Source organism: Electrophorus electricus, chromosome 18, assembly GCF_013358815.1.
Source record: "Electrophorus electricus isolate fEleEle1 chromosome 18, fEleEle1.pri, whole genome shotgun sequence".
Classification (NCBI taxonomy): domain Eukaryota; kingdom Metazoa; phylum Chordata; class Actinopteri; order Gymnotiformes; family Gymnotidae; genus Electrophorus; species Electrophorus electricus.
The window spans coordinates 6,046,057-6,115,508 of NC_049552.1; the positions used below are offsets into that span (position 1 = coordinate 6,046,057).

The following is a 69,452-nucleotide window of genomic DNA, read 5'->3' on the forward strand; positions in this document are numbered from 1 at the left end:
CCTCTGAAAAGGCCATGGATAGTTTATTAGTGGTTCTGGCATTGATCTCTTTCCTCAGAATGCACAGTGAGAAAGTGCACAGTACACAGACTGCAAAGTCCTGAGGCATGTATTCCAAATCAGTGTTAACTGCCAAAGTACAAACATACAGGGCCTAAAATCTGTGAGCCAGAACAGGAGTGTTGCATTATTCAGTCTTTATGCTCTAGGGGAACTGAACAGATCTGCACAGAGCAAAACTGTAAAAAAAAAAAAAAAAAGATAAATAAATAGAAAGATAGATAGATAAATAGATAGATAGATAAATAAATAAATAATTGGCGGGGGGGGTGTAACAATATCTAAGCATTCAAATGCCAAAATGTTTGTCCTAGAAGCAAGTATAAGGACACTGACCCAAGTATCCCAAACATACACTCCTCAGCCATTTAATTAAACATCTGCCTTGCACCTCCACACTTTATTAGGTATACCTACCTCATAGATACATTTTGTAACTGTCCAATTCCAGATTGTTGACAGTGTGTTAGCCCGTTTGTCAGCCACCCTCTACCCTGTTCATTATTGGTCAGTTTCGCACCACAGGACAATTGTGGGCCAGAAAACGTTTAGGTAGCAGACCAACCTAGCAATGAGACTGATATAGTAGTGGCATGGCTGTGGGTGCTGGTACAGCTCAGTGTATGTTGATGTAACTTCCAAAAAGGCCTGCTGTCTACAGAATTTGCTCTTCTGCCATTTCTTGTAAATGTGGTGTTTTTTTGCAATGTCATTGAGCAGACATCTGCTTTGACCTATAATTGTGTTTGTGCCAAAGCGTGACATGGAGGACAATGGAAGGATGCACTGGGAATGCTGGCAAAGCAGGCGAGATATTCCAGCCGCTCCCAGACAGCATGCCAGCTTTTGCGATCTTCCGGTTAACCTGCCACATTAGCCAAATGGTCCCGCATTTATCTCTTTCGTTGCATTCGCTTCAAAAGGGACAGTGAGTTTACAAAACATGCACGTTTTATCACAGGACAATTTTGGTCACATCTTAGGCAGGCATCTAATGAAAACCCTGGTGAATGATGTTATGGCATCTTTCCTGTCTTTGTTCAGGATGGGACCTGTAACCTTTGCTTCTCTAGATATTTCATATCTATAACTATTTATAACCTGAGTGTCTTTCTTGCATAATCATGTTGTGGATGTTTGTAGATCTGATTCTCAGAGCCTCAAGTGATTGAAAAAGTGCAAGGGTTCATTTCCTTAACTAGGTTGCAAGTTCAAATCTATGCATGGTGGTTTCAAAAATGTAGTCAGAGAAATATGCCTAGATAAGTGCAGGGTCTTTCTTCTCCCTACACTCTTATGTCGTAGGGACCCAACAATAAATCTAAAAAAACATTGTGATAAAAAGAAATGTGTGTCAATTTTAAAGCATTCTTGAAAGAAAAAAAGTCGAAGGTTGTACTGCAGTGATTAATTTCAAGGAGACTTGGGGCTTGGTTATTATTGTAGTTTACCTAATTACTGGATTCTAATAAGCAATTCTGTCTGTAGCAATAATTGATATTTTTATACTTGTTATTTAATTAATTTGACCCTATTTATGATCTGTCATTTAACATATATTTTAATTTTGTCTCATCACATTGCCTATTTCAGATCCAGCCTACATAGGTACAATACCTTCTACTGCTTATTGGCTACCGAGGCAATCTGGCCTAAGTAGAGAACAAAGACACCAAGATATGAGTAAGATACTCCTATCAGTTAATTAAATTATTGGTTTGTAATGTATTTATTGTTTTGGGATGTCCTTGGGATGTGTAAATTGATGACAATGTATTTTGGTACAAAGGAGATTTCTTCCTTCAAAGCATGTTAAAGCTTCTGAAAACAGAAATATTCAGTGTTACTGGTCCATCCACTTATGTACTGGAACAAATGAGTCAGACGTTGTTCTGATCCACCACTGTGTAAAGGGTTCCCAGGTATTAAGAATCGGAGCACCATGCTAGGACCACATAATCAATGTATTTCCTTATAGATAGGTAGAGTTTCCACCAGACCTTGATTTAAGAGCCATAACTGGCTTCTGTTCCAGCTAAATGAAATTACATCAAGCAACGGGAGACACTAGTCAAGCTCTGCTAGAAAAAGGGCATAAATTATAATAAGGGAAACAGAAGGTGGAACAGGATGGGGGGAGGGTGATAAAAGTCATAGCTCTCAGTGAGAGGAGGCATTTTTGCCACACAACAGGACGTCCTATCTGGCATTCCATTTCATAATCCTTTTAATGTGAACATTATCTGGCATCAGTTCTGTAGCCAAACAGAGTGGGAGAGGAGAAGACAAAAAAATAAGAACCAGCCAGGGTCTTACATTTCAAGTGTGTGTGTGTGTGTGTGTGTGTGTGTGTGTGTGTGTGTGTGTGTGTGTGTGTGTGTGTGTGTGTGTGTGTGTGTGTGTGTGTGTGTGACACTTGATGGCATTTACCTATTGTAAATGTCCTAAACCTTGTTTGTTAGTCAAAGTTTCAAAGTAACATACTTTTTATGTGTAAATGATCAAAATAAAGAGTTAATAATTCTATTTTAATACAGTAAAGCATATATTAATGCAAAAACTAATGAGATTACATAGACCATAAAAAAAGGAAGAGAACAAAGAATAATAGCAATATTTTCTAGGTTGGAAAAAGATCAAATGTAAAGCATGTTAAAAGCCTGCCTTAGGGGATAGAGTTTTAATTAAGCATACCCCCTTCAACGTGCAAAACTTGGCCATTAATAATAGAATTCCTTAAAACAGGGCCTCCTATGTTCTGCATTTTTCACCACCTGCCCCAGGCCCTTTCAGTTATTTTCATGGTCTGAAGCAGAACACAGCGGCACTTACTTCTAACACGAATGATCCACTTAATCAAGGCCATCAATAAGATCTTGATATGAGAGCCAAATGTGTTAGATTAGGATGTGGTAGACATCCAGGAACAGACACGGGGCTCCCATGCTTTTCATCATTAACCAAGAAGACCCAGGTTTCAGAATCTCAGATGTCCTTCTAGTTAAGGTTATAACCAAGATAGTTGAGGGTTTTTTTTTGGGGGGGGGGGGGGGGTGTATGTGTGTAGATGACAGAAATACCATAGTACATTAGGTTGTCTAACTTGTACTAAGATTCTCAGGGGTTCCTTTGAAAAAAAAAAAAGATCAGCCATCATCTGTGTTCTTGCTGACAGAAGGCTGTTCTGATACATGATTTGAAATTAGGATCACAGTAAAGGAGACCTTGACTTTTGACCCGCTTCTTGGTGATTAGAGCCAGGAAGGTATTTTGAGAGTTAAACCCTGTGCCAGAGAGGCCTACATCTAAAAAATGTTCAATAAATAGTATCAAAAACTCTGCTAACAAAACTGTGATGGCGTGTGACAAAGGCACATGTTTCTCTAAGTGGGGCAAAAGAGCACGTGCATTCCATGTGATTCCTAAGACTTGTCCTAGGACCAGTTTCTGCTATTAAGAATCAAACTATGAACCAAGAAAAAGGAAAAAGGTAATACCATTGCAGCTTTGCCTCAGGCTCTGTCGAAACCTATGAATTGGGTTTCCTCAGTCGCCTGAGGAAGAAACTATAGACTCACTATAACTCTAATGGGGTGGGAGTAATATGGTTGTGGTGCAGTAGAAGGATATGGCTGGATGGTCCTGGCAGCCGTCACACTGCTTGTGCGAAGCCAATGCGGTTGTTTCTCCGGTCGAACTTGGTGTAGTATCGGGCGATGAAGTTAGCTCCCAGTATCCACACAGGACCGGTAGGAGGCGGGATGTCGAGCGCTCTGAAAGTCACAGTGCAAATGTCTTCCCCGAACTGTGACTGCTATAGATAGGAAAAGAAGTAGAACACAAGAAGGTGGAGATTCATGGACGTTAATGGACTGACTGTAACAATGACTGATATATATGTTGACTAAGATCAATGGAAACATGAAAATGCTGACCAAGACGTGTGTTCATGTTTAAAATATTGAGGTTGAGCACATCATACCCGGAGAATGTAGTCTTCCTGTGTGAGAGGATACGCCTGACCACCAAGGTGAAAGGCCACGATGGGTAAGGACATGACCAGGTCACAGTTCACAGTATACTAAAGAAGAATGAAGACAGAGTTGAGGACAAGCTATACACAAAAGCCTGCATATGTAGCAACAATCCTTTTACCGATCCTGGTCCATTCTTATAAACAACAGAGTGTTAGCATTGTGTCCTGGAGATGCAATATTTCTCACTCAACATTTCTATGGTGAGAAAGAATGACAGTAAAATTGCTTTTGACTTGGACTATGGTTATTGAAGAATCTATATCAAGCTGGACTAAAGTCAATGTATGGTCATAGCACCCATAAAAAAAAAAGAAATGTTGAAACTGAATGTTGTCTGTCTGTCTGTCTGCGTTATTACTTTTGGTAAAATAAATCAAATTAATAGCAAAATGCAACTTTTACTGTAGCATTAGATGAAAATAACACAACATAGTAAAGATGTTATATGATCTACACCTTTCACTTTACTCTAAACCCCATTTTTCTGTCAGCTGTTAGACGTCTTCCTGGGGTCTTGGCATGGACATCTATGCTTGACTCATTCAGTGGTTCATGATGTGGTTATGGTTTGTAGATTAGTTAATATAGGGCATGTACATTATTTCTGAGAATTTTAGAAATACATAAAACTGTAACCTCTTTTAAGTATTTAACTAAATCACAGGCCCTCCCCCAAATGTATTTATTAAATAGACTTTTTTTCAGTTTATTTATTTAATTTAGTCTCTTTCGTGCTACACATAGACAAAATAACAATAAAGACAGAAAAACTAGGTCAGTCAATAATAAATAGCTAGAAGGCTTTTTGTTTTCAGAGCTGCTTCCATCTTATATATGCTTTAGTTTTCCATCTTATTGTACATGCTATAATGCAAGTTTTCCATTTTATTATGCATGCTATAATGGATGTTTTTCATTTTATTGTGCATTTTATAATGCATGTTTTGAACAATTTTGAGCATGGGAATTGTAATATTTTTCCAGCGGAACAGAATTACAGTCATATTGACCAATATAGAGCAGGTGACAAGGCCTGTTCTTAGAAGCACAATCCATCCAAATTTACAAAAAGTTTAAACAGCTCTAATATCTAAGTTTTGTGCTCCTTAATAAGGGTTATGGGGTTTTGACACTAATTTACTTGAAAATGATTTCCAAATGACAGTTCTGATCTATCATAGTTTATCTCAGTCAAATATTTCTCAGCCACAATTTTGGAGTTGGGGGTTGTTTGTTCATTAGGTCTTAATACATAACTGTCAACATTACTGACTTGAGATTTTGTCAGTTCAAAATGGGGTTTTGTCAGTTCAAAAGCACGCCATGGAACTTTTTTTATAAAAAAGACAATTTTATAAGTATACAAAAATATGTATCATTCTAAACAATGCATTAAAACTTCAACTCTGACTGATATTAACATTAACACTGACATGAGGACAGCTAAGCCAAACTGCCTGGCATCCAGTATGTTTACAGACTTTAACATGGTAACCAGTAGGGTTACAGACTTTAACATGGTAACCAGTATGGATATGGAGTTGAGCTGTACACCAACTACTACATTTACATTTATGGCATTTAGCAGACACTCTATTCAAGAGCAGCTTACAAAACTGACTTACTAAAGAGTACCAATAAAGTGTTTCTTGTAATCAAGTCACTGGCGGGTTTATGTAGATGATATGCAGAAAGGACAGGTCCTTTACATTCTCAAATGTGGAATTAGAGTTTCATGAACTAAACAAAACTTACTTCTCCCTCTGCAAGCTCAACAGCTCCGATTGTCCTCATGAGCACGGAGACTGAGGAGGCGGGGCCCGTTATAAACGAGGAGCCCGTGTCAATCATAGCAGTACAGCCTTCTGTACAGAACAATGTCTCCATCCCCACAGACACACTGTAATACATATACATATATCATTTTTCATTCATAATAATTAATTTTAGCATTCAGATCCAGTATACACATTTTGATAGATTCTCTTCTGCAGTCTTACTACTTCCAAAATTCAATAATACTATACTCCAATAAAACCCTAAACCCTATCTTAGTTTTGAAAATATCATTTTCATGGTAACATAATGAGGATTAAACATGGTATGTAAACTGATATACAAACTATTTGAGAAACTGGGCAACAATTTAATAATTAGTTTTGCATTTTAAATGTTATTTTTTAATTCACTGAGGTCACTTTTTCATTTGATTTGTAGTGTTTTTTCTCTGTTATTTACACACCAATTGTTCTGTATTTTGTCTCCACTTTTTTAATGAGCAGACACATTACCATAAAATGCCCGTGTATTTTCCAAGTGAGACATGATCACAGATGCTGCACGTGTGTGTGCTATGCTTACAGACTTACAGACATTTATCCCTAGGGCACATGAAAGCTATTAAATCAAATTACTCGTTTATTTACAAGGCTCTTTTAATTTTTATTTACTAAAGAACTGACCTCTGTTATTACTTCCTGTATACATTTACCAGTGGATAAATCTTACATTTATTGCTTTTTGGTGAAAATACTATGCTGAGTGGTGAAACTGAACCATATTTTCAGTAATGTGAACGAAGAGTTACTGCCTTACAAACAGGGTGGACTGGTTGTAATAAATAACGTGAGATTGAATCTTAATGATGATGAGATTCTTACCCCTTCATGGTGACCTCCCACTTGCCCTCCCCCTTGGTGTGAACATAGTTGAATGTGCCTGTGTAGTACTTAGACTCTGTGCCCCCCAGTAGCAGTTGTCCCCCAGGGATACGTTGTGGATCCCTGGCACACACACACACACACACACACACACACACACACACGCACGCTTGTGGTAAAGGAACAAACAAATGTCAATTAAACAGCTCAGAGTAGTGAGCAAAGCACAGGCACGAGCATTAGCTTGTCGGGAGCTAGGGTTGTTCCCACAAAGGTGGAGCGGAGCGGTGAGCTATGTGTCCCATGTGAGGTCCCATAGCTTTATACATGACACCATCCCGTCCCAGTCGTGCCTTCGTGGAGATCACCTGCTGTAGTACACGGAGAAAACCTGCTCTTTCAGCACGTCTTGAGACATGATGCGGTCGAACACCGGCGTGATGCCATCGATGGCCATGTCCGGGTAGCCCATTCCCAACACTCCGTCAAACTTCGCAAAGATGAAAGGGACGGCAGGGAGAGCAGTGGCCTCTGCAAATACTTGCACCACTGGGATTCCACCCACCTGGGGACATAAGGGTCAGAAGGTTCAACCATAAAAGGCAGATCTGGACATTGAGGTTATGAGGACATTCACTAGGCCTGCACTGCCATTTTTATACCCACCATGACAATGTCCTCGCTCAGGAATCCCCGCACGTTTCCGGAAGCATACTGGATGGAGAATCCTGTTCCGTTGTGAATGTGTGTGAGAGATTTGGAGGCATCATATCGATTATGAGTGACTGAGAGAAAGGGGAAAAGGAGAGAGAGAGAGAGAGAGAGAGAGAGAGAGAGAGAGAGAGAGAGAGAGAGAGAGAGAGAGAGAGAGAGAGAGAGCAATGAAGTTGTGTTAATTGATCTATAAGGGATGTGTGTGTGTGTGTGTGTGTGTGTGTGTGTGTGTGTGTGTGTGTGTGTGTGTGTGTGTGTGTGTGTTGTAATTCACTCACAACAGGCTGTGTATAGTGGAGAACAGCTTTGCGAGGGCACCCAAAGGTTGGCAGAACCCGTGTCAAACACAACATTGAACATCTGAGCTGGTGAACCAATAATGATCTCCCCAAAGTACTGAGTCTGAGAGAGAGAGAGAGAGAGAGAGAGAGAGAGAGAGAGAGAGAGAGAGAGAGAGAGAGAGAGAGAGAGAAACAGAGAAACATAGATAGAAAGAGAGAGAAGGAGAGAGAGTGAGAAGAGAGAAAACAGAATATCTAAATACTACACAGTATGTGTCCATAGTATCTTTTAGCAGTGAAAACTCGAACTACACTATATACATTGTTATCAACTGATGAAACATTCTTGTTTCTCACATCTAAATAGTTGGTCAGAGCTGTTGAGGCTGTCCCATTGCTAGGTGACAGGCCACCGGACAGTTTCGGCGCGAGTTCAGCAAACGCTTGCGCTGGTGTGACACCAAGCCCCTTAAGGGTCTCTCGAATGGAGGGCATTTTCTTCAGAGTTACCCTAATTAGCCAAGAGAGGAAGAAGAATAGCATTCATAGAATAAAACACATACTGCAGCATATTATACAGGAAACAAGTTCCAGCCTAGAAGGCATTTTAAGACTTCCTACATTTAGACTCCCCTAGTGAGGTTAGCTTACTTTTAGCCTTAGAAAGAGGCCCTTGAAGTTCAGGCATTAATTATTTCACAATTATTAAAATGGTATGTGACAAATATGATATCATCATATCAGTACATTTCCTTCTAAAAAAAAATGCAGAGAACAGGAGATCCTGCCAGATAAGACGAGACAAACGGAAGAGAGGGGAGAAAAGGGAAGCATGATCATAGCTGATGAGGACAGCGGTGGAGAAGCTGCACACCATTAGACTGGAGGAGGCCCCGTTTGATGACGTGACGTCATGTAGCAATCTAACAGTTGTCATGGTGAAGACCAAACATTGTGCAACTCTCTGCTCAGTTCCAGAGTGGAGCAATCACATATATTATGTTTTATAGCGAAGCAGATTAAACACACAAAATGCATTATGATATACATGGGATATCACAATGACCTTATTCCAACCATCAGTGAATCAGAAATGGCCAGATGACTAACTTAATACATGCCAAAATGATAACCTCTGTTTTCAGTACTTGTCACAATATTTAAACAGTTACTTTATTACCAATTGTAAACTGCAATATTCATTTTATATATATCTAAAATTATTTTATATATATTTAACAATGGAGAACATATTCTACATTCGAAACCTATATAATCACCTTTATGAGAAAGTACACAGAGTGTTCACGTACCTTCGTAGGGCCTTCACAGTCAGAGGCAGCAACAGAAGAAGGATCCACAGGTGTGCCTTCATGGCTCCGGGTGCAGCTAGCCACTGGGATTCAGGGAGTGTACAGCAGCCCTGGCTAGAGATCTGTGTCCGTACTCCTTCAGTGGATGCAGAAGTTCAGTTGTAGTCTGACACCCAGACCCGTGAGTTTTTATAGTAGCCCTGTGACGATAAGCCATAACTGTCTCACCATCACTTTCACACTTCTTTCTGCTCATGGTCTTGCTCTATACACTCCCCCCCCACCGCCAGCCCCGCCCATTGATTTTGCTCTCTGTTTTGCTGTCATCCCGTCTTGCTCCTGATTAAGTGCTCCCTGGTGGGCCCATGGGCTTCTGGGAGCAGAGTACATTCAGGTTCCTGTGGAATACCCCACCCAGTGATACAGAACTGACCATACTGGTTTCAGATGGATTATTCGCCAGTTATACGCGCTTTAACAGATTTAACTGTTTGAAACTGTGAAAAGATACATGTTCTTCATATACTGTATACATAGTGAATACAAAAATCCTAAGATCTTATTTGACATGTCTGTGTCTTGTAGACATCTGATTAAAAGATTACCCTTTTGGGACCTCACCAGAAGCAAATGACAGGTCCTAGCCTTCAACCCCTTTACTAACTAGACATCGTATTTAACTCAAATTGAAATATGCCTCGCCACATCCTCATCTCAAACTCGAAACAATCAATAACTGCATGAACTTCAATAGGACTTGGATTCTTTTTATAGATTACTTATGCAATATTAGCGCAGCCATCAATGACTACTCGCTGAATAAACTCTCCAACTTCATGCATCCATGTGTGTTTGACCCATTTATTTATCCTTTTTTTTTTTTTGTGTTGCTTTGTAGGTTTTTTCTTTTTCTTTTGTTTGTCAAAGTGAAAATTGTGTAGGTTGAAGAACAACCATTTGACATTGTATCTGCTCGACATTCGATAAAAAATCTGGCAAAGGATTGCAAGTGTTCATTTTACATTTTAGATAATTCAAAGGAATTTCAAAGGAAGTTGAGAAACATTATCTGGAGGGCCACATCTCTCAGAACATGAAGTACCTATGGGTAAATGTAACCATATTTGATATACCATATATATCATATACCACATATATCCTTTTTTTTTATGCTAATTAATTTCTCTCTTTTCCTCCAACCCATGCTTCCACCTGGCTGAGAGCTCATATGTTCAATAATCTTTGAATAAAAAGGGTTTACCTTTTATGTATACCTCCTGCCCAGCTATCCTTCCCTGTCTCTCATAGCAGTTTAATAGCATTCTGGAAAGGTGAGTACAGATGTGATGAGTGACATAGGAATGGGGTTGATTTCCTGACAGCTGTAGGCAGACAGCCACACTGAAGTAGAATGTGGGTTTGGGGAAATGATTCTAAAACCAGTCAGTCCTTCTCTTCTAGCAAATCAAAGAGTCACAAGCACATGATGAAAGGCTTTATTAACTTTCTTATGCCAATAAGATAAATATGAACTGCTTTCTAATCCAGACCACAGTGTGGAATTTACACGGTTTTCTATGAGAGCAACATGGATATTCCTTTATCTGCTCTGGGCTCTTCCATTCCCATGACTGAACTGGGGTTTGCAGCTGGAGTGCCAGAGAAAGCTCTGGTTCCCACACTGCAACTGCAGTACCGGAGTCGGTGGTCGGTAATGGTTCTTGTCCAGGCCAGCCTTGTACATGGTCAGATGCTGCTGTTAACGTCAGTTCTCGACCCTGATGCTCACAACTCCAGGTCAAAGGCCACCTCTTAATTCATCCCAAGGGGGTTGGAGACTGCCAGGAAGTGAACCAGCAAAGGTGAATATTCCAACAAGATGCATAGTTTGCTTCTCCCTGGATTATCCAGAATTTGCTTGTATTGTCGGTTTCTCTGGAAACACATAAATAGTTCACATAATCTGAGATAATTAAGAAATATCAACATAGAGACAACAAATATGTAATTTGTTTTCACATTGTGTCTTGTCACAAAAGTGTACATATATATATCTACTGTCCATATTATTTCTGAATGTTAGATCAACATGAATGGTTTGTTTTTTAATTGCATCGTTGTCCACCTCTCTGGTCTGACGTTTACATCCCTGGCCTGCTCATAATGGCAAGGCCCAGTGACTTTTAACCTTTAAACTTGGGGGTTGTGTGGATGCCCGCTGCAGAGTTTCCCACACTAAAGCGTGAACCCCAATCTTGGTCTCTCTGGCTCATTTTTCTTTTCCTCTTGCTTCAGCAGACATGGGAACTCCACGTTTTTTTTATGCCATAATTTACATCCTCAGTCTTGCTATCTTCTTGTGGTGCACGTTATTCTCCTCCTATATCGGAGCCAGGACCAGTGCAGCTCTATGATGTCAATGTGTATGGGAGCTTCGGAAGATGGTGGATAGGTTGACTGCACTTACTCTCACCAGCCACTTGGTGGTGTCGATTTAAATTGCACAAATTGAGGATTGCATTCTCACACACCACTTTAAATGTTCAGTGTTTGAAATCTAATGCCACTCACAATGGCAGACATTAAATTTCAGGGTGGAAATGGTAAATTTAATCTACGACAAAGTAATAATTTCATCACTTTAAAGTGCCTAAAGTGATCAGTTCATTTTTTTTTTATAAATGTGTACGATAAAGGTGTTTTTGCCACCTGTATCTTATGTCACTGAAAATACTTACTACTCTCACAAATAGTAATATTCTTCACTGCTTCAAAATGTTTCTTTGGGGGTCTTCATGGATTTGAAGATGTATAATAAAACAAACGCTACACTTTGCATTGCAATCTGCCTTTTACACTAAACTGGATGTGTTGGCTTTAAGCAAGGTAAGCTTTTATCATTTATCATATGTGACTGTTTTACTTGCCTGTATGCGTCTGTTTTGTCACCCTTGAAAAATAGGTGGAAAGTCCGAAATACCTGAATAAATAAAGGACGTGCTAATAATATGGTTCCGATTAGCAGGAAATACATTTATCCCGGAGCAACCAGAACTGAGTCAGAACTGAGCGCTCTGACGTTGTCTAGGAAGCAAGGGGCGGTCGTCGAGTACTCAACCACACTACGGCGCGCAAGGAGGTGTCTGGTTTTGTTACCAGTAGCTACGTTTTGAACAAGCCTTGCGTCTCCAACACAGTCAATTGATTTTCGGAAGAGCCTGCTACTGGAAGTGATCGCCAAGAAAGAACTATGTGCAACGCTTTCCGTTAGAGAAATCTTGAAACACCGTATGATCCAGACGAATAAATTTGGTAAGCCCTGCTTAACGCTAGCTAGCCAGCCATCATCCAGCCCAGTTAATTAGCCCAGCTAGCTAGATAGCGTTAGCTTACTAATTAATTAGTTAGCTAGGGGATAGTAAGTGGTACCATAGCGGTTAGTATCTTAGCTTAGTTATTCATTTCTCCCTCTAGTGCTAGGGTTGTAACGCTAGTTAATTCTAGCTAAGATAGCGTCTTGTTGGAGTCTGTGGTGGTGGTCAGTTATCGCCAGTCTCTTGACAGCCGTCTTGCCGCCTCCTTCAGTGATGTTCAAATGAACCTAGCTAATGCTAGCTGGTTAGATAGATAGCTGGCGTTGTCTGTGGCAGTGGTGAATGACTTTAAGATTTATCTAACCTAGCTAGACAAGGTAACTAACGATAGCTCCGTTGATTAAGTTAAGCGCATCCATATTGATTGCTAACAACAATTCTGCCCGGCTTTTAACCTGGGCCATTGCCAAAGTCAATTAGCTAGCTAGCTAACCGGTAACGGCCTTTGATATAGCATTATAACGTTTACCACTTTACCTTGCTGGCTAGCACAGGATTAACACCTTAAATGTATTTGTTTATATAAACATGTGGTGGTTTTTTGTTTTTTTTTTCGTTAGCATAGCTATTGTCATCCATAATTAAGCAATTAAAACAGCTAAGCTTTATGTGCTAGCTTGGACCATAGAATTTAACATTTATTTTTAAACAACAAATATGGTTCACTCAAGATGCCTTTCTTCGAATTACTTTAGAATTGTAACGTGTAGGATCTTCGGAATGTCGCAAGGACTTTGCTGATCCAGACTGAGAAGTAAAAAGGGTTGCGAGTCTCACTAAGCCGCTAGTCACACTCTGTGTCAGGAAAGCAGGGGCAGCATACTAGCTGCTCTTAAGGTTGTTTATTATGGTCTTGTGTTTGATCAGCGCTGTTCAGAAGTGCTACTCTACTAGACTGACATTTGACCATTTTAGTTATTGAATATGGCAGTGCAGTGAGTTTTGCTGTTGACCTTGTAATGTTAGTTTTGTGTCCCTCAGCCAAGAGTTACAGTTAACTCTTTTTTTCTCTCTCTCTCTCTCTCTCTCTCTCTCTCTCTCTCTCTCTCTCTCTCTCTCTCTCTCCCTCTCCTGGTAGGGGCATGAGGGCTGAGGAGTGAGGTTTGGCTCCTGGCGTGACGCGTGAAGAGCCGCAGGGCGGGATGTTGGAGGAGGAAGAGGTGGAGGTGGCGGGTGGAGGTATGAGCCTCCGGGCAGAGGTGGAGCGGCTGACGGCCGAGCTCCAGGAGGCCAACGAGGAGAAGCTCCAGGCGGCACGGTATGGCCTGGCCGTGCTGGAGGAGAGTGCAGCTCTGAAGAGCAGACATAACCAGCTGGAGGAGGAGCACGAGGCCCTCAGACTGGAGGTGCAGCAGCTGCGTGAGGTCAGTACCCAGAGCTAAGGTAACACTTGCACTCAATGGCTGTGTTAACATTTACAATACACGTTCGGTCATTTTAATGTGGTAAAGACAACAGCAATTTTGGAATGAGTATTTTTATTGCAATACTATAATTAGACAAATTATTTTCTTTTATTGTGTGCTGGGGACATCCTGACCACAATCCCAGTGAGAGTACTGTGGCTTTTAAAGACATGTCAATAGTTTTAATCCAAATATCGTTAGCTTGAATATTTCTTTATTTTTTTTAAATATCAGATGCTTATTTTTCCATATTAGATTGCACTTCCCACTTCCCACAAAGAATCAAATTTGCATTGGTTATCTGGATCAATATGTTGACCCTGTTTGCTTTGTGTACATATTTTGCTCTGGTGCTTGTTAGTAATACAACACCATACAGAGTATTTGCCACAGGCTTGGTAAATTTGAGAAAAATGAGAGAGGACTGGAATGAATTTTCAAATATGTTGAGAATATATAGAGATTTGTAGGCTGAAGTGAACGTCGTCATGAGTATCACCTTTGATGATGCACATTGCCCCTACTGCTGCTATTGAAAATCATAGTATAATTTAAAATTGTAATTAATTAGATTAATCTAAGATTCCTCATAACCATGTTCATTTTATCAGAGCACATTCTGTGATATTTTAAGCTTTCACTCACTAAATCTGCTTAGTTGATAAAAGACAATTATTTTGCTTCTTGTCAAAAAGAAACAGCATCTGGAGAGACAGCTGACCATGTTGACCATCTTTTTTACAAGAAGCAATTTCTGGATTTCATTAGCCTGCAAATGAAACCTAGCTATGATTTCAGTTTGATCTGTTATTTTGGAAAGTAACAAATTAAAGGACTGCATCCAAAATAAGTCTTCCCATTGGGTCTTTTTGGGTTGTTTTTGTTTCCTGCACAAGCCAATGTGCAAAGACCATCTAAATTTATTTCCAAATCCATTCATTCGTGATGTACTTCTTGGTTTGAGGGTAGTCCTGAAGTTGGCTTAATGTTAGGGCCTGTCTTATTGCTCTTTCTTGCTCTTTTCTGTTGACTTATGGCTCAAGTGTGTGTGTGTGTGTGGGGGGGGGGGGGGGGGGGGCTTGTGAGGGACACATGATGGCATTGAGAGTAGTTCCTCAATGGAGACTTTGTAGCTGGAATGAGTCAGGCTGATGATGTTTTCCTAACTTGTACAATTTGCCTCTTCAGCAACACTTCAGATGCCAAAGAACAAGTTATTCCATTATATTCCCGGTTTCATAAAACTAGCCAAGATAGCGTTGTAGGGGTTAGATAGCGTTTCTGCTATAGTTGGGCAGCAACTGGAATTTTCAGATCATTCCATCACCTCCACACTTGGAAATTATTAAACTAAACTAATGAGCAGTTTAATTAACTAATTAATAAACTCATGTTCACATTTTAAGAAAAAATATTCAGCAATACAAACTCCCCAAAAAATATTTTTGTGTGTTATGGCAAGTAGCACCTTTTAACATGTTATTTACCTAAAACCGATACTATTGTCAGGGTACTAAGCATAGCAGAACTACAATGTATGAAACTTGTTGTCAAATCATCCTAAATTTAGTTGTGCTAAAATATGTTTATACTGTTTTGAACAGTTTGCATGCTTTTTAAGCAGTTTATATATTTGAGTATAAGGCTAGAGGTTTATCTGATTTAATACCAAAAACTGGCCATCAAGATTCCTTTTTGGTCTTCTATCCAAGCTCTAGGGTGATTTGGGTCATTTGTCTATGCCAGTTTTACTGTTTAGCAGTGATATGACCAGGTCATGTTTCTCTCCCTTACACTCACATGGGCTCTTTCTGTCCAATTAGCCAAACATGAAATCTGAATGTAGGTCAGTGTTTTAAATATATTTGAAATCAAGGTGTTGACTGACTAATTGTCAGTAGTTGAAAAGCAACATGTATATATTAAAGGCTTGGGGACAGTGTAACCAAGATAACCAAGATACAATGACAGTTTACTTTGTAAATTTATAGTACAGTCTCTATTTGTATTTCAGTACATTGGATTTGAACTGAAGGAACGATGAAGAGGTTAAAGCTAAAGTGGGTGTATAGCCCACAGCGACCATAAGTAACCTCATTGGGCAACTCTGCGAAACGCTGGGCATCTTCCCTGGTTATGCTCTCCCAGGCCCGTAATGCTGGCAGATTTCAGTACCTGGTCGTGTCGGGGCTTTTACCCTAAGTCTGTCTTCAGTAAGTGAACTGCATGCTCAGTGGGGTCAGACCGGTTCTCTCCCTCGGCCAGTGACTTCCACTTCTTAGCTTTGAGAAACTCCCTTGTTCCTCAAAGGATGCCTTTGTCCCGGTGAAAGGTGAAGCATCAGGTGGCACTTAAGAGGCTTCTCTATAGAATTCACCCTTCTGCTTCTGTGGGCCGCCACATCCTCAATAAAAACCTAGAGTGCTGGAGCCTGTGTATGCTCGTGACACCCACAGTTCACAAATGAGATGGTTTACTTTGCAGAGGTTCTTTGTTATTTGCTCCACACTTTCTTCATTTCACCAATCTGGTTGTGGTCAATTCAGTTGAAAACGTTACATTTTTTTTATTTGCGCAGCTTTTGACACATGACATGGTCTCAAAGCTGCTTTCTAGAAGTCCATGTGCGAGTAAGCCAACAGTGACAGGACAGTGGTGAGAGGTGACGCATCCTGGAGAGAAAGACTGGGAGGGGATAGGCTCTAAAGGAAACCCTCCATCCTTTGTCCATATTATATGGCCTCACATAAGACCTCTGTGTACTTCTTAGAAAATTGTACCCTGACCTCTCTATTCTTGAGGGATAGACTTGGTATCATGTGCATCCTGCTGTGGTATTTGAGCTGGTCTTCTCCTCTGCCTATATTTTGGCGGGGGGTTACGCTACCAAGTGGTATGCTGTTGCAAACCTCACAACTTCCTCATAACCTTACTTTGTAACAACATATCAAACAGTTGATTTTGAACTTCCTGTGTTTCCTTTTTTTCCAGCTTCACAATGCATAATTGATATTTGCCATTTCTTTGTTCCTTATCGTGACACACAACAGCAACTGATTCAGCATGGAGATGCCACATCCTGAGATAATCCTAGACCTTTCCCAGTCTTACAGGGTGATGACAACAACCCACAGCTGGCCAAGAAATAACTCAGCAGCCACTCACTGAATCACTTGGGGTCCCCTGAATGGGGTAGAGTGTATTCTTATTAAGGGTTTCTTATTAAGCTCTCACCAGTATAGATGTAATCACCCTTGAACTTTAACCTCAAAGTCATTGTTTCATGTTAAATTGAATGTTAGCATGTGCAGCTGCCACTGTCCAGTTACTTCCAGACGTATATCTGTCCGACCTCATGAATTGAGCTGTACCATGTGATCTGGGTCGGCCCACTTCAGCATGCATAACGGTGGGAAAATCTGCTGTAAATTTGTAGCATTTGTCCCATTGTAAAAGGGGCCTCGTTGTTAGATGGAGGCCATGACATGGTGAGGCAGGGGCTTCTCGGTTGCCGGTGGAGTGGGAATGTAATGTCACTGCAGTGGCATTGTTCGTGTACTGAGGGAGGACTCTACTCGCTTCACTAACTCACAGTACACAATTTAGTTTCTTCACTTGGTGGGTATGTGGGTGGATTAAAGGCAGTTAATTTCAGTAATTATGTCTTGAAGCCCTAATCCTGATTGGCTATGTGTGATGAAGTGAAAAATAAATCAATCCACAGATGAAGTGTATTAGTGTTGGTAGTATCATCAATTGTGTGTGTGTGTGTGTGTGTGTGTGTGTGTGTGTGTGTGTGTGTGTGTGTGTGTGTGTGTGTGTGTGTAGGCCCTGGCCGACTCTGTGAGCAGCCAAAAACGTGCAGCAGCAGATGGGCAAAATCGAGAGGAGAACCTGCTCCAGGAGACAGCCAGCAAGGAGGCTGCCATGGCGACGCGAATGGATGACCTGCATGCGGAGCTAAAGCAGGCCCGTATGGCACTGGCCAATAGCATTGCTGAAAGTGAGAGGCTGGCAAATCTCACTACCCAGCTGAAAAAGGTACCAAAATCATGCCTGATGTAACAGTTTTTCAAAGGTCTCATAAGGAAAGTAACATTTTTCCTTATTTGGGGGAAAAAGGCATTCTTCAATAGCTCCACCTCTCCCATAGCTTTCCGAAACTATGGTTATAACATATTTTTCTCTGCAATAGCAATTTTAACCCAGACTTTATAATAGTACTTTTGGTTGGGTCACTTTATCTTGTCAGTTATTTTGATGCACTTTGAAAGGACTTTTGTAAAAATGACATGCTGACAGAAGTCATTTAATTGTAGGATGTGGTGTGAGACTTGATCATATGAGGGGTTGAAACCAGACTCCTACTGATGTTGGATCTGTGATGCGTCGGCAGGGTTTGGCCCGTTGCAGCTATTGTAATTCGAAACCCTGCCTGGTTTCAGTTTCAGCTTGAATAAGACACAGAGGTCACAGCTGACTAGCCAATGCTGAAAGAACAGCACCCCTGTCCCCAAATGCGCTTGGCTACACAGGGGTTAGGGCGTAGCTCAAAGGGCTGGAGGTGGTGGACCTTCCTTTCCACCAGGTTGGGCGTGCAGGACGTGGGAGCTCAGCAATGCTCCACACATTTCAAATGAGCCGCACCCCGGCCACCCCCTACACACTAATCACATGATGTGGGTCAAGGGAACTGTAGTTGATTGAATCTCTTCATTGGGAATGCCATGTAACATCATCATGCAGAAGGCATTACGCATATCACATTTCATTTCTCTTGACAGCTGGACACTTTAGACAGTTCCTTTGTTAATGTGGCTAGACTGAACTGTATCTACATATGTAGACCCTACAGTTTGCACGTAAAAACTAATGTCTGGTTAATGCTTGCTGAACAGCTTGCTATTGCAAGTACTTATCTAAGGCTAACTAACAATAGCTTACTAGATAAATGTTAACAAGCTAAATTCGTTTTCTAGCAGAACTTTACAGAAACGGTTACTTCCACAATATTGATAGTATTCAGCTAAAATGTACTCCAGCATATTGCAGTTCCTTTGTTGCTCTTGGATAATCAGCCAGTCAGTAGGTTCAACTCAACTCGCCAGAAGGCCTTGACGGGACAGGCAGTGATTGATGGGTAAACTATTCTGTTCCCTTTTGAAATTAACATTATTCCCTCCCTACGGTTTGGAATATTCCTTAAAATGGCTGAATTCCTTGTGTAGTCGGGGAACTGCTAGGGCAATTGGAATACAGCTTTACTAACTTAGCATTACTTCTTAAATTGACTTCATGCAGGTTCAGTATCCCCCAGTATTCGCTTAATGATCTCAATACTGCTTTCCTCCCCCCTCTCTCTCTCTCTCTCTCTCTGTGTGTGTGTGTGTGTGTGTGTGTGTGTGTGTGTGTGTGTGTGTGTGTGTGTGTGTGTGTGTGCGCGTGCAGGAGTGTGAGTGTTTGGAGGCAGAGAAGGCTCATGTGAGAGAGGAAATAAGGGAGTTTAAGGTTCGGGAACTTCAGCAGCTCCAGGACAACAGTGAACTGGAGGAGGAGAACACCTCCCTGCAGAAACAAGTCTCTGTACTCAAAGAGAACCAGGTGTGTGTGCGCGCACTTCCTGAGCTGGGGAGAGACCGAGCAAGAGCTCTGTTTGTTGGATAAGTAGGAATGAGCTGCTGCCTGCAGTGATTCATAGCCCCGGATGACTTACCCTGACGAATCGCCTTGACATCGCGCTTGAAACGCTGTGAAACCGCACACAGCTGGGGCTGATCTGGATGGAGGAAACTGCTGTGTAACTTTGGGAAGTGCAGTAATCTCTCTTCCAATTTCTGCTGCGTAAAGCCTCCTGTTGTTAAAAGGACTTGGTGAGAGGTGTTTTTTGTTGTTGTTGCTGTTGTTTGTTTGTGTGTGTGTTTGTGCGTCGGCACGTGTGCGTGTGTGCATTCTCTCAACTGATCAGGGCAATACAAGTACTCCTTTTGTAGGAGCCCTGCCTCAGCTATTTCTTCACAATAGTCCTCCACAAGTTAGACTGCATAATGGAAAGATTTTACTCATGGCAAACGCGCCAAACTCACACAAACTGACATTCGCTCTTCCCTTCTTGTGGTACTAAAGAAAGTCATCTTATCCCATTTTTCTTAGAGCTTACTGGAACAAGTAAAGCCAATCAGTGTGGAACTGATGGAGAAAGATTAGATGCTTTTGAATTTGTCCCTTTACTGTATCTGAATCCATTCTAAGCAAAACAAGAACTTGTGTCTCCAGAACATTTCCCTACATGGTTCTTAATCCAGTCTTAGAGGTTTTTTGTTTGTTTTTTTTTGTTTTGGTAGGCTTTTTCACTTTTGTTTAAACCTGATCTTGGAGGTTTTTTACACTACGTGCATTTCTGTTGGCCAATGATTGGCTATATATTCGATATATTTTTCTCCTTTATAATTAATATCTTGTTCCCTGTATATATATTTATGAACTGATGTCTTTGGTGGGCTCACCTTCGCTCACGACCCCACCCTTGGACCACTTTGTGGCCCCCAGGTAGAGTTCGAGGCCCTGAAGGTGGAGCTGACCCAGAAGGAGGAGGAGCTGGAGCTTCTCCGGGCCCAGCTAGAGGAGGCTGGGCGCCTGCGCGAAATCGCTGAGCGGCAGCTGGACGAGGCGCTGGAGGCGCTGAAGGAGGAGCGTGAGCAGAAGAACAGCCTGCGGAGGGAGTTGGCGGCTCACACGATTAACCCCTTCGACTCCGTAGCGCACCTGGACCTGGGCCTGGATGATAGCCTGGATGCCGGCAGGACCAAGGACGAGGCCGAGGGGCCAGAGGGCAGGGACGGCCCATCGGACGAGCAGGACAGCGGCTACAACCACTCCAAGGGCAGCGAAAAGCAGCGGTGCTCCACGCCCAGGATTGGCGAGCGCTTCCTCCGCCCCCAGGCCCCGGGGCTGGTGGCCGACCTGCTGAGCGAGCTGCATCTGTCCGACAGTCAGAAGCTCCAGCAGCAGCTACTGCAGGTGGGGGGCCTATATACGCATGCACATTTCACAGCGTAGGATGTCCACACACAGTCAGTAGGAATGTCCCTTTTTTCTTTTTTTTTTTACCCAAAAAACTAACACTCCCTCTGCCCCAGTTTTGCTTGTTTTTACAGCTAACTGATATATCCTCCTTCATGAAATACATTCCCATTATGCAAATGGCCTGAGAAGGAGAGTTCTTTGGTCATTTGATTGTTTGAATTATACACCCTAAACAAAATGTATTTAATCAAATTGCACCAAAAATGGAACATCAGTGAGGTGTGCAAAACTGATATGTAAATATTTTGCCAACCTCTGGCGTTGGTTTAGGTGAATGCGTGCAAGGCAACAAGCTTACTTCCTGCTTAAAAAAACCACATCCTTTTCGCATTTCACCAGAAGTCCTTACAAATCAGTTCTGTTTTGAAATTGCCAAGCAGCTTATCTTTGCCTCACTGCAATCTTTTATTATTAGCACGTTATTTTAAATAACAGGTGTTAGTCTGAAGGGTCTTCTCCCAGCTTTAGTTACTAAGCCAGTTCCCACCCACCAGCTAGCTAGCTCTTCCCTGTCATACAACAGCTGCCAGCCATGAAGGGTGTAGTGAACGCACGTTTCCTCTGAGACTCATGAAGCCAAGCGCCTCATCTTTTTCGAGCTGCTGACCATGCTGCAACACAGGGCAGCCGAACACGCTAGGAGGAAAGCGCCGTCCCACCCTCGTCAGCAAATTCAAAAGCACAGTTGTCCATGATTGGCTAGCGTAGCTGAGGTTGACAGGGGAATGTGTCCCAGCCGTGGACGTGAGGTGCTAAATTTAAGAACCTTATTTCTTGAAAACTATGGCTTACATGCAGATATGCAGTGAAAATGCAGTTTGTACGCAAGTTCAGCAGTTATTGCTGGCCAACAGAGCAATGGCTGGAATAATCCCATATCACTGATTTCCTCTGCTACTGTTAGCCTTGCATCACTGTGATGGCGCATTCATATTCCTCCCTGCAGGTGGAGAGGGAGAAAGCCACCCTAACCGGTACAGTTCAGGAGCTCCAGGAGCAGCTGGCTGAGTCCCAAGAGATCCTGGACGAGCACAAGGTGAAGGTGGAGCAGCTTTCACAGCGCCTGGAGGCACTACAGAGCTGTTCTGCTCTGTCCACGGCCCACCCAAGGGGCGATGCGGGCGGCGGCGGGCACACCCAGCTCCAGAACGGCTCGGAGCTAGAGAGCGCAGCGGTCGACGGCGACTACGAGCTGGACGCGCGCAGCGCTGAGGTGCTGGAGGGCCGCATGCGGGCGGCTAACGCTGAGCTCATGCAGCTGCGCGATGAGCTGAAGGAGGCGGGCGAGCACTGCAAGGCGCTGGACGAGCGCCACCAGCAGGAGAAGGAGCGCTGGCGCACGGAGGCGCAGGAGCTGGCCGACAAGATCCGCCAGTGCATCGCCGCCAGCCGCCACGACCAGGAGCGCATCGGGCAGCTGGAGCGGGAGATCGGCGCCACCCGCCGCGTGGCCACCGACTCGGAGGGCCACCTGAGTGCCACGCAGGAGGAGCTGCTGGCCTTCTCCGAGGAGCTGGCCAACCTCTACCACCACGTGTGCGTGTGCAACAACCTGACGCCGCGCCGTGTCACGCTCGACTACTACCGCGAGGGTGGCCGCCTTAGCCGGCACCACCATTCCAGCACGCGCCACCACCATGGCGCCTTCCGCAAGCAGAGGCGCTCGGCCGAGGCACTCGGCAAGGAAGGCCACGCCCCTGAGGCAGAGGCCAGTGGCGAGGACCCGTCGGCACCCTGGGGGAACGGGCCCAGCTCGCCCACGCTCGACTTCCGGGACCCCACCAATGTGCGCAACCTGGTGGCTGTCATTCGCTGCCAGATTAAACACCTCCGGGTAGGTATTTGTTGGCAGTACTTGAAAAATAGACAAGCGCAAGCAACTTTTTACACATCACAGAAGGGAACGGAGGCCGAAAGGTAGGTGAGATGAGGATACCCAGTAGGTGTCGGAGCTTTAATGGAATGTAGAGTATGGACCTTGTTGTTCCAGTCTTGGTGTGCTTACTCTCCTCCCCTGTAGACCTCGTTCAAGTGTCTCTCTGTTGCAATGGGGACCAAAGTTAAACACGCACGACTTTATGGTCACAGCATTTGTCAGAACCAACATCATGCAAATAAGCCCTTTATCCAGAAACTGTTAACACCATATACACCATGTGCTATACTTCTACAAGTCAGGGATGGATTTTATCTCAAATGGTAAAGTAGAGTTTGGGTATGTGTGTCCTAAATCACTTTCTGAATTGTATTGCCAGTATTCTGTAATGAAGTACCTCAGAAGAAGAAAGGTAAAAAAAAAAATTAAAAAATAACAGTAAAGTAAAAATTAATAGACATTTTGGTGGTTTGCAGGTGGCAGTGGACCTATGCCGGCAGCGCGGCACTTTGCCCTCCACATCTGCAGGGGGCAGCACTGAGTCTGACCGCGATGCAGAGGCACTGCTTGAGGAGGTGCTGAAGCTGAAGTCTCTCCTGAGCACTAAGAGAGAACAGATCGCCACACTCAGGACCGTCCTGAAGGCCAACAAACAGGTACCCATCATAGCTGCTAAAGGTCAAGGTTATCAGGCTTCCAGTTTCCAGTAAACATTCCCGCCAGGCACCATGGACCACATGGTTAATACATGCGAGCGTTAAAGCCTTTAGGTGAGGCTGCTGTTGGAGCAGTCAGTCAGAATTGATGCCTGTCCACTCTTCTGCTTCACCTTGTTTTAAACCAGTGGTATATCCAGACCAAAATTCCCCCGTCAGTGTCTGGGCATTACATTGGCCATATTGCCTAATTGCATTGAAGCTATTTAGCATCATCTTTGTGTACAGGGGCTGAAACACTCAATTCTGTGTGCGTGCCTGCACCTAATGCTGACCTTTCTGTTCCGTTTGTCGTACCTGTTCGTCGTGACTTGCATTTGTCATTGAAACCTGCTACTGTTTCTCTTTTGCATCGTTGTTCACGGAAAGCATTTAGTAAGCACACTGGCTTCCCCCTACCTCCCTTATCCAGCTGCTCAGACAGTCAGTTCCTGAAGTATGCTCAGTGGAGTATGGGACAGCTTGTTCTGCAGGTTTTTAAAGATTTTTCCTGTTGTGATTTGTTTTTGTTTGAAGTAGTGATCTGAGATTTGATCATTTATTGAACCCCAGGAGTTGTCGTGTCTCTCTTTGGCTCTTGCACATACACACATACACACATACATATATTTACCATTCACCACTCCATGCTTCCTCCTTCAGCATAGCTAATTGACTTAATTAGCCTCATCACCTTACTTCTAAGCCCTACTGTGTATAATTCAAGTGTGTGTTGCTGCATTGTTCATAAGTGTTTTCTTGGTTGATTTTATTCTTCAGGCAAGCAGCTTTGTTGTTTTGGATGTATTTAAGAAAGGTTTCTCTAAATAAATTTAAAAAAATAATATATATATATATATATATATATATATATATATATATATATATATATATATATATATATTATATATATATATATATATATATATATATATATATATATATATATCACGATATCTATCAGTATTTTGTTTTTCTGAGGTTTGCTCATAAACTGGACACAAGGCACCAGCCACATTGTAGTGCTGAAGTGTTGTATAAAAATCATATTGTGAATATTGACACTCCCATGTTTCTTTAGTTATATAACATGTGTAACAATGTTCTATAGAGAGTTCAAAGTGAGTATCTCGTTTTGCTACATGTAGTCATTCTTTTTCTAGTTTCCAGTCGCGTGTCGTCATCGTCGTCCCCCTTGCCGTAGTAACATGCTGCCTGTGCTTCCAGACGGCGGAGCTGGCCCTGAACAACCTGAAGAGCAAGTATGAGACGGAGAAGAGCATGGTGTCTGAGACCATGGTGAAGCTGCGGAATGAGCTCAAGGCCCTGAAGGAAGATGCTGCCACTTTCTCCTCGCTGCGGGTCATGTTTGCTAGCAGGTATGGCCCACGCCAAGATTAGACGGCCACGATGTTCACGGGGGGGGGTCGGATGATCCGTAATTCGGGCGCCTGTTCTGCCAGCCAGCTCTCCTCACATGGATCTTAACGCACATGTGTCCCAGCCTCTCGTGTACACAGGCCACGTGCCTCTCTGGTCAGAGTGCAAATGACAGGCAAGTAGAAGGGTCAAGTCAAACAGTGACCTTTGATGGAAGAGGTCTGTGTCGTGCAGCAGGCTTGTTGGTTTTATATCTTGCCTGTGAGGAATGTAATGATCAAAGGCTCTATGTGTGGTAAATATTACTTGCACACAAGGTTCTAATATCACTGAAACTAATCACAATTATTATTTATTTATTTTTTTTTAAATATTTGAGGGTGTCTGCAATACCTGTATAATCTCCAAATAATGCCATGCTTTATATTGGTTTTCTGTGGGCCTGGTATTATTGAGACTGCAACGTGCAGAATATTAGATTATGACTCTGTAATAAAAAAGTAATCTTATTTGTCTTTGTCTTGGGTCATGTGCTCTGATACATTTCACTCTGTACACAAACATCATCAAAGTGGCATCTGTTTTGCTTTCTGAGCTTTTCGTTGTTTGTTGGCAGTAAGGACTTTAGAGACAAGCTAATGTGTGGGGAGGATGTCATGTGGAAAGCTTTCCTGAGGCATTAATAGTTTGGATTTTGGCATGAAACATTTGGCCAATATTCTGAAATCCCTCTTTTGTGAAACACTTCCCTAATGTTTGACACCTGCTTCATGACCTTTTAGTGTTTGTAAGTTTTGTGTCTGGTGCCACAATGTGGCCAAGCAGAGCAATTACCATTTTAATCATTTTAAATCCTTCCAGCCTGGAGTTGTTTTAGTATGTTTTTATTGTCAGTAACCCATCCTAGAGAAATGTCATATTTTCCTGATTTCCTGATATTTTCTGGTGGCTTTGTCAAGAATTAAATGTTTTTTTCATCATATCCCCCCCACCCCCCGCCTTCCCGGCTCCTTCAGATGTGACCAGTATGTAACTCAGCTGGATGAGATGCAGAGGCAGCTCGCCGCAGCCGAGGACGAGAAGAAGACACTGAACTCACTCCTGCGCATGGCCATTCAGCAGAAGCTTGCACTCACCCAGCGCCTGGAGGATCTGGAGGCCCCCCTGCTCGCGCACAGCAACGGTGGCAGCCCCCGGCGCTCGCGCACCAAGCAGCTGGGCACCAAGTCGGGCCGCGCGCCACGCAGCCCCATGCGGAGCAGCTCGCGCACCAGCCCCGCGCTGCCACCCTCGCCGGGCCCGCAGGGCGTAGGCGGCCACGCGAGGGCGTTGTCGCGCAGCCTCTACGGCAGCCCCGTAAGACCAATCTCCTCCTCTTCCTCACTGTCGTCGTCCTTCTCCAGCGCGCCGCAGCCACCGGCCTCGGAGCGGAGACCGCTATCTGCCGGCTTGGCGCGCGGCACTACGTTTGTGAGCGTCCGTTCCCGGGGTCGGGGGTTGTCGCGCTCGCTGGACGGAAGCTCGGGGCCTTTGGTTCCGCCATCGCTGCAGGTCGCAGGCACTCAGACAAAAGGCCTGGAGGGGTGTGTGCCGCATCGTGACAACACGTTCATCAAAGCGCGCCGTGCATCATTGCCCACGAGTAGCGCCATGCCTTTGTCTGCGTGCTCTGTAAAAGACCCTACCTCTAAATGCCACTCGCCTGCCGCGATGAGGTCAGAGAGAAAAAAGCAAGGAAAAGAAGAGAATTGTCCGAGATCTTATCCAGAAGCCAGGAACGAGCACGTGGTTCCAAAAAAGCAGCCCAGCAAATCTCGTTCCATGGAGGCCACTAAAAACTGCCTTTCAGGCATCACTGCATCCCCTGCCTCCACATCTAGATCCCCATCAATTCAGAGAGGCTTGACTGTACTGCCCTCTAGTGGCCAAGCCACTAATTTCGGTCAGTTCAGCAAGACATGCAAATCCTCTGTGAATAGTAGCGCAAGATCTTCATTTAGGGTCGAAACTCGCTCAAACTCGCGTGGTAATGGCAAGGAGGAAGCATTTTCTAATTCAAGCCTCAAAAATGGCAGACAGCAAAATTCTATCAAAAAAAAGCAAACGGGCATCAACACAGCCCACAAATCGCCCCACAGCAGGCAGACTGCAGAACCAAACAACTGTCCCAGTAGCCATGAGCATAAACATGTCCTGTAAACAAGCCTTCTTACCACAAGCATCGTCAGTTGTCTGTGAAACAGCAATTCAGAACACAGTCATGTTGGAATCCAGAATTCACTCCCAGTAACACAGTACAAGGCAGAGATGAAGCAAGTCGTACCTAACACTAAATAACAATCGCGTAAAAGGAAAGTTAGAATGCGTCATCTCCATCTGACATCAGAAATGAATGAAATAAATTCACCAGAAATATAAACTAAAATGACTCTCGTCATAGATGTCTTGATTTTCTTCATTTTTAGAAACCCCGTTGCTTTCATAAATTTGACCTTGTCTGTATTAGTCCATAGGACCATAACCTGTTCTGTAGCTGCCCCTTAAGTTATTTGGAAAACTTGCTGTATCTGCGCAACTTTTAGTTATTTGTCGTCGTCCCCCAGTCTAAACATGAAACCCTTCACCACTCCTAGCACTGTGATTGTCTTATGTTACCATTGTTTGTCACTGTCTATCTGCAGTCATTCCAGTGTACGAGTGACCACACATGATTGATTGTGTTTTTCGGCCTGTTTTTGCAGCGGTGAAACTCCACCACCAAAACCACCACCACCTCCACCACCACCCCTCCTCCACTCCTGCTCCAGTCTGTGTGGACCGTGTTCATGCTCAGCCCAGAACCACCCGTAACCCTCCAGACCTGACCTGACATCTTCATCACAGACCACAACACCTTGGGCTCCCCTCTTCTCCCTCCCTCTCTCTGTCCTCCTCTGACTGACTTGAGATTATTGTTGTTGTTGTTTTGTTTGTGTGTGTTTTTGTTTTCTTTTCAAATTTTTCTCTTCTTCCTCATTTACCTTTCTTGTTCTACCTTTGTGTCAAGCGCTTTTTGTTCTCTTTGACTCCTGGGCCTTGGCCTCTACCTCACGTCTCTGTTCTCCTCCTCCATTCCTCACTGCCCCTCTCTGCTCAGTGGGCTCCAAGTGTTATGCAGCTCTGCGGAGCCAAAAACTGTCCACAGCCTCACCTCATTTCATAAAGGGGCTTCCGCTGGAAGGAGAGTTACCTTCCCGTCTTGCCTTCAGCTCCTCACGATGTCCGTACCACTCCAAAACCTCTCTGAGACCACTGTATGTAAAACAAAACTGACTAGCCTTTTCCTCTAATGTCTTCATCTGCTGTTTAGTGAGGCGTGTGTATGATGTATATGGAACGCTTGCTCTCTTTTTAAACCATCATGGCAGACCCTCTTGAGTGACGGACACGTCCTGCAGTATTCGAGCATTCCTCACGCCGCTGTCATCGTGAACCACGATGCACTGCTCTCGAAGCTTTGCCCTTCAAACCTCTGTGTCAACAAGCTGCTAGTTGAGCTTCCTCCTCATGCTGTCTTAAGGGTTAACAGAAACTCAAACTTTTTTATCCCACAACAGCAGTAAATCCTTTGACTGTTAGGGCAAACTTTCATCTTCTTTACCTCAGATTTGGAGGTGGTAATGCAAAGGAACCAATAGCTAAAACGTATCTATGCAGAGGTATGGAGGTCTTGCTGCTAACTAGACCAAGTATAAAAAAAAGACAGGTCAGAGTCACCCAGTCAGCAGTACTTCCAGTTTTGCAACACAGGGTCAAACACACAGCACTGGTATCAAACGGCACTCTGTTACAAGTGTGAGACAGCCATGTTTGTTCTTTTTAATTATTTATGGAAGACTGCAGAGATGTTTTCAAAGAAATATGGCACTAGTGTTTATATTAAAGGGAACACATCATGGGGGTAAAAATAGGATCTGAAATTGGTGCCTTAATTATTTGCTGAGGTGGTTTTTAGACAAAACAAACTAGGTACCTGGTGAAATAATTTATTGTTTATTAAATTGTGTAGATGGTTATTTTTTATTATTGTTTCTTCTGGTGTGTGTGTGTGCTGTTTTTAGCTTTATTTTGCAGTTACTGTTTGGCCGGTTCCACATTTGTCAGTGACTGGCATGATCTTGAGGCAAAAAACATGGACTGAAGTAACAAATGTATCACCGTTCGTATCAGAGCAGTGAGTTTGTGTATGTGTGTAGCTCGCCACCCTGCAAGTTGGTCAGCCGCATGCTAATACATGTTAACCATGCATGTTATTGAGTGGGTGAAAATGGTTGTAGTGGGTCTGCATTATTACCATGTAAAGACAGTGTTGTGCCCCTTGTAGATTCTGGTTGCTTGTCGTCACAAGAGGTAGTGATAGGACTCTGTAAATGAAGGGGGGGGGGGGGGGTAAAAAAAACTATTGGAAGCTACAGAGGTTCCTGATTCTTTTGTTACATTGGTTTAAAAATGTTTGGCTGTTTAAATCTTAAATCCCTTTGTAATCTTTTTAAAACCCCTGGTTTCCTTTGGTATGTTTTAATAATCTTCACTGAGATCCATTTAAAAAAAAAGTACATTTCGAATGCTGTTCCCAAACGTTTTTGTGAAGTATGTGTAGCTTAACAATAAAGTTAGTGAAAGTCATTCTGTGGTGGTTGATTTCTGTTCATCGTTAGTGGTATTAGACTTTAAGTTTGCAAATCAATTACTGCTAATTAGTTTAATTTTGTTTTGTGTTTATTATAGACACCTTTTAAGTTCATTGTATTTATTTTTTTAAATTATATATATATATATATGTACACTTTACACTGTCCATTCCTTTTCTTCAACGCTGATGTAAGGTGCTAGTGATGCAGTACTTGTTTCCAATTCATTAAGTAATAGAAGGCTCAGAGTTGAGCTTCATAAAGCTTTACAGTTCAGGCTGTTAACAGTGGAATTAAAAACCTGTGCAGAGTCAGTTAAAAGCAAGGAAGTGTTAAGATTGAGGTATATCCTAAATATGAATCCATTTAATTTGTATACAATATACATGGTACACATAAACTAATTAGAAGTCATTGACTGTATTTTAAGCCGAGTGTTAGTGTACTAGCATGTGTTTTGTTACCTCTAGAAACAGCTTAATACCTTCTAATAGTGTAGATGGTCATACAAATAACGTTTGAAAATCTTGTATCCTTTCACTCTGGATTACACTATGAGCGCTGGGTGCAGAGTTCGTCTGAGAAGAAAGTTTAACATCAGAGGGCTCATTAGTTTGTCTCAAATCTTGCAGTATGTCCCATTACCTAAGATAACCACTGCAATCTATTACCTCATAAATAGAAAAGCAAATATGTGAAATTCAGGAGACTTCACAAACAATTGGTTTTTCAGTGACTATAGGAACCCCATTTTATTGCATAACCTACTTTTCTCAACCACCATTAAAACTACATTCTAAATGTGTTGACACTGGAGACATGATCACATGAGCAGGCACTGATCTTTGTTCTTCCCAGCTCTGTGTTTGATCTGTTCACCCACCCTGTGCTTGTCCGTGTGATCCATCACTGAGCCGTTGGAAGGTGTCAATTGGCTTTGCAGTACAAAACACCAGATTTAATTAGTGGGCACTTATATTTAAGTATGGGCTACATAGGAATTAAAGGCCTGTTTCAAATGAACCATTTGCCCATCTAAGAGGGAGTATGTTTGAGTTCAGTACTACACTGCAAAATGAACCACCATCCAGAGTTTTGTAGCATTTGGTCGATTCTGAGACTGATGTGTATGGATGGGGGAATTTCACAGGCAATCACACCTGCCCAAGTTTCACTGATACATGCTTTTGGATCAAAAGCAATTCCTTTCTTCTCATTTCTTTCTTTCCTCTTTCCATCACTGTGGTATCTGGTGATTCTTTGCCTTGTATGTCCAAAAGATATTGTCCCAGAACTCTTTATATACTTTTTACCAATCTGTATCTTTGCGATTCAGTACTTGAGCCTTACCGTGCACTAAACCATCTTTATGTTCATCTCTTTGTTTTTTCAGTGAATTAATGTGGTCTACCGGGTTTTGGCTATTACTTACCTCATCATCTTAACAAGGTATCTAACATCTGATTGACACTACCAGCACTTTGCTTGTGTCAGATGCCTTATGATTATTCAGGCCCGTCTTGTTTCAGATGTCTTATGTTTGTTCAGTCCCGTGATCACGTCCCGTGATCATCCTCATGTGAAACGAGGTGACAGCAGGACACTCCTGAGATAAATGCCAAGTCTAGGATGAACTATAGACTTTTTGGTGCCTTTCTTCTGCATTAAATAATGGTGTAACAACATTACTGGCTATGGAAACAACACAGCAACCGGTTAATAGTTCAGTTTCTTGTGGTCCCTTAAAATAGGAGGACTGTGTATAAATGGAATGTATACATAGTCTTCAGCACTGCACTTGAACCTTGATACATTCTGCACATGATCCAGTGCACAAAATAGAATTTTAAAGTTCCCTACAATGCAGCTTCCTTTTCTGTAAATAACTTATCCTTTAACTGGTAGTGCTACATTTTTCTTTTGCTCTCATGTTTTGCTGTCTTGTTTATTATTTGGATAGTTGATAATCCGTGTCAAATATGATCCAGAGTTGGCCATAGACAAGTGTCTCATTTTAGATCTGCATATCATGTCATGTCTGAATATGATGCACTTGCTATATCATTTACATATTTCCACTTATTCAATGATTTTGTTCTCTAAATATAGTCATGTATCTCTAAATAAAGCGTGTGTGCTTCTCGGCATGTCTGACTTTGTCACTGATTCTGAGAAATGTGCTCCAGGCCCCTGAGAAGGAACAACCAGACGCAGGCGAGGCAGACTGTGGGACTAGTGGGACAGGGTTAAGGAAAATAGGGAATTTTTCCTTACATAGAATAAATGTTTAGTATCACCTGTGTACTGTGATGTATATATTACGTCCATAGACATGACAAACCACGTAAGCATGAACATTCAACTAGATACAAGCCTAGTAATGGGATGTTTTAGCATCCAAACCAAACCAAAATAGCCAAGGAGATATTTTTCCCAAAACAGCTCAATTTTTTATGTAGTCTTTCCCCCTCTGCCCAGACCTAATCCACCCCCAAAGTAAGGAAACTATTCAGTTCTTCCACTATCTATGCAAATACTGAGGTGTACATCTTTCAGTATGTCCACACACTTGCTCTCTTCTCCAGCACTCTGGATGTTCTGATCTACACCAGAGAAGATATTTCCTCATCAAGCACATAAAGGTAAATGACCACAGTCAAAAATCTGTGAAATGAATTCACAGCACGCGTGCTTCTGGAATGGCTTCATGCCATAGTGACCTCTCTCAGACGTAGCCAGATGGCATCAGTAATTATGGGTACATGGCCAACTTTGCTGCATTGGGCCTTCACTCTGATTCTGAAATGGTAAACTCCTGAGCAATGTCATGTTCCTCTAATATGTGGAGTGTGGGCAATGGAGACACTACTAAACACTTAGACATTTAGACACGATTGATTGTTGTAGAGGTATTTAACAACTAATGCAGTAGATTGTTTCAGACTGTGCTTAGATTCTCTCCACTCTTTGGAAATGCCTCCCTCCACCCCTGAAGAAAAATCCACTCTAAGCATTTGGCAGACCTCCTTCCTGAAGCTTAAATGAAGTGATAAAGACAGAAGTCAGTTGTTATTTGCTTGTACTGTGGTTGTGTAACACTTGTGTATCAGCAGCCATAGAGGATGAACTGAACTGAAAAAGATTAAAGGCAATTTATTTCAGTGCTGTGTTGTCCATATAATTCCTTAGCCAGATGGGTGAATTGTTTATTCGGTGTTTGAATGTTCCTTGACAACCACTGTGGAACTAAAATATCAAAATTTGTCTCCAAGGTCTGAATATAAATCAGTTAATAGTTGTTATCTCTCTAACTGAAAAGACTCTCCTGGTAATAAAAAATGACTTCTTCCTGTCCAGTAACACTGAGTTCAAACCTGTGCACTTGTACAAAGATATCTCAGCAAGTGTGTATAGATACACCCAGGTCTACCATAAATAGGAAGAAAAGAAGCAAAGTGCTCCAGATGAATGTTCATTTCACCTGAACTTGTCAACTGATTATTATATCAGTCCTAGGATTAAGAATCTTCATCTGGATCAATTTCAGTTGCCCCAGGTGATCAATTACAAGATTGGTAGTCACCAAGGGATTTGCATGGACCTTAGACCTCTTTCTACATAATTTCCACTTAACACTCGCTGCACAACCCGGGCTTTGGTTTCTGTGTTCTGGATATTGTTTAGAGGGTCTTTTCATGGATCTTTTCTTAAGTGCAAGTGTTTTGCACTGCCTGGCTTTACATTTCCATCACCTCTGATGAGGAGATAGGGGGGGGGGGGGGGTTGCGGATGCGCTCCAGACAAAAGCTTTTTCTCATTACACTCCGCTGGTAAAGAGATCCCTGCGCTTGGCAAGCCTGTTCTCTGGTTACCCTGCTGGTTGGTGATCAGAGAAGAGCAGATCTGCTCTGGGATCACCTATCTTTCTATTGGAGAAACTTATCCGATGTCTCTGTGTGTGCATGGTCTCTAGTGCAAACTCCAGTTCAGCTAGTTAAGAAAGATTGCGTTTATAGACGTTTGTTTCAGTATTCACAACTGTTAAAAAGGTGAACTCACACAACTGTATATTCAGGTCCTAGATTCATGTCTCATTTTCGGGTTTAGAAATAAGTAATGATGTCATACAACTAATTATCAAGCAATGAAACATAGAGTGCAATATAGCATAGCATTTCATATGATACTCAGGAAGTCGTAAATATACGAAAGAAGTTGATTAAAAACAGTGCTCTGCTCTGATAAAGTGACAACAATCCCAACAGGATTTTTTTTTCTTGTCTTTCTCAAGACGTCACTGGCATGGTGCACATTAAAAGTTGCATGTACCTCTCCATCTACATAGATTATGCAAGATCTGGATAAGGCAGGTTTCCCCTGTTCAAATGTTCATGCTAATTGTATGCATAAAAAATAAGCAATTCACTTTTCAAAAAGACCCTTTAGCTTCGTGTGAGTGGGAGCAGAAGCTTCTCACTCACAGGCCTCTGGCATAAACCATTTGCCTGGAAAATGCCCACTTAGGTCAGGTGAACACTATAAAGATGTATGCAACAGGCCATACTGAAATTATATGAATGTAACTAGTCACTTCTACATAAAAAACAATGAATCAGCAGATATAAAGTAACAAACCCGAAGGACCGAAGGCTACATTCACATTACACATTGATCAATATTGATTTTTTGCTCAGACCAGATTTGCCTACCTTGATGGTTCACATGCAAGTGACACGTATCTGTCTGGAATGTGAACATGTGTCCTCCAAAATGGTACATATGCACAAGTCACCTGGATCACCTACAACAGAAGACATATTTGTGAGATAACTCATGGTATTAAAACTGGCAAAATGGACAGCTAATAGCTCATCGCATCTTGTTCTGGAGAATGGCAAACAGTTCATCAGCTGTAAATGGTAATGTCTACTTGAAGGAGCAGGAGCTTTTACTGTTTTCGCAGCTACTGTTGCCAGTGCCATTAACGACGTTCCTTCAACTCACTGCATGGAGCAGGACAAAAGCGCTATACCTCAGAGACCACCACTAAAGTGACTCAGCAATAACAGAGGTCTCTAGAACAGTGTTTGGGTTTTTTTCCTAGGATTGCACATCACAAGTTGCAAGTCATTACACAGAATTATTCATTTACATTCACATTTACGGCATTTAGCAGATGCTCTTATCCAGAACGACTTACAAACGTGCTTTGTCATTTACTCAGAATATATCCTAGTACAGTACAGTAGGTTAGAATCAAACTTACCAATGAACTAGAATACTGTAGAATACAGGGATGAATGCTGATGCCTAGAAGTAGAAAATACATAAGGTCTATGTATTAACAAAATACATGTACAAAATACATAAGCTCTATGCTAGAGTTTGTTAAACAACATAAACAACATAAAGAATATCCTACAATAAGTACTAATTTAGTCAGTCAATATGGGAGCAGTGTCAGTTGTGCTTTAAATAATCTGCAAATAGATGGGTCTTCAGTCTGCGTTTGAAGACTGCAAGGGACTCTGCTGTCTGGACAACAAGTGAAAGTTCATTCCACCATCTTGGAGCCAGGACAGAAAATAGTCTTGATACTTGTCGTCCATGAGACCTGAAGCAAGGTATTTCAAGCCGAGCCGTACTTGAGGTTCAAAGTACTCGAGGTACGGATCTGTCTTTGACCACTGACCTCATGTATGAAGGGGCTGGTCCGTTTTTGGCTTTGTAGGCAAGCATCAAGGTTTTAAATCTGATGTGTGCAGCTACAGGGAGCCAATGAAGGGAGCGCAGCAGTGGAGTAACGTGTGAACTTTGGAAGATTGAAGACCAGTTGTGCTGCTGCATTCTGGACAAGTTGTAGAGGTTTAATGGCTCTTAGAGGAAGACCAGCAAGTAGTGAGTTGCAGTAGTCTAGCTTTGAGATCACAAGAGACTGCACAAGCACCTGTGTAGCTTCCTGCGAGAGAAAGGGTTGAATCCTTCATATGTTACAAAGGAGGAATCTGCAAGACCGAGTTAGATTAGAAACATGAGTTGAGAATGACAACTGGTTGTCCAAAGTTATGCCCAGGCTACGGACAGCTTCGGGTGGTGATACCAGGGAGTTCTTGAAGGAAACAGTGAGGTCATGGTAATGGTTAATATATTTTTAATATATTGTTAATATATTTTTGTACATACATAGAATATATATTTATCTGTATATATATATTTTTTTCTCTATGCACCCCTGGTTCTCTTCCTCAGTTTGGACAGAGCACTCTCCACCATTTCACTGCGTGTTGTACTGTGTATGACTATGTATGTGACAAATAAACCAAACTTGAACTTGGTTGGGAGTACCTGGGATGAACAAAAGCTTGGTTTTACTGGGGTTGAGCTTCAAGTGGTGGGCTGTCATCCATGATGCGATGCCAGTCAAACATGCTGAGATACGTCTGGAGACCTGTGCATCAGAAAGAAATAGTTGAAGAAAGAAATAATTGAGTGTCATCAGCATAGCAGTGGTAGGATAAACCATGAGAAGATATTACATCACCAAGAGAACGAGTATACAAAGAGAAGAAAAAGGGGCCTAATACTGAGCCTTGTGGAACACCAGTGGAGAGTCTACACAGTTTGGATGTGGATCCTCTCCATGTCACCTGATAGGATCGGCCCTCCAGATAGGACTGAAACCATCTCCAAGCAGAGCCAGTCACACCAAGCCTGGAGAGAACAGAGAGAAGAATTTTGTGGTTCACTGTGACAAAGGCTGCTGAAAGGTCTAGAAGAATCAAAACAGATGACAGTTTGGCAGCTTTAGCAGCATGAAGTTTTTCAGTCACTGCTATGAGGGCCGTTTCTGTAGAATGTACCGGTTTGAAGCCAGTCTGATTGGGATCATGCAGCTAGTTCTGGGTGAGAAAAAGAGAAAATTGATTGTAAACTGCTCATTAAAGGGCTTTTGAGAGGAAAGAGAGAAGTGATACCGGTCTGTAGTTGGTAACGCTGGAGCCTTCGTGTGGCCTTCTTGAGGACTGGTACCACGCTGTTGGTTTTGAATGCAGTAGGCACATGTTGATTACCATCCTAATTTAACTCAATAAGTGCTGTTCAATAAGTGCTGTTCCCAATTCATTTGAAAATCCATAACATGCTTTTACTTTCATGGTTTGACACAATTCACACACACCTCCCCTAAAGATCTGGAGGAGAAGTGACAGAACATAATCCTGGCATGCTGTGTCTGTCCAGGATCAGAATATGCTCATCCCCATGTGAAAACTGAAGCCTGGCTTCTGTACATTGCCTGATGTCCCGTCACAGCTGGCGCATGGAGATGTTTTGCTCCAGAGCTGGAGCTGGAGGTGGTGAACTTGGAGCAGTATGCCCAGAGGGGCACCTGGATGGCCTCTCTGGCATGCTGGAACACATGCAGGGACACCCAGGGACGGTGCAGAAACAACTTTTTCAAGATCCAGAATCCAAAGGTGCTGCAGGAATGGCTGAAAGAGTGAGAAGAACTACAGTTGGCGAAAACGACGTTATTGAGTAATTATTACACCTCAAGAGCCTGCTGAAACTCCACATACTTTGTCCACCACTATGATGTCTCCCACACCTCTTACCTGTGCTGCCTGCCCCCTCTTCGCAGTTTCTGTGGCCCCTCTAGTTTGTGAGGATTTGTGGGGTGACTATTCAAATTTCCTCAGTCTCCACAGGTACTCAGAGCATTGTTATGCCCTCTTCACTAGAGTGTCAATCTGAGTGACCATGTCAAATCCTCCAAAATATTGACACCTAGCTGTCTGAAACTGCTGGCTTGCACCACCAGGGACCCACTGACAGTGAAATGTTTGCATATTCAGAAAGGTTACCAAAGTCCAACTCTGCTTTTTTTTTTTTTTTTTTTTTTTTAAACTCACATTCAGTAGCAGGCTGCTTTCCCAACAGCACTGCCCTCACTGTTGAAGAGTCCTACCACTTCTGTATTGTTGCTTCCACAGTTTTTAGCCAGTTTATTTTCTTGCTAAGGTTAGGTTGCAGTGAGAAAAGTGAGCGAAATGTTGTGTGTATGAAAACTAAATCAATTCAAAATTAAAGTGCATAATCAATCTAGTGTTAAACTTAGCTTTACTTGGCATTGTACTAATAACTATTGTATTTAGCTAGTAGCTACTAGAGTTAGAAATGCTTGTGCAACATATTGCTAGTTACAATAGAATTGTACCAGTAGAGTATAAAGACCCTCAAAGTAAAATCTGATCTCCCGACATTTATTAAATATTTCATAGAGAAACGTCTGCTCTGGGTCTTTTCCCGGGTCTCGTGCGGTCCAGGTACGGCCCTACAGCTCGGTAAGAAAACGTGTGCGCGAGCTCTGAATAACATTCCATTGCTGTCCAATTGCATTGCGTTAAATAATGCTCCACACTGCCCCTATCTGGTAGAAAAGTGAAACGCACCTTAGATGAAGCGCAAGATAATGCTCACCTGTTCTCATGCACTGAATCTGTGGCGTGAATGAGATACTCACTGTTGGTCAAAGCGCATGGAAAAGTGATGTACTCTGGGTGAGTCCAAAATTTTTATATTTTGTTGCATTGAATTAAAATACATTTTGAACGCAGCTGTTAACTAGCGTTCCTGTAGTTAACCAAGGCCCCTTTCACACAGCTATTTATTGTAACTTCCAGCAAATTTATCTAACGCATAAATGATGCCTTTATAGTGAAATAGCATTTATAGTGCTGTTTGTTCTGTGTACATGCGACAGGGCATTTACCATGCTGTTTCCGTTATAAAATCCTTTATAAAGTCGAATAAACGTAACCTGGGGCCCTTTATTTAACTTTGGCTTTAGCTTAAGTATTGTCCATAGACCACTTCACATTTTTACCAGATTTTCTGCAGTACTTTATTTACACACACATCCCGAAACAGGACATACATCATTTGCTTTTGAAAGGCATGTAACCAACAGATGAATTATAGATTTCCACTTAGGTGAAACTCCATCTCTCCACGCCTCTCACTCTCTTTGCTTTCGTTGACGGCCCCCTCGACATCCACTCACCGGACCTCCCGCAGTTTCCCAGCATGTAACAAGAGCTGTGGCTGAGGGCCAAATCTCAGGTGCTCGCCTCCCTAAAAGCAGTGTGTGCGATGAGAGCAGCCGCTTCGCATCCGCTTCCGATAAGACCGTCCGAACGCGAACTTAAAAGCGCTCTGTGCGGCAGTGATGTCGCCGGCAACTCGCCGAGAACTCAGCTCAAGGCGCGGACTTCCAACAACACGTTCAGCAACAGTCATGTGTTTCCACATGGCCATAACAGAGGTCAGTTGCCTTAATCACGTTTTCTTTTGGCAGACACAACCCTTACCTTTTACGGAGCCCGTAAAGAATGAGATCTATGAAAAGATCCGAAGACTTTTTACTGTAGTATCTCGAAGTGCCGAATCCACATTGCATTTATAGTAGGAAATGCAAAAATGTAAGATGTAAAATGTAAATGCCTGATTCAAATGTAAACTTTCATTCATTGTTTATAATAGAGATTAAATAGTCGACATTAGAACTATGCATTTTCATTAAATGAGAATAATAGGAACTGTTTCCCTGGTGCTTGAAGGATTAGAGGGAAAAGTAAGATGGTGTGTTATATCAGCACATTTCATTTTATCCCAGAAAATACAGATGAACACAATGCTGGTGAAAGTCCTTGGAACAAAAACAACCCTGTAAAGGCTTCAAGAAGCCACCAGGAACTTCACAGAGAGCTTCTCCTGGCCCACAAAAAGTAAGAGAATGACTTATGCTCAGCTAGTTTTCAGGCTTGATGTCACCTTCTTCTATAATGATATAACATGGAACACTGATGCTGGGGAAGAAGGAGAAACAAAGTCCATTTGATTGCTAGCTTTTCATAAATCGCTGAGCCAATCAAGTGGACTCTGTGAAAAATTGATGACAGTCTCATTCTTTCTCTCGTCTTTTGTGTCAGGCAACCATACTTGGCCACACATGATGCAATCGTACACCTTCTTGCGTGAACGATAGCCTACATATCACGCTGTGGCAGCTTCTGTAATGACAGACATTTACCCGGTTAAGACTTGCTGGATAGCTCTTCTTTACATCACTGTATTGTCAAGGGGAGAGTGGAGAAACCTTAGACTGGAAAAAAGCTATGCTCAGTTTAGTCTGTTGGTCAGAGAGGATGGAGTAGATGATAGAAAATGGGTTTCAAAATGGACATTAAAAATTTATGTCAGGACAATGATTGACAAATGGCTGATTGCATTTGATAATTATAAATCAGTAAATGCAGTGTTAATCATGACAGGTGTCAGTAATGTGGTGGCAATGGTACCTTCAACTTTACTGCTCGTGAACAGTCAAAGAAGATTCTCACATATCAATCAGCCACTGCTCTGCAATCAAGTTTGATGAAGTTTCAATGAAATTTAAGATACTATCATACTGTATGATACTTCTCGTATTTAGAACACTGGGTTTTGTATGCAGCAAGTTCATGTCTTGTTTCCTTTAGCAAGCACCTGTTTTAACTTGGCTGTCTTAAACTTATTTGATTCATCCCTCAAAAAAGCAAGGATACGAGTTATGTATATCTACGATATTGCTCTGATAGGAATCCTAAGTGTTTCATGAATCAAAACCTATCAAATAAACAATCTGCTGATGCAAACCAGCAAAGCCAGTGTAGCTCATAAATGCTTTAAAGAGTTTACTAATGCCACCTCAAAGAGGAGCCTGGAGAATCTGTATGCAATCTCATACATGGGCAACTCATACAGTGATTGGCCATAACATAAAAACCACCTGCCAAGTATTATTTGGCTTCCTCTGGCACCACCAGCTCTGACCCTTGCATGTACTCCACAAGACTTCTGAAAGTGTCCTGTGGTATCTGGCACAAGAAATTAGCAGCACGATGTTTGAGTCCTGAGGTTTGTGAGGTGACACCTCCATGGAGCTGGCTTATTTTTCCATATGCTTGATGGGATTGAGATCTGGGGAATCTAGAGGCCCAGCCAACTCTTTGGACTATTTTCTTATGTTCTTTAAACTATTCCTTATATAGCGTGGCAGGGTGCATTATACAGCTTACAGAGGCCACTGTGATTAGGGAATGCCATTGCATGAAGGGGTGTACTTGTTCTGCAAAAATGTTTAGGTAGTTGTTACATTTTAAGGTAACACACACATAAATGCCAGAACCCAAGGTTTCCGAGCAGAACATTGCCCAGAGCATCACACTGCCTTCACTGGCTTGTCTTCTTCTCATAGTTGCATCCATCCCCAGGTAGGTGATGCACATATACCTGTCCATTCATATGAAAATGTGATTCAGACCAGATCACCTTCATCCATTGCTCCATATTCAAGTTCTGATGCTCATGTGCCCATTGTGGGCACATTCAGTGATAGACTGGGGTCAGCATAGGCACTCTGACTGGTGTGCGGGTATGCAGCAAGCTGCAATGCATTGTGTGTTCTGACACCTTCCTGCCATAACCAGCCATTTCATACTGTGAACACATCAACTTCAAGAACTGACTGTTCAGTGGCTGCCTATTATATCCCACCCATTGGGAGGCGCCATCATATCAAGATAATCAATGTTATTAATATTACCTGTCAGTAGTTTTAATGTTGCAGGAGATCGGTGTGTGAAGAAAGCACTTTTGCTCCTTTTAGATATAGTGTTATGAGCCAGGTATCTTGGAACATTAAGAGAAGCAACTGGCAATATGACATTTTGAACATTAGGTTTGAGGCTATGGTGTCAGATAGATCATAGTGGATCATAACCTTCTCGTATTTTTGCTACAAAATGCAAGCTGTAGAAGGAGGAGGAGTATCAGACAAAAACTACAAACAGGAGGAGCTTTGCTGTGTCTGTAGGAGAAAGCCATGTGATCTGATCCATTTGTGCTCTCTGCTGAACAAGAAGCTGGAGATAAATAAACCTCATTTAAAAACAAAACAAAAGTGTTATGGGTTTAGCACAGGCATTTGGTGGGGCTGGGACACATGTTGGGACACATGAATGTCGAGGCTAAACACGGTGGTCAGATTTCTTCTTTGTAATCGTCAAAGTTGTTGGGATAGACACGTTTTCCTTCCCTGTCGACAGGTACTCTGGTCTCTAAGGACTGCTGAAGAGGTTCAGTCTGTGACCCAGATTAGCACCGCACACTCGAAAGGCTCTGGGATTTATTTTCTAGCAGATAGGTCATATGTCATTAGAAACCGGGCTGTGCGTTGTGCTTCATCAGCTTATATTAGTCTTCTGAATAGTGGAACTTGATTACAGTGGCTTTGATTACAGCCAGGTGGACATGTAAAAAGTGTTCATTAACAGTCAGATAAAATTTTAGGAGTTGCACAGCATGTGAAAAAACAAGTTTACCAGGTCACTGGGAGAGTCGTATGTAAAAAATAAATAAATAAAAAAAATCCAAACAAACCAATGAGGTAAAACAAGTATTACCAGAAGTAGTGTTTGATTTGATGTTTAGCTCCACCACATTCAGCGAAAAGCTCTCAGCATTTTTATCAGAATGTTAAAAAGCTCAGGGCCAGTGCTATTAGTAGTTAGAACTGTTTCAACTGAAACAGTACAAATCAATTTTCCAAAAACCCAACAAGAAATATAATTTTCTGACTTTTCAGAGAAACATTTCTTTCAGGCATGATAAAGGTCTAGATGGTTTAAAAATTGATTTTCATGCCCAACAGACAGCTAGCTTCTCTCCCTTAAATGCCTGGTGGAAAGACTTTCAGCAAATGAGATGAACCAGATTTTTCGGAAAGATCTTACAAGTTCAAATAAACTGCCAGCCGATAAAATTTTTTTCAAAATTAGGTCTTCTCATGTAAATGTCAAAATGTCATACAACCGTCTTTCCTTGTGTTTAGGTGTGATTGACGGGAGGATGGTGATGTGCCGTATGAAGTCTTTGGTGGTTCTTTCCGTCCTGTTGCTCGCTTGTTTCCCCCATCATGCCCCCAGTGTGCCTCTCTTGTGTCTTGATTCTTTGGGGAGGGCAGAGGCCTGGTAGTGTCCACTAAGCCTGAGCTCCAGATGGTTCTGGAGAAGCGCAAGAGGGAACAGACCCAGCGGGAGGAGGGAGAGCAAGGTAGAAGCCCTCTGGAGCAGGTCCTTCTCCAGCGTCAGCAGAGGCAACAGGAGGTGACGGTCAGCACGATCTTACGTCCTCGTTAACAACTTTTGAGGGACAAATATTGTTACAGTGTGACATTTTATGATATCAACTAAATGTTTCTTTGTTTGGTTAAAGAATTCAGGAGAATATAGTATGAATGAGAACTTTTTTTTTCACTAGGAAGTTAAAAATGATTATTTTGGTCATAACCTCAAGAATATATGCTTAACTCACTGCGTGAGTATATGCTATTCACTGTGTTTTGACAGAAGGAAAAGGAACAGGAAGAGAAGGTGCGTGAAGAGATTCAGCTTCTGGAGTTTGTCAGAGTAAGACAAAATTTGAGAAAAGTCCACTCAGCTCTGCAGAAGAAGACCAATCCGTGAATCTTGCTGACATAAGAATCTGGGAAAGGAATACTTATCCAGTAGCCACATCAAACTGAGCAACTTTCAGTAGTGTTTCATAATGCCTGAAAGCAGAGTTCTCACATTCTAAAGGGGAGTTCTCACATTCTAAATCACATTCCTTTATCCTTCATTGGCACAAAGCGTCACATCTGTGGTTTGCACGTGCCTTTTCTGTCCATGAGCTAGTCATTCATTAATATCAAAGTTTTCTCTCAGTACCTTCAGCACTTTTTTTTTTTTTAGAAATGACCAGGATATAATAAAATAAAAATATAATAAAAATGATTGTGTGCCGTCCTTAATCATTTATTTAGAAAGACACAAGGGCCAAATTCATAAACATATTAACAATAACACATTAACAGCAAATAATGCTGCAGTAACCCATTTACTCATTCATAATTGTGGTATATTTTTTAGGATATACTGCATTTTGTCCTCAATTGCATATGATGTTAGCAATTCATAAACAGACCCCCCCCCCCCCCAAAAAAAAAAACAAAAAACAAAAAAAAACAACAACAACCCAAAACAACACAAGAAGCAAACAAACAAACATTGAACCTGTTCAGTGACAAATTTCCATTTAGGAAGCCAATGTGGATTGGATGACGATGGTCACACATGCAAGTCCTCAACAAGCATCCATTTACAAATGTATGTAAAAGGCACATTTTGGGATTGTTCAGAGTGAGCATGATGGCAAACTTTGCAACTGCAATAGTAGTACAAGAAGAGGAATATGACTTAATTGAGCAGGACCTCAGAATGCCACGGACTGTTGCTATAAGAAATGCCAAGTCAGATGTGACAGAGGAAGAAACTATAAACAGATAGACTGAGGAAAGATACTATTTTGTCGCTCTGCCAAGAATTAGAAGAACTGAAAGTTACAGCAAGTCACAAATGGGATACATTTTTATGCAGCTTGCAGTTGCAGCATACCACTGGTGTCATGGCTGAATCAGTCATCTGTCTCTTGGCATGGGTCTTTGTGTGGAACCTCATTTCCATTTTGTTTTGCATTGGCTTTCACTTTGGGCACAGCAAAATATCGCCACGGTGACTTTATGAATGGGAATTAAATGCGCAATAAGTCATTTTTCCCAGTGCTGCTGCTTCACATTATGAAACATCCATTATATTGACCAGGGCTTCTGTGTTATATCTATTGTAAACATGGCCGCCTCCATGTAGGCAACGCATTCTTTGGAGTATAAACTGTTTTATTTGAGGACTACAAAATTGTTTCTTCAGCTCATGTGAGCTGCACTTTACAGAAAAATGTAAAATTTATAAACGATCACTTCCATAAATATTGTACTTTTTGATGGTAAAAATGACTTTTTGCTCCTCTATGCCCTGTTGCACATTTTGCATGGGGTAGTTACCATCAAATTATATGAATCTGGAACAGTGTAATTGGTAAAAACCTACTGTTGCCTACTGGGTTTTTGTTTGATTCGTTTTTATAACTTCTCAAAAACTGCTGTGTTAATGTCAGTAGGCTAAATAAAGTTTTTGGTTGTGGATGTTAAAACGGCTGTTTTAATGTAAATAAGTTTGATGTATGAAAAATACGTTTTAATCGAATCATTCAATGTGTGTTGCTTATGATTACCAATGTTCAGAAATTACATTAACTCAGATGCTTGACTATGGACTATAAATTGTTTGAGCACAGAAAACAGTATTGAGGCTCACACTGTTCTCTCTCTCTCTCTCTCTCTCTCTCTCTCTCTCTCTCTCTCTCTCTCTCTCTCTCGGAAAGGAATACCAGCACTATGTTTTTTGTTTAATACATTTTATTATTTGTAAAATCAAAATGTGTAACATCTATTGTCTTACTACATTCGTTATTGGGTGTGAGTGTTGAACTTACTTTGTTTTTCAAATAAAAGTACGAGAAATGTGCAAAGTTGCATATTAATTCAGCGCAGTCCGTCGTGTGGAGAAAAAAACAAGGAATGTTATGGCGTGCTGTTTAGGCTTGAAAACAGTACCGATGCGTAATTTGTGCGCTTATTTGACGCTTCCAAGCACACCCTTCACCAGGGAGAGTAAGGCTAATAAATGCCTGCAGAAGAGCAGCCCGTGTCCCCATCCTTCCTGCCTCTGGTCATGTTAGTCCTCCACCTTTTGTAAAAGCCTGGAAGGGTCTTTGGTTTAGCGTTAGTGCTTTTCCTCTTGTTGCACAGCGCCGAGAGAGAGAGCGAGAGCGCTAACTGATAGGAGCAAAGTTGTGCGTTCCTTTCAGCTGACTGAAAAGATTTTTTCCGTAGCAGGTAAGGTGGGCGCTTTACAAATGGAATTCTAGGCATGTCACAGCTTGCACGTTAAGTTCCTTTCAGTTTCCGTGGTTTGTTTTAATGTGACTTTGATTATTCTTTGTTTATTGTTCGTTTCTCGTGATATTGCGTATCACTTCGGTTAAGATCTGAAAGATCTGCATTAGTTTTGAAGGCAGGGTGGCGATACGCTTGCTTTCAACTGGAACCACTGCATCACACCTGTGTCGCACTCATTATGTGCACTCAGCCGCTAATGGTATTTGCTAAGCATTGGGGCGAGCTGAAAGCACAGTGGCGTAATGTCCGTTTTACCTAAAGCTTGTCAGCATTTGTTTTTCTGGGAACTTCTGCAAAGTCCACTGTCACGTGTTTTTGGAGAGGTGTGTTCGCGCGAGCGTGCGAGCGTGCGAGCGCGTTTGTGCCGCGTGTGCGAGAACTGGCAGCCAGGAAGGTATTTATATGCAAATTGTAGATTATTTTCAGTCAATTAAGGTTTAAAGTACTCATTTTTCTCACCTTTTATGCCAAAACCTTTATAGTGTTACAGCTTATTCTGAAGGCTGTCTCAGAAAGGCATTTGACATGATGATTTGAAAGAGCTGGTAATATAACTTTCGAAAGATCAGTTCAGCTGTTGAAATATAAAAACCACCCAAAGTCACATCATCATTATTAATGAGTTAAGATAATTCTACAATATTCATTCCTTGGACAATTTGTCAAAAGAAAAAAATAGTATAGTTTTGATCAAATACAGAAATAAAGAATTTTCTGCAAATCAATGGAATGATTTTTATGATTTTGTTAATGGTTGTATATTAATATATACAGATAAAGGATGAATATTAGGAAACCAAAGGGTTTCTCAGAAAAACAGGAAGCATGTGCAGGCAGTGCTAGTCACACATCCTCCAGCCCTGTGTGCTTTCTCAGCAATTAAAGAAGGATATCAGTTTATATAACTCTTAGTAGACCTTTTAAAATAGATGTTATGATGTCCGTAAGCACATTTTGAAAGATGCAAATAATGAGGCTTAAATTTAATTCTATGTAACAGGAACTTTAAAAAAAAACTTTATAGTCTGTTAATGAGACTTTTTTTCTTGGTTGGTGTGCTACTGCAGACCAATTAAATTTTTATTATTATTTTTTTAACTGTGGGGAAAGGTAGTTCACATGCACGCACACACACAAAAAGAAAGAACCCTGAATGTTTTTTAAAATAACCTTTGGCCTTTTAGCTGTGGTCATTAAAGGGGTACTTCACCACGTCTTTCATCCACCAAAAGTTTTTATTAAGATAAATTCATCACTGCAAATTTTGGCTGCCTCTAATTTGTCACTTCTGAATATGTATCTTTTTGATATGCATGATGTAGTGCATACTTCTAAGTCTTGACTTGTCATTTGAAGGCACACTAATGGAAGCTTTGTTGGTGCAGTATCGGGAAAGGATACGAACCGAGTTGGACAGAGCTGTGGATTTCTGGCTGAAATACTCTCATGACAAGCAATACGGGTGAAATAATCTATAATAATTTAAGTTTGATATTAAGCCTTTGTCTTTTGAATACCCAAGAAGATATTGATCTCTCCATTGTCATTCCCCTCTGAATTTATTTTTTTTTTTTTCCCCAGCGGCTCTTGAAATGTACTGATTTTAAAAGATCATCAATGTATGTAGGTGGCCTAGTTGCTTAGGCTAATGGTTCTTGTTTGCGGTCCAGTGGTCGCTGCCTACATACAGTTTAATGTTTTCCTTGCTCTGCCACACGTGATTAAACTCATTGGCTAATTATCTAACCCTTGTAGAGCTGAATCATGTGTCTTGCATCACATGGACACAACTCCATTGTAGGGCCCAAGATTGCCAATGCGCACCAGAAAGCTTTCGAGTCTGTTTAAAACAGTCACACAGATTTGGAGCCCAACAGTGCTGACATTAATGCTGATTCTAACACACAATGATCACCATGCAATGGTACTTACTGTGACTAACATTTAGATCAGAAAAGCATTTAGAAGTTGGGACTGCTAATACTGACTGACTAATTGTCTTTTTTTTTCATGTACAGTTCACTTGTAGTTCAGTAACAAGTTAGGAATTGATCAACAAACAGCTGCTTTAATATCTGCGCCTTGCTCTCTGTTGTAGTGGTTTTTTTACTTGTATTGGAAAAGATGGGAAGATCTATGATGAACTCAAATACGTGTGGTTACAGGGCAGACAGGTATGAATATCCACCCTTTTCTGTTCATTTGGCCTTAAAATGTGCAGTAGCCCATGTGGTTGTTTCTGTATAGCACTTCCCTTGTTGCACCAGGTGTGGATGTACTGCAGACTGTACCGCACTACAGAGAGGTTTTGTCGGCCTGACATCCTCGAAGCTGCCAAATCAGGTGTTATTTTCTCTCTTAATAATAAACATGCAGAGCCGCTCCTTTAACGTATCCTAAGCCTTACGTGATTGTAACAAAAAAGGCATATTTCTTCTTTTTGTAGAGTTATTAGCATTTGCTAATGACTTTAATTCTTAGAATGGATCTGAATCTGCATTTGCAATTATGGCAGATAATGCAGCTCTAAGCCTCATGAAGAATAACTTAAAATCTCTAGTTATGTGAGATGGTTAACCCAAATGTTGTGATCTTGTAGCTGCAATATAATTCATAAATTATGCCACATTGTCATAACAGGCAGAAATATAAGGTAAAACTGGTAAGATGTGTGAGCCTTTTGGTCGTCATATAGGTGGCAGTTTCCTTCAGCGATTTGCTCGAGTCCAGCCGGCAGATGGCCCAGGAAAATGTGCCTTCTGTCTTACGCGAGATGGCCATGTTGTAAAGGTTCAGAGGACTATCTTCAGCGAGTGTTTTTACATCATGGCCATGGACGAGCTGGCCAGGGTGACAGGAGACAAAGAGATGCAGGTGAGACTGAATTAAAAATGTTCTCTTTGTTTGCAGAAGGGTAACGAACCAAGGGTACCAAATGACCAAAGTTGTTTTTCATTACCCTGGTGCAGACATCACTTTCAGCATGAACCGCTAACATTAGCTAACAACTAATAAATGAGATGTTCACTAAATAATAGTGTATATGGTGTTCTTCACAGAATGATGCAGAGAGAATGATGGATCAGGTAGTGCATTGGGTCCGGATCGACTCGTCAGGTCTAGGTCGACCTCCGCAATGTGGAGATGCCCCGGTCAACAGCATGGCGGTTCCCATGATGCTCCTGTGCCTCGTGGATCAGCTGACGGAGGGCAGGGCAGGGCTGGCAGGGAAATACAGAGAGCTGGGAGACTGGTGTGTCACACAGATACTGCAACATGTACAGGTGGGTGAGCACTGCACATCTGATGTATGGAAAGGTGAAGTTTCTGCACTTGATAAAGTAGAAGACATTTTTGATGTCATGTGACGTGACATGCTATAATTAAATGCAGCAGACAATGGTAGATTATAAATGTTTGACTGTGTAGGAGCCATTTATTTGATGACTTATTTATATTTGTTTCCTTTGATATTTTGTTTTGTGAGTATCTGTCCACTGTAGTGAGAGGGGTAGGCTGGCTGGGAATATGCACCTTTTAACCCTGCAGCTCTTGGCTTCATCGGACTGGTCTATTTTTTCCCCCTTTTTTTTTTAAACTTTTGTATTCACCTTTTATTTAAAGCCCTTTACTCTTGCTCTGTTTGCCATCAGAGAGATGGAAAGGCCATTCTTGAAAACGTCTCCCTGGATGGACAGGAGCTTCCGGGTTGTCAGGGGCGACTGCAGAACCCAGGTAGTTGCCATGGTCCTGTTGCAAAATACAAAGTTATAGCCCTGGGCTCCCAAGGGCCACAACAGAAAAGCGTTGCTCCGTCATCGTTGGTTTGTTAGTTAAATCCATGACTACACCACAGTCATCCCTGAGCAGGAGTCCAAGGGAGCAACACTGGCACTGCTCTCTCGGCTGGAGGGATGTCAGTCCCAACTACGCTAGCCAATTACAGATGTCTCTGTGCTCACACAGGGCGGTTTCCTTCTAGCGTGTTCAGCTGCCCTGTGTTGCAGCATGGTCAGTGTTTTGGAAAGATGAGGCGCTTGGCTTCATGAGTCTCAGGGAAAACGCGCTCACCACACCCTCCACGGCTGGTGGCCGTCATGTGACATGGCAGAACTGCCTAGTCAGTGGGTACAAACTGGCTTAACAGCAAAAAGTTAAGAAAAAAATTGAATGGGATGGAATAGCCTCTCAGTTTTAAGGTCCTTATCACAAATGGGCAGAGCCAAGGTTCATGACTGGACTTTGCTATTGTTATAATAAAAAAAAAAAAGGTACCTTAGCCACAAGACCTTCCTTGTGTAATCTTGTTGTTAAAGCAGTTGTTTACATGCATTCTACCCCATAGCAAAATCACATGTAACGCTTGTTTGCCTCAGGTCATGCGCTCGAGGCTGGCTGGTTCCTCCTGCAGTATGCGAAGGCACAAGGGGACGCCGAGCTGCAGAAAGTGGCTGTAGCAAAGTTCATGGACGTCCCTTTCCTTACGGGCTGGGACAAGCAGCATGGAGGACTCTTCTACTTCCAGGATGTAGATGGTCACTGTCCCACCCAGGTCAGAGTGATGACCCCAGGCACCTATACTTTAGTTGAAACTTGATTTGCTCATTTTAGTGAGAATTCTCAGGAAAAGGAAATTTAAAATTGTATTGAACTGCATAAATACTTCTCACAGATGAATAATGCGAAAGAACATTAAACGCAGGAAATGATCAGCACAGCATCCCATCTTGGCACGCGAAGTTCCAGTGACTGCAAAACAAACTTGGGAGAATTGCTGCGGTTGATTTCATTTTCATAAATAAAAGCATCTTGAGTGAACATAAAAATGATTGTACACTCAAAGACCGACCACTATTCTTGGAGACAGCATGTCTGCTGACATTCCAATGTTTGTTTGCTTTTGCATAGTTGGAGTGGAATATGAAGCTGTGGTGGCCTCACTGTGAAGCTCTTATTGCTTACCTGATGGCCTACAGTCACTTCAGAGAGCCAGCAATGCTGGACAAATTCACACAGGTCTATGACTATACCTTCAGTCACGTAAGTAGCACTTACAGCTGCATGACACACATTTCAACCTGCAAGACTTTCCTCAGGATATTTGATTGACAAAGGTAGGGAAATCTAAGTTTAATTTTTAACTGAAACCACAGCAGCATGCACGATTGATATAATAAAGTTTTATGGGGCTCAGTTTATGACATGGTTGTGTGGTATTTGGATGCTGTTGCCAAGCTGTGTGTGGGTGGGTGGGTGTGAGATCTTTGATCACTTGGTCTCTCGCCCTCTCTTAGTTTCCTGATGAGAAGGCTGGAGAGTGGTTTGGATATCTGAGTCGTCAGGGTGATGTAGTGCTAGACTTCAAAGGGGGACCCTTCAAAGGTGAGTGGCCTTTTTGTTTTTTAAGGTGTTGTGCCTTCCGTTTCCGAGTCCATTGACATCAGCTGTAGATGAAAGTAATTTGAAATAGATTGGGGGGGGGGGGAAATCTAATTTAGTATTACTGAAATCCAAAATTTTTACCTGCATTTTCCTATAATTATCTCCAGGGTTCTTCCATGTTCCTCGATGTCTCTACATGTGTGAGAAGATGCTGGATCATCTGCTTGCAAAGCTACAGGCTTACATTTGAGGTCCACCTGCATGATGCTCTATAGCTCAGCACCCTTCTGCTCTCCCCATTGCACTCTAAAATATTTTCTGTAGCCAACCCGTGAATCATTAAACATGGTGTATATTTCCTAGGCAGTGTTTTTCATGTCATGCGTAGGAATAGAAAATAATTGTTTTGGTAAAGCATCAATATAATCTTCGCAGGAGCCAGTATGTAGACAAGATACCAGTTCCAGAAAATGCAATTTACATAAACAGTTAAACTGACTTAAATCTCATCATTTGATTGTTCATAACCACACTTGTACAAGCTTTATGGATTAAGTATGACCTATTGTTTTGCATAAGCCTTGCATTACTGTTGTCCATGTGCCTTTAAATACAGTTTACACTCCACAGTAATTAAAGATTAATTTGTGCAAACTTCCAAGACTTGAGTTTACCATTTTAGGCCTTGCACTAACAGTCTTGGTTTATTATTTCTACTAATTCTTTTAAATGTACTTTCAACTCGGTCCTATTTTTAGATTAGATTTGCACAGTTGACTAACCCAAAGCTGTTTAATTTGAGGTAAGTGTCCCCTTTTTTCCTCCAAGTACTCATGCTGTTAAAAGGTATTTTTTTACTATGTCAGTGTTTCATTAGTGGGGGGCATAGTTTATTGCTGCCCTTTGCCAGAACATTAACCCTACCCGTCAACCCAACCTGGGCCAGTTTTTTTATGGCATGGGACGAAAACAGGCAAACCTTGCCTTTACTGTGCAACAGTTCAGAGGAAGACCATGCCTCCGCAGACTCCTAAAACAATTCTAAACCTTTATTCTCTAACAAGAGTGAAAAAGAAAAGGCAACATTGAAATGAAAAATGTTTATACACAAACTCACAACAATTGCTTGTATGCAATATCAATAATAATATAATAATTATTAGAACCCAAGACAAATAAAAATGCAGATAAAGTGAGTTACAGTGAGGTGTTTGTACAGTTCCTTGGACTCAGGAAAGAAAGGTGAGCGAAGAGAGACAGCAGAACATAAAAGCGTCAGAGAAAAGTAAAAGAATCTTGTGATTTAAAATTAAGAGTCAACAGATACAGAAGAGAAGGGGTATTATATGCAGTGACCTATTTTGGGAAAGTAGCACCAAAACAATGCATTTTTTTTGTTTTTTTCCTTTTGTTTTATATTCCCAGCCCTCCCCCCATGCCCCACACTTCCTAAAATGTTCTATTAGTTTATTCAAAAATTGTGTCTCCCTTGACAGCCTCAACAAAACACGAGACTCAATACATAAAAAATACAAGTACTGTTATGGCAGCCGTGCCACACTCCTCTTTGTACATCCGACGCCACCAAACCTGTGTTTGTTTGTGTGTGTGTGTGTGTGTGTGGCTAGACACTGTCACATTATGCAGGATAAGTAAGTTGGTGTTTGCCGGGGGTGGGGGTTAGTGCTGTTTAGTACAGCCAGCCCATTAATATGCTAAAGCAGACGAGATGGGTGTGGCCGAAAGGGACAGATGCGCATCAGCGGGACAGAGGCGATGACAGTCAGAGATAAACGAGGAGGGATTGACAAAGTTGACAGCAGAGCGAGATGGAGGGAGTGTTCACAAAAGGAACAGAAGCATGGACAGTGTGTGTGAAAGCTCAGTTGGTGTGTGTAATCTCTAGTTCTTTGGCCCAGAGAGCCTTTCTGAGCAGTTACTCCGTGGGACTATTATCCACGCCATAGTTTCCCATCACAATTCATCACAAGATCTGCAGAGGTGAGGAGGGAATGGGGAAAGAGATCAAAAACTGACAACCGGCAGGCGCACATAGCTTTTCATACTAACTGAGGATTTTGCAAAAAGAGGGCGCCACCGAGGTGTGTTCAGAGTACCTCTTGGGGCGTCTGTACAGGTGTGTGGTTAACGGGTCTCGTTTTCTTGGAATCTGAAGCCTCTGAGGTTCCCCCTTCAGCTTTCTGTGTCTTCCTCTTCCTTTTGGAGTCTTTCATCTTGCCGGCACGACCTGAGCGCTTCTGTTCCTGCAGCTCCATCTGACAGGAGGGAGACAGTTCTTATAGTCTTATAATCTGCCTACCCAGCCATTGAGGAGTGAGGAGATTATTTAAAAATAAAATTACAGCACTTCCACACAATTTCTGGAAACCCATGATTTTGCCCTCCCCATCACCTGTATGAGTGTGTTTAGGGAATGGCGGGGTGGAGGTGACGCCGCTTGCAGGAGTCGGTAGATGGTGTGCGTCTGGTCGAGCGTGACCTCCAGCAGGTCGCCCTCTAGTAGCAGTTCCTCTAACTGCGCTCTTGTCGAGGGGACCAGCTCGATTACTGGCCCTTTAAGACGTGGGATCAATGCCACCAGAGACTCCACCCCTTTTATCAAGAGGGGGGGGGGGGGAATAGCACAAAACAAGATCTAAGATTGTGGCATAAGGCTTGAAGGTTGATGAAAGGCTTAGGGATTTGAAATCAGATAAGAGACTGAAAACATTGAGGAACAGTTAACCATACTGGTGAACAAAATGTGGTCTAAAGAGTACCAACCTGTAACACTGGGAATTTCAGGCTTTTTAATGCCATTTTCAAGGCCGGACTGCACAAGGAAAAGGAGTTTATAGGTTATCATGTGAACAAAATGAAAATTTTGCTTAGATGCGTCAAGTAAAAAAAAAAAACCACACACAAGGTAGAAATGGTAACAACAGTTTGCACATCATTTGCCAGTACTGGATGCTGGCCGTCACTGCTGACAGGGAATGAATTTCTCTCAAAATATGGGTGATGTTTCCATTTCCACCAGCCCTTCCCTCACCTGGAGTCCATTAGGAGTATTCTCTCTGTCCTTCTTCTGAGTCTCTCCATCCTCCGTCAGATCGATCACGGCGTCCTCCTGCTCGTCCGAGTCCGACAGCACGATCACGTCCTCCCTGTTCCCTTTATTCTCCTCTTTGTGCTCCTCATTTTCATCCCTGGTCTGCATTTCTTTCAGTTCCTGCAGCCTCTGCAGCGCCCCCTGCAGTTCGGGGGTGTCCAGCACCTGTTTGGCTTGGCCCTGCCAGTTGATGGCCCTCTCGGTGAGGCATTGCAGGGCCTCGCCCTCGGGCAGCCGCACAGGCAGCCTCTGCAGGGCCACCAGCAGGGCCAGGATGGTCTCTAACCGTGGGCGACGGGAGCGCTGGCACCGCAGGCACAGGAAGCACGTGTCCCAGTCCCACCAGCAGAGGGGGTTGGCGATGGGCAAGTTAACAGGGCTTAACACAGAGGGGAAAGGCACGCAGCCTCCATGGAACAAGTCTTTGCACAGCTGGCAGCGATAGAGCAAAGGGCGGGGCACGCCGCCGCAAACGCACACCGGCTGGCTGGATGTGGGGGAAGGGGAGGAGCCACCGTTCTGCTGCGGCGAGAGGTCCGAGGGGAGGGGTGTGTCCGGGTTGGCCGAGTCGCTCCACCTCTGCTCCCTGGGGGTGTTATCCAGGTCCGGTTTGGCCAGGTTGAGCTGCTGCAGACGTAGGAGGGCCTCTTTCTCCTGCCGCTCACCCTCTTTGAATGCCATTACCTGGTCAACATACAACGAATGCAAAATATTAACGGTTCCTGACAGAAAAGAACCACGATGCAGTACAGCAGGCCTTTAAGCAAACCTGGCAAGGCACAGATGCAAGCATAGACATGACGCTTAAAATACCGCGGTCTTGTCTCAGGTGTGTGCTCAGACTCACAATGGCTCCTGGGTCTCGGAGGTCCTGAGCAGTGAGGCCCAGCACATTGACATCAGAGTCTGCTTCTGAGCTCAGAAGGTCTTCCTCCCTTTTCTTACTCTTCTCCACACATGGACACAAGACCTAGATAGGCGGGAGGGACGGAGGGAAAAGGGCGAGACCAAGTATTTTTAATTGACGTAAATAAAATCACGACTGCACTATTTTTTTTTTTTTCTTGCTAAAAAACCTTTTCCCTGAGATTCCACATGAAGCCAAGAATACCATTCATGGTGATTTTCTAAGGTCTAGTCGTGTCAGACACACAGTGGTCCTGCTCCTCCTCCGTTTCTCACGCACGCTCCGTCCTGCAGCCGCCCCGCCCCATGCCCTGCCCAGCCAGTGCCCCTCACCTCAAGCAGGCTGTGCTGGCTGCTCTTCTTCAGGAAGGTCTTGCTGGCCTTGTCCCTCCAGGAGTGGGCACTGGCCACCTGCAGCTCCAGCTGCCGCAGCTCCTCCATGCGCACGGGCAGGTCACGGCCGATGGCCACCAGGCCCTCCAGATCATCCAGGCACGGGTAGTGCTCGCCGTTCTGCTCCGTGCCGGTGCACAGCCGGAGCAGAGGGAGGGAGGGAGGGAGAGGAAGGGAGAACGAGAGAGAGCGCAAGACTCCTGAAGAATTTATGAAGAAATAATTTCCGAAAGAGAAGTGTCCCCCAAACAAGATTGGCTGCAAACCTGCTGCTTTTATTTAACGACTGCCTTGTGTATGTTCTATAGTAGCTAAAAAAAGCTAGAGATGCAGAAGTTCTGGTTGATCTCAGCCAGTAACCTGTAGGAGTTAAAGTTATGTGTGTGTCCTTAGTGGTAGTGGGTGGTGAGGAGCAGCTCTTGCCTGGATCTCCTCCAGGTCCGTGACCCAGGCCCGGGCCCGGGTCAGACACGCCTGCAGTGATTGGATGTTGGGCAGCTGCACGGGGATGAGCTGGGCCTCGTTCACGATGGCCTCCAAAGTGGAGAGAGGATGCTTCTGTCTGCTCCGACAGAGGAAGAGTGAAGAGAGGGTGAGAGAGCGAGCGATAGCGTAAGGTCATTAACAGTCCAAAGCAGAGGGGAGGCACCAGGATCTTCTGCCCGGGGCTTGGTTCACCTGTGCTCCAGGCAGATCTGGGCCTTCTCCTCCCAGCGCTCGGCGATGGTGAGCAGCTCCTGCAGCTCGCCCATGGCAGTCTCCACGCTCACGCTCTGCGGCACGTTGCAGCCGGCCTCCATAAGGCTGCGCAGCACGGCCAGCGTCACCTCACCGCCCGCGGGCCTCAGGGTGTGCCGCACCTGCCCCAGCCAGCGGCCCTGCTCCTGGAGCCCCGCCAGCAGCTCGCATGCCGGGGCTGCCACGGGCAGCAGCGCACCCTCCTCCAGCAGGGCCTGGACGTGGGCTGCCGACGGGCCGGGAGATGGCTGCTTCCACTCGGCCCCACCGCTGCTCACCAAGGCCTGGGCACGCGAGTCGAACTCCTCCACCTTCTGGAGCACAGCCTGAAGACCGGGTGGGGAAGAGGCATTATTGACTATTTTTGTGGTTGTTTTTTGAGTACAGGAATAACTTAAAATCTGCCATCTAGTCAAAAAAACCCAAAAAAAACATGCTTTCTGAATTCGTGATTAAAGATGGGAGAAGCGAGACGGGAACCCCCCCCCCCAATCTCAAACCCCTAGTCCCAGGTCCCAAATATAAGGCACAAGATCGATTGGTGCAACATTTGTGTGGAGCCTGTTTTGAGATTAAGAGTGGAAGTAAAAGGTGGCAGGACAGCTGGGCTTGGGTGGAGCGCTCCATCAGCACGTGCTCACCTGCACCTCCTCCAGCTGCTCCATCACGCAGGGCAGGTTGAGCATGGTGTCCACCAGCGTGCGCAGCTCCTGCAGGCTGGGCCGTTCACTAGGTGTGCCGCCGAGCAGCTCGGCGCTCCTGCTCCGGCACCGCTCGATGTCGGCCAGCACGGCCGAGAGGCGCTGCAGCAACTCGTTGTCCGGAAACTTCCGCTCGGCTGCCTCCTCCTTCAGCGCCTCCAAGTCTTTAATGCCTGGATGAAGGAAGCAAAACAGGAAAAACGTCGAAGTGAATATTCCGCTCAAAATCCGCAGAGGACAGTTGCGGTCAAAACGTGATTTGGGATGGTTGCTCAACGGCGCTGCCATTCTAACCTATTCTGTTGCCCTCCTCCTGCTCGAGGGCCTCCTTCACTCTGTTGGCCCAAGAGTCGAAAGACTCGGCCCGAACCTTCAGCCTGTGCAGCATGGCCAACAGCTCGTCCAGAGTGTAGCGATACCTGAGGGGAAGGCACCACAGATGAGACGCGCGGTCAAACTGCTGTCACCCCACGCGTGAGGCCCGGTGCCCAGGGAGAGGCAGCGTACCTGAGGTAGAGTTTGTCTGTGGAGCAGGAGCAGAGGTCCTGCGTGTGGTAGAGGCAGACGAGGCGCTCAGTGCAGTTGGTGCAGGCCAGCGCCGAGAGGAAGCATGTGGTCTTGCACTTGTCACACTGGCGCTCGTCATCGGGCAGCAGCTCGAACGCCTCCCGTTCAGCCTCGGTTATGCCCTGAGAGCATGCGCGCGTGCACACACACACACGCACGCACACACACACGCACGCGCCCTCGGGGTCAGGCGCAGTGACGAGGAGCTTACCGCCACGCCCCACCCAGCGGCCCCAAGGCAGTGAACTGGGTCACGTTTCAGCCTTCCCCACTTGCCCTTTAACCCCAACTTGTAAATACCTACTCCAACCTCTCGGACTCATTGTTAAGTAATCCCCCAGTGCGTCTGATTTGTTTCAAGATGATAGCTGTGTCCTGTCGTTCCTGCGTGTCAGCACCTCACCTTCTCCAGCAGGGCCTTGCGGAGCTTCCGCTCCTCCTGCACGATGATGAACATCTCGCGATGCGTGGCAGCCGCCAGGTTCAGGTCCAGCTTCTCCGGGCAGGCGGCCATCTTGCAGGTGAGCTCCTCGTGCGAGAAGACGCAGTAGCGGCGGAGTCGGCGGTAGTGCTCGATGCATGAGCGGCCCATGGGCAGCTAACGGGGGTGAGAGAAAGACGCCAAGCTCACTTGGCCACGTCTACAGACCCCAGACGTGACCAAAAATAAGGGAAACCTTCGACCACAGTTAAGAACCCTTTGCAACTCGCATCAAGTGGTTGCAAAAGACAAACACAGTGTAGATAAGTTCTTTGTGGACATGGCAAAAGTATGAAACTGAGCAATATTGTCCAGTTCCGTCTGGATAGCAGTCACGCTTCTGGGAATTCTGTACTCACCCAGTCTGCGGTGCAGAAGTTGACGGCTTCGGCAAAGTTGTATCCCTGATTGAAGCCGCTGTGATATGCTCGAGGGAAAGTGATGACAAACTCTCCTGCACACTGATTGGTACGCACAACCTGTCAATCACACAGACCCCAATTAGGAACAGAGCTCTGACAACTGGTGGTCCGCTTTATCGCTCTGGTAAAATGCAGGACTCTGTGAAGGCACGTGCTGAGGACGTGTTACTGACTGGCACTCCGTGGGCCATGAGGATATTGGGGTTCATGATTGTGACGAGCTGATGGAGCAGGTCTGGCTGGAACTCGAAGAGCTCTGGAGTGAGCTTCTTCATCACTTCCTCCAACTTCTCTGCTGCTACGGCTGGGACGCCGTACCACGTCTTGGGCTCCCCCCTGGGTGACGGAACACGTTACTGCAATCACCTGCGGCACTTCCTGCTTACTGTGCTTCTACAAGACGCTATTAAATGTGCTGAATGCAGGGGTTTTCAAACTCCTCTTGGTCGAAAAGGAAAAGCAAATGTAGCCTTATACATGTTTACTGTCCACTAACGCCGTGGGATTAATAACTCATTACATATGAGGGGACATATACAGATGGAACAGGATGCAGAAGCCACACTGAGGTTGGTGAGGTGTCGCTACCAGTGCAAGTAGTTGATGGAGTAACTCCAGTGATCCTCGATGTGCCAGCAGAAAGCAGAGAAGACCATGCCCACATACAACCATGGCACCTTCATGCCTGAGATATCCGCATTGATGTGGCACAATACTGACTGATCCAACACTGGCATGACGTTCAGGTTCCAGCCGCTGCGGGCATACTCCTGGAACAGCAGGGCACATGGTCAAACCGAGCTTTAAGTTTGCTGTTATTTCACTTGAGTGCAAATGGAAACAGGATGAGGCCTCGCGTTTTAATATTTAGGGGTAAAAAAAAAACAAAAACAAAAAAACAAAACAACCAACCCCCCCCCCTCATTTCTAGAGGCAAATGGGGACTAAAATAGGTACCAAAACCAAGAGGGAGAATGCAAGAACAAAAGATGGGAGAGAGAAAGATTACTCGGGGGGGGGGGGGGGGATGGGGGAAGATGAGCTATGTGTCTTAGAGAGGGAAGAGCAAATGCTAACCTCATCTTCCTCCGACAAATGTCTTTTGCCATTTTTGACAGGGAAGCCGCTCCCAAACTCTTTTGAGTGAATGTCAGCTCCGTATTCTACCGTTACATCCTCCTCAATGCTGCTAACCAACCGCCAGAACTCCTTCTCGACCAGCTCTGTAGGAACCATCTAAAAACCATCCACAAACAGTACTGAACTAATTATTGAGCGCAGTGGGATTTTAACTTTTTATCCTGGTCCTGCTGTGCTGGTGCCTCTTTTGTGCATTAACACGTTCATTAAAAAAAAAAAAGTAGACAAACTTTTAAAAGAACGTACATGTACAGGCATGTTGAAGTAGTCAGCCTTAAACGTGTCCGCCATTTCACCAAAACTCTGTAATGTGTATTCCCGAGTGGCCTGCTCGAAACCAAACGCTTCGGCGGGCTTTTTGCATTCCTGTTAATACAAACAGCACAAATTAGTCATATCTAAACAGACAAAACAGAAATGCAGCAAACCTTGAAATCGGACATTCTGGCACATGGACTGGGCTGACAAATTTGAATGCAACATAAAACAGCAGCTTTTCACGCACAGACTACCACAGCTGCCATGGTTTCTTGAACTCCACTTAACTGTCATCCATTATCTATCTGAATGTTTTGCTGCCGTGTCTCTGGCTTCTCTTACCTCAGCCACACATTTTGGGCAGCGCCAGTTGCCCTTGGGAGGGTCTGTGAGGGGGGGCAGGAGGCAGAAAGTGTGGTAATTGTCATCACAGCCATCACACAGGAGCAGCTTCTCGTCATCGTCCCCCCGGCCACACATTCGGCAGACAAACGAGTCCACCTGGGAACACAGACTCCTGGCTTATAGTGTAAATGCGCAGGACACCGAGCTGTAAGGTCCATTTCAAATTGGTCGCCATCTGGACTGTTAGGTGCTACTACAGCATGAATGAACTTAAAAGTTGTGACGGTTGGGCTTAAACCAGAGACAAGATGCTTGAGCAGTAAAGATTTAAAAACGTAAAGAGTTTAGGCTTCTTAATCATCCCACACAGCACGTGTTATCGCTTTGCTAGTTTAGCAGAAGTTTGCATTAAGCTCAACTTATTCCAGCTCATTTGCTGATGTTATAGCAACATTCCATTTACTTCAGTTCATCTGCAAAAATTGCTAAACGTACTTTATTCACACACACACACACACACAGACACACACTCACAAACTGAGGATTGCTGAGGTTGCGTCGGAGCCTCATGGTCATCTTGGTGCAGGGTTCGTCTTTCCCGGGGTCGTCTGTACTGCCCTCATCCTCTTCCTTCATCTTCACCTCATCCTTCACGACCAGGTTCAGGGGTGGAGGCTGGAGGTCTCCGTCCAGCCTCGTGACCTGCATCTCTCCCGCCTCTTCTTTAATGTTGCTAGCAGCACTGCTCTCTCTAACTATTACAGTCTGAGGGAGTTCATCTGAGAGGCAAACAGAACAGTGTTGACTGACTACTTTGTTTTACTAAGGCCTAGGTTGAGTTTCACAGATGGAAGACATCCCACCGACTGTGTAATAACATTTACATGCGTGCCAAACAGATAAAGCAGATACCTTTCTTCCTGGCCTTGTCTCGTGGGACCAGGCCTAGTCCCATCATCTTGGGTCCAGCGCCGTAGATCTGCAATTTCTTCAGCTCGGGGTTCTTCTCTATGTCCTCCTCGGTGGGCTCCGGCTGAAACGCATACGTCAAAACAATGAGCACAGGGACTCCCATACGGGCATGCCCTGGCGCTTAGAGAAGCTTGACCGTGTGTGCTAACTACTGCTATCTCTGAGCTTGATGCTGAACTTGGCATTGATAGCTGGGACACGCAATCAATACCACATGAGGGGCGTTGATTAAGCCAGCGCTCTGCGAGGTTTTCCCCTTGACCCAAAAATAAGCCCAAAAACCCAGCCATGCTAAACCCACCTCTTCACAAACGTATCTCCCTTTTGCTAACATTAGCGATATGGAGGTCGATGACATCCTACACTCTAATCCTGAGTCTGCTCGGGGCTCAGATAAGCAATGAAACCCTGGATGGGATATTCTATGTTAGCATTTGTAGAGAACACAGAAGCATTGCACGACCAGCCTTCTGGTGTGAAGCATTCCCTGGCAGGAACACATTCAGAGAGCGCGCACGCAGGAAGAGCAGCAGCCAAGCTGGGGAGCAAGAACGTTATGGCCCTCACACAGCAGCAGCAACGGTGGTAGCAGTCGGCCCCCGTCGCGCGGGGGGTGGTGGGGATGGGGGGTTTGACGACGCAGGAGGCGGCGCCAACGGGGTCCCAAGCAAGCCAGCATTGTAATACAGCAAGATGAGTATAGGGAGGATTTTTGATGCGGAACGCGGTTAGGGTGATGGAAATGGATGCACAGCGAGGAGGCAGGACGCGAGGGCGGGGAAGAAGAGTTAGTCCAGCTTATTCACAGCAGACATTAGCGATGCGTGGGGGTGGTGGTGATGTTGAGCAGAGGAGGAAGAGGAGGGTGTGAGAGACTGCACACTGGTGGGGGGGGGGGAAGAGTGTGAAGGTGTTAATGTGAGTATAAATAAGGTGATAAGGAAGAGGGAAAATGCAGAGAGAGAGAGAGAGAGAGAGAGAGAGAGAGGAGAGAGAGAGGAGAGAGAGAGAGCGCGCACGGGCGAGAGGCAGTACCGAGGAGATGTGTTGAGAGCCAGTGGTAAGAGGGTGGTGGGTCGGATCCTCTGGACTCTGCATGGGGAGACAACAACCATAACAAAAATGGACTCCAGTGGCAAAGATGGGGGCAACCAAGAAGAAGGGGGGGGGGAATGGATCCAGAGAGGGATAGTGATAGACCTGCAAAAGATGTGCATGTGGGCTTTTTTCCTTGGACACTGAACACCCCTACAACAGGTTCAGTTCGATTTACAGCTCGATTCGGGCTGTATTGGACTTCCAGCCTGCATAGCTTTGACAGATCTCCAGGACTGGTGTAGGACCCTTGCCTCGGAATGTCCATTTATAAATGTTTTAGGCAATTGGTATGCAATGATAATCTAATATATAGTGGACACTAAACGTGCTATGAAAATCACAGCAAGCAATTTTATTGTGAGTGCACTGATTTGGAGATTTATTAAATTATTAGTATTTACGTTGCTCTGCATTAATTTGCGGTCTAACATGGCTTTTTTCCTTACTGGCTTTAGCGTTCGGCTGAATTCTTTACTGTTTAAAAGTATTAAGGAAGTCTAAAAGGATCTGCAGTCTGAAAACGTGCATGTCTTTAATACACAGTTCATTATGAATCAATTCAAGCAAACAGGGTGGCAAATGAAAAAAGCCACATGGCTGCAAAATAAATTAAATGTAGCACTGACAACGACTGAAGATGAAAAGGTGCGCGAGGAGTAAGATGAAGAGAAAATGAAACTAATTGGGATAAGGCCAATGGAATTATGAACATAATACATGATGAAAATGTTTTTCAGAGAGGGTGGGAAAATAACCATCAAAATCTTTAAATGTTCCAAGTGTACTTCTGCGGTGGCGGGGGGGGGGTTGGGGGACGACACAGCAGGTTTGTAATAATTGGATAAAGAGAGCAATGGAAACAGCGCACAGATGCACTTTTAAAGCATGGTGACACAAGCTGCAAAGCATGCTGGGGCATGTACCCCGAGTGCTGATTGGCCAGAAGCACACAGAAAACCCAGAGACGCGCAGACACTGCAAAAATTCAGATGGAAGCCATTGCATTTGGGATATTAAATAGCCTGTTTCTGTTGAACATGCATTTAAAACATTTTGCTTTATATTTTAGCTAATGATGAAAAGGCTGGTTCGTTCCTAGCCCATAATGAAGCAGATGAAGCGCAGCAACAAACAAACCTAGGAATTTTATTTGATATGCCATGCCAAGGGCAAAATAGATAAGGTGAAAATAGTCTTAACAGAAATTAGTTGTAATATGCCTCTACAGATTCTATTTGTTTATACTGGATTCAGAAGGTTAGGGAGAATGTGTTTTTCTACTAGAAAGATTGATATTCACAAAGTTTTTATAATCCTAACAGCATATATTTCAGAAATACACAACGTATAGGTCTACAAAATAAGACAATTGACCGAATGATTGGTTTGAAAATGTAGTTAAGCAGGTTTTATTAATGTCAATTGTACGAACGACAACTGATTCACAATATTATGAGCATACAAGGTGGTTATTTGTTTTTTGGTTGTTCAAGGAGCTTGCAGGCTTGACTTTTCGAGATCTCCCCTTCCTAGAACTTTGAGCAGACCACAGGGTCTTTTACAAATAGCCACTCCTTAGTATTTATTAACATCTTGCATTTGAGGTACCTTAGCCCGAAGAAAGTTGGCAACTCGTGCTCTAAAACTTTCTCTATAGTAAACCGGCTTTAGAGTCTCCGAACCAGTGCTTGAGGCAATGCTGTGTCCCATATCTGACAGATACCAAAATATGCATAAATAACAGCCATTAACAGCTTTTGACTGGCCTACCGCAGATGCCACTCACCTCAGGTTGCAGGCGATTGGCTCGCCGCCCATAACTACTCATCTTAGAAGGCTGGACCGACTGACGCAGGGGAATTGAATGGGGCTTGTACTCCTTATCCACATCATCACTCTCATATGGCCTGGGTTTACATGGCTGCAAACAGGTTTACACAAACACATCAAATAAAAAAAGAAGATAGCCCAGTTTAGCATATCCAGCCTAAATATATCACTACTGTCACAATTGAGTGTTTCCAAAATAAACAAATCTGTCCACTGTCAAGCATTGCCTTGTGCTCAATAACATTACATAAGTATAATAAAATAGGGTTTTAAAAAGGAATTTAGGTACCATATAAACAAGATGCTCCACAGCGGACATTCAGTTTTGCTGTGTAGCCTATTAAAACATTTAGGCTTTCAAGCACTAGAGGACAAAAATCTTTGAAGTGTGAGGGAAATGGAAACACACACACACACACACACACACACACACACACACACACACACACCGGCAGGCTGGCACCAGACTGGAACATCTCGAAGGGGTACACAATCCTCTCATAGTGTGACCTCAGGAGGGAGCCGATGTTTTTGCCTGGTGGGTAGCCGAGCTTCTGAGCTACGCGCGCCCATCTCCTCTCCTTGCTTACTGCCTCAAAGCCCCCCTCTTCGGTGACGATCTGCAACACCATTAAACTACAGCTCAGGATAGCAGGAGCTATTGGAGGAGCCCGTCACATGATGCGCTGTCACTATCTTTATTTTTACAGTGCTTTTAAAGCAAAAAGCCACTGACCTATATGAACATCATACTAAATATGTATGGTGAGTTGTATCTATTCTCAAAGCTAATGTACAAAATAGAATAATTAGTTAATAATTGCATGGAGATAACCAAAATACCAAGGCAGGATAAACCATGTATACAACTGGACTGCGATGCATTCTGCCATCTATTATATTAATTTCACTCTTTAGTTCACTGTTATATAAATTAAAACAACAGTACCTTGGCCAAGCTGTACAGGTCTAGAATGTGTCTCTCTATGTTGGGTATTTTGAGGGAGGACCCCTGGATCTCCCAAAACTTGGCAATTCGGTCTAGATAATTCAGCTTCACTCTCGTCTCAGCCTGACAACGCAGAAGAAAAGATCATAGCTTGCACTCATAATGACAATTCTGATACCGCTCATATGCCAAGTAGTAAAAATTCAGAAGTTACAAACCAATAAGTCAGTAAAGGTGTACGTTTAAAAAAAGAACGGTCCTGAATGGAGGTGACAATTACCATCAGTACACAGTGAAAAATGAATGTGGATTTATGTGGCTGGTGCACACACCTCTAGTTCATTAAGTCTCTGTATACGGGGTGTGAAATGGAAATTGTCCACCTCCACAGCAAAGGGAGGCTGCCAGTCCTGTGAAGGAAAATAAGACAATTAAATGCCAATTCAGGCTAATGTCTTTTTGGACTTGATGTCCAACATTGATAACAGTTTATAAATAACAAGGTAATGATGGAATCCTGAAGAATTACATAACTGCTGTTATCTGGGTGAAGGGTGAGCAGTCTGTGTCAAATAAACCAACTTTGACCCTAAATGACTTGTGTGAGCATGACAAAAGTTTTTCAAGCACCCCTACCAAATACATTATTGGTCAAATAACTTCTGTCAGCAGAAATTATACCAAGACATCCAGAAATTGAAACTTACTGGTGGAGGCCGAATCTTGCATATTCCAGACTTCTCTGCGATTGGGCGGATCTTGGCGATGTAACCGAGCGCATCTTCAAACTCCTCCCATGACGGCTCAAACACTGGACATTCCGGAGGCGGCACAAACTCATCTCCTCCCTCCATCGCCCTAACTAAAATTTCTGAAAGAGTTAAAGGAACCCCAATTAAGATGTGTATCAGCTTCTTTAATTAAGGTACCAGTGCCTCAATCTACAACAATGTAGAATAGTTAAATATGCTTGAGCCAAATTTATAACAAAGCTTGTATTGCACACTACTGTGAATAAAAACATGAAAATAACATTTTGCTCAGCACAACCACTTATAAAGAATGTCAAATAAATTTTTCCAGTTGTAGAGTATGATCATTTAAATTAAACAAAACGATTAGTATTTGATATGTTAAATGTGTAAGACTGTTGATGCTGGTATGTTAGTGACTTAGCATCGTGCTCAATGAGTAAAAAAAAAAGGTCAGTCTGTGTACAGAGTATCAATATCAAACAAGCCCAATACAACGTCAAAGGTAATTATGAACATGCTGGCACCACTTCCTGAGGAAGTGTCTGGTCTACACACAAATCAAATCACCACCTACTAGATTTCCAAGGCTCAACCCCTGATGTTAAAAATGAAAACAACGGAACACTTGTGAATTAGACACAATCCGCTACTATGCATCGACTCTCCACAAGGACGGAATACAGTATCGGAGTGATCCGGGGTTTTCCCCATTTGCTATTAAACCGCACATATTCTTACGCACCCCATTAATATCCAAATCAGAAAGGAGAGTAACCTTTTTGGCCTTTAAATTGTTCACTCTGAAAAGAATATGCTACAAGACACTTAACGAGATCCGTTTTTCATGGACAAAAATATGATCACGGATACGAGCTAGCTAGCAAGCTAAATGAGTTGAAAACAATGTAAACACAGGCAGTCGGGGAGTAAAACCGTGTAGCCAAGTTAGCTACACAAACTAGCTACGAACTATGAAACAACTGCGTAATGTTTCTATCTAGCCGTTAGCTAGGAGTATGATACTCAAACTAGACAGTAGTTCATAAAAGGGGGAATTTCTCACATTTAGCCCACTTTATATCCGGAAAAGACAACGCCGACTTGTTTAGACGCACGTAATAACGATACTAGCTAAAGTCCTTAGCTAAGTTATGCATCCCTTGCCAGCTGTATAAAACGAGCTCCGATGTTAGTTTACGTTAGCATATCTTAGCTAGTCTAGCACATATCCTAGCTATCGCTAACTAGCAAACGTTTGCTACACCAGCATTGAACATGTACACGCTCTCTCAATATTCAGAAACTCACTACATGAAACTCTGGCATTTTTGTTAACCTAGCTAACTACCTACCATCTGGATTACAGTTTGGAAACACTTAGCTATCCGCTAGCCATCTAACGAACTAACAGTTAGTTGCTGCTCACTTTAGCTCCTTCAGAGTAGGTCAAACTAGCTCGTTAGCGTTATAGCAAATCTCACGTTAGCTAGCCAGGGCAGACAGTCCTGCTTTAATGGCTTCGTGACATGTCCTAGCTAACTAGTCAATTAAGCCGGCAGAGCTCGTTAATTAGAGATAAGATACGAGTATCAGCAGGACATCAACGCAAACTAACATCACATGCAGCTACAACACTGTCAAGCACACCAAGCACAAAACACAGTGGCTGGCTAACTCCTCTGAAGAACGAATATAACCAAAACCACAAGAACCAAAAATGCACATGTTGTAAAGATAACTAACAGCTAGCTAACCGCAGAATTCTTAAACTTAGCTCCGTCGTTAGCTAACCTAACCAGGTCTGCTGTAACTCTTTTGCTGGTTAGCTAGGGCTGGTAATAGCCAGCATGGACACTCAGTTGAGAACATCCGAACATAAAACAGACCTGACAAGGCATGATAGGCAGCCATTTAACGAGTTTTCTCTAATTGCACGGAACTCCCAACACACTATGCCACGTTTATCAGAAACTAAACCGTGAGCTAAATCAAGACAGACGTCTTGCAAAGCCAGTGCTTGTTGCGATAGAGCAAGTATGGCAAAAATATTAGATTAATAAGGTAGCTAGCTAGCTAGCTAATAAACAAACTTAAGGTTAGGTTGTTACGTTTAATGGCCACATGATCTTACATTCCAGCACTTCGTCTGTGCACTTCTTCAAATACGTTCTGGTGTTGCTTCGGAGTGAAAATTAACCCAGTTTTACTGAAAAATCGTCCGGGCCGTGTCAATGTCTTGGATGATCACAGGGTCTATTGTTCAGCACTGGGTCACTCTCTGGGTGGCTGCACATCTACGGCCTCCGCTTTCAGCCCATCCCAGCGCTCCGAGTCTCGGTGGTTGGGTGACCGAAGAGAATATTCGGTGAGAAACTTCTTTTTCCCCCTTAGTTCTAAAAGTCTCACCAAATTGGCACTTTCGTTGTTTGACCTGATTCATAAACAAGCACCAAGAGATGTGGTTGTTACCAGTTTTCTTCGTTAGCTATCCACCGTTCATCCTGTCTAAGCTAAACGCCATTTTGGTTTTCATCACAACCTACGCACAACCCTCAGGGGAAAGGTTTTACTGGATAGGAGTAAATAGTCCTTTAACCCTTATTTAATAATAGATAAAAGCACCATAGGTGTTGCTTTTCTGCCAAACATAAACCTGTGCAGAAATGTATGAAAAGAACACAATGCGCAGTTATCGACGCCGAATGATACGTAGGTTAAGTTAACCAAGTTATTGCAGGTAAATTCACGGACGTGACGCGGAATGATACTAACAAGGATTCACAACCTCTTTCAAAAGTAGTCCCAGCACCTACAATTTGCGCAAATGGTCAGTGAATAGAAAATGCGCAGCGACGCCTGGTGGCTGAAGGTTTATATTAATAAAAATGCCAATTTGGGAACTGGGATTATTTGTGATCATTGTATCCTCTAGCATGTAGCGATTTCTATTGATATACTTTCTGTTAAAGCGGAACTCACACAATTCACATTATTATCATACATAATTCTTCGTATGCAAAACACTAAGGATATGTCTACTAAGTATGTAATTGTTTGGCATATTATTTGGCAATTGTTTGTAAATTTGACATCTTATCCGTCGTATAATTACAATGTAATTCCGCAAAATAACATGTATTAATAAACAAACGAGACAGAATTTATCCACTGCAAGGACACTTTATATTAGTTTCGAAGCAATAAATATTAACATCTCTCTGTATTCAGTTGCACATTGTCTGTACACAAATTAGATGACTTTATACGTCATAGATTTCTAAAATAACATTCAGCGCCATTGTGACATATATGTTTCTATAGGTTTACAAAATAAATATCCAATATACACCTACATTAAGTGTTGTACTCTCACACACGCGTTACATTCACACATACACAAACAATAGTTTTGTTTGTTTCATGATCAATATTAAATCATATAATATTATGTTTATAGAACACTCTTCATTCTGTAGCTACTGCAGTCATGCAATAACATCCAATAGAGTGGGTAGGGGAGGGGAAGGCTATGCAGTTGGAGAAAAATGATCCTTTGTATAAAGCTCCATTTGTATAAAGCTCCATCTGTATAAAGCTTTTCAGTAATATGTGTACCTAGTTCATGAGTTACCTGCTTGCAGAAATGTGCCTCATACCCTATGTGCTTACAACATATTAATACAACTATTCAAATGGAGGCTTTAAAAAAAAAATTTAAGCATCAATAAGCAACTCGCTGATGATGACTTGAAGGTACTGTGTAATCTTGGTAAAAATCTATACACTACATTCCTTGTGTTTTTATTAAAAAGGAAGGAAGATGGTTTTCAATAAACATGGAATTATGCTTCATAGTTTAAACTGCCTTGCCTCATGTTAAAAAGTGAACCAAAACCTTATAACAGGACCACGACTCA

At 43.2% G+C, this 69,452-nt stretch overlaps 6 protein-coding genes across 8 annotated transcripts in view; 3 read left to right on the forward strand and 3 right to left on the reverse strand.

Annotated features, from left to right (window-relative positions):
• Positions 1 to 3,131: 3,131 nt before the first annotated feature.
• ren (renin) lies at positions 3,132 to 9,169 on the reverse strand. The gene is made up of 9 exons (XM_027012224.2): positions 9,066 to 9,169; positions 8,110 to 8,263; positions 7,750 to 7,873; positions 7,424 to 7,542; positions 7,126 to 7,322; positions 6,758 to 6,880; positions 5,853 to 5,997; positions 4,043 to 4,141; positions 3,132 to 3,874 (listed from the first exon to the last, which is right to left on the reverse strand). Exons 1-9 carry the CDS (start codon positions 9,125 to 9,127, stop codon positions 3,713 to 3,715), a joined length of 1,185 nt encoding a protein of 394 aa, XP_026868025.2. The 5' UTR covers positions 9,128 to 9,169; the 3' UTR covers positions 3,132 to 3,712.
• A 2,826-nt stretch (positions 9,170 to 11,995) lies between these two features.
• On the forward strand, positions 11,996 to 29,544 carry zgc:162200 (uncharacterized protein LOC558638 homolog). Its single transcript, XM_027012226.2, has 10 exons — positions 11,996 to 12,377; positions 13,518 to 13,803; positions 17,674 to 17,886; positions 19,294 to 19,446; positions 20,392 to 20,862; positions 21,875 to 22,762; positions 23,281 to 23,460; positions 24,727 to 24,878; positions 25,896 to 26,235; positions 27,621 to 29,544. Exons 2-10 carry the CDS (start codon positions 13,582 to 13,584, stop codon positions 27,624 to 27,626), a joined length of 2,625 nt encoding a protein of 874 aa, XP_026868027.2. The 5' UTR covers positions 11,996 to 12,377; positions 13,518 to 13,581; the 3' UTR covers positions 27,627 to 29,544.
• An 8,992-nt stretch (positions 29,545 to 38,536) lies between these two features.
• si:ch211-218o21.4 (protein FAM107B) lies at positions 38,537 to 43,382 on the forward strand. Of its 2 annotated transcripts, none has more exons than XM_027012242.2 (4): positions 38,537 to 38,871; positions 39,223 to 39,334; positions 42,613 to 42,760; positions 42,998 to 43,382. In XM_027012242.2, the coding sequence occupies exons 1-4, from the start codon at positions 38,700 to 38,702 to the stop codon at positions 43,112 to 43,114; spliced, it is 549 nt and encodes a 182-aa protein (XP_026868043.1). In that variant the 5' UTR covers positions 38,537 to 38,699; the 3' UTR covers positions 43,115 to 43,382. The 2 variants fall into 2 exon arrangements, with proteins under 2 accessions (XP_026868043.1, XP_026868044.1); XM_027012243.2 differs by having other exon boundaries at positions 42,613 to 42,754.
• A 1,619-nt stretch (positions 43,383 to 45,001) lies between these two features.
• renbp (renin binding protein) lies at positions 45,002 to 51,529 on the forward strand. The gene is made up of 11 exons (XM_035536079.1): positions 45,002 to 45,423; positions 46,843 to 46,948; positions 47,585 to 47,660; positions 47,754 to 47,829; positions 48,182 to 48,360; positions 48,546 to 48,770; positions 49,140 to 49,221; positions 49,863 to 50,038; positions 50,395 to 50,526; positions 50,781 to 50,868; positions 51,036 to 51,529. The coding sequence occupies exons 2-11, from the start codon at positions 46,851 to 46,853 to the stop codon at positions 51,116 to 51,118; spliced, it is 1,215 nt and encodes a 404-aa protein (XP_035391972.1). The 5' UTR covers positions 45,002 to 45,423; positions 46,843 to 46,850; the 3' UTR covers positions 51,119 to 51,529.
• A 373-nt stretch (positions 51,530 to 51,902) lies between these two features.
• Positions 51,903 to 68,257, reverse strand: kdm5c (lysine (K)-specific demethylase 5C). 2 transcript variants are annotated; one of them, XM_027012192.2, is made up of 28 exons: positions 67,667 to 68,257; positions 65,488 to 65,651; positions 65,113 to 65,190; positions 64,781 to 64,903; positions 64,281 to 64,451; positions 63,788 to 63,922; positions 61,939 to 61,995; positions 60,844 to 60,964; positions 60,466 to 60,710; positions 59,929 to 60,087; positions 59,575 to 59,694; positions 59,266 to 59,424; positions 58,777 to 58,958; positions 58,362 to 58,524; positions 58,126 to 58,245; positions 57,689 to 57,883; positions 57,226 to 57,407; positions 57,013 to 57,137; positions 56,659 to 56,891; positions 55,958 to 56,343; positions 55,703 to 55,841; positions 55,220 to 55,399; positions 54,828 to 54,950; positions 53,921 to 54,664; positions 53,653 to 53,701; positions 53,282 to 53,481; positions 52,986 to 53,144; positions 51,903 to 52,861 (listed from the first exon to the last, which is right to left on the reverse strand). In XM_027012192.2, the coding sequence occupies exons 2-28, from the start codon at positions 65,632 to 65,634 to the stop codon at positions 52,853 to 52,855; spliced, it is 4,704 nt and encodes a 1,567-aa protein (XP_026867993.2). In that variant the 5' UTR covers positions 65,635 to 65,651; positions 67,667 to 68,257; the 3' UTR covers positions 51,903 to 52,852. The 2 variants fall into 2 exon arrangements, with proteins under 2 accessions (XP_026867993.2, XP_026867994.2); XM_027012193.2 differs by lacking the exon at positions 61,939 to 61,995.
• Positions 68,258 to 68,699: 442 nt separating this feature from the next.
• Positions 68,700 to 69,452, reverse strand: part of iqsec2b (IQ motif and Sec7 domain ArfGEF 2b) — a 56,025-nt gene continuing 55,272 nt past the window's right edge. The window contains 1 exon segment of the mRNA XM_035536426.1: positions 68,700 to 69,452. This exon segment is cut by the window's right edge and continues 2,460 nt beyond it. The gene's annotated coding sequence lies outside the window, so the exon portion shown is untranslated.

Bases quoted from the DNA above. Each gene is read 5' to 3' on its own strand.
- ren (XM_027012224.2), bottom strand. From the start codon at position 9,127: ATGAAGGCACACCTGTGGATCCTTCTTCTGTTGCTGCCTCTGACTGTG. The intron at 8,264-9,065 runs GTACGTGAACAC...TTGGCTAATTAG, and splicing joins ACTGTGAAGGCCCTACGAAG to GGTAACTCTGAAGAAAATGC. The intron at 4,142-5,852 runs GTAAGTTTTGTT...ATTCTTCTTTAG, and splicing joins TTGAGCTTGCAGAGGGAGAA to TATACTGTGAACTGTGACCT.
- zgc:162200 (XM_027012226.2), top strand. From the start codon at position 13,582: ATGTTGGAGGAGGAAGAGGTGGAGGTGGCGGGTGGAGGTATGAGCCTC. The intron at 17,887-19,293 runs GTACCAAAATCA...GTGCGCGTGCAG, and splicing joins TCACTACCCAGCTGAAAAAG to GAGTGTGAGTGTTTGGAGGC. The intron at 23,461-24,726 runs GTACCCATCATA...CTGTGCTTCCAG, and splicing joins TCCTGAAGGCCAACAAACAG to ACGGCGGAGCTGGCCCTGAA.
- si:ch211-218o21.4 (XM_027012242.2), top strand. From the start codon at position 38,700: ATGAGAGCAGCCGCTTCGCATCCGCTTCCGATAAGACCGTCCGAACGC. The intron at 39,335-42,612 runs GTAAGAGAATGA...TGGGGAGGGCAG, and splicing joins CTTCTCCTGGCCCACAAAAA to AGGCCTGGTAGTGTCCACTA. The intron at 42,761-42,997 runs GTCAGCACGATC...GTGTTTTGACAG, and splicing joins AGAGGCAACAGGAGGTGACG to AAGGAAAAGGAACAGGAAGA.
- renbp (XM_035536079.1), top strand. From the start codon at position 46,851: ATGGAAGCTTTGTTGGTGCAGTATCGGGAAAGGATACGAACCGAGTTG. The intron at 48,361-48,545 runs GTGAGACTGAAT...TGTTCTTCACAG, and splicing joins CAGGAGACAAAGAGATGCAG to AATGATGCAGAGAGAATGAT. The intron at 49,222-49,862 runs GTAGTTGCCATG...TGTTTGCCTCAG, and splicing joins GGGGCGACTGCAGAACCCAG to GTCATGCGCTCGAGGCTGGC.
- kdm5c (XM_027012192.2), bottom strand. From the start codon at position 65,634: ATGGAGGGAGGAGATGAGTTTGTGCCGCCTCCGGAATGTCCAGTGTTT. The intron at 60,088-60,465 runs GTGAGTGTGTGT...CTGTGTTCCCAG, and splicing joins ACCTCAGCAATCCTCAGTTT to GTGGACTCGTTTGTCTGCCG. The intron at 54,665-54,827 runs GTGAGTCTGAGC...TATGTTGACCAG, and splicing joins TCCGAGACCCAGGAGCCATT to GTAATGGCATTCAAAGAGGG.